At 43.3% G+C, this 72,089-nt stretch overlaps 1 protein-coding gene across 3 annotated transcripts; it reads left to right on the forward strand.

The window, feature by feature from the left end:
- The first annotated feature begins 4,932 nt into the window (after positions 1–4,932).
- Positions 4,933–40,928, forward strand: kita (KIT proto-oncogene, receptor tyrosine kinase a). Of its 3 annotated transcripts, none has more exons than XM_020492765.2 (21): positions 4,933–5,102; positions 14,812–15,066; positions 16,510–16,794; positions 16,881–17,020; positions 17,523–17,691; positions 17,907–18,093; positions 19,082–19,197; positions 19,916–20,030; positions 25,823–26,007; positions 29,391–29,497; positions 29,699–29,825; positions 30,398–30,502; positions 32,172–32,282; positions 32,641–32,788; positions 33,115–33,212; positions 33,389–33,519; positions 34,190–34,312; positions 36,495–36,606; positions 36,735–36,834; positions 37,263–37,368; positions 38,103–40,928. In XM_020492765.2, the coding sequence occupies exons 1-21, from the start codon at positions 5,048–5,050 to the stop codon at positions 38,304–38,306; spliced, it is 2,979 nt and encodes a 992-aa protein (XP_020348354.1). In that variant the 5' UTR covers positions 4,933–5,047; the 3' UTR covers positions 38,307–40,928. The 3 variants fall into 3 exon arrangements, with proteins under 3 accessions (XP_020348354.1, XP_020348353.1, XP_031689375.1); XM_020492764.2 differs by having other exon boundaries at positions 4,935–5,102; positions 17,496–17,691; XM_031833515.1 differs by lacking the exon at positions 14,812–15,066 and having other exon boundaries at positions 4,936–5,102; positions 17,496–17,691.
- The last annotated feature ends 31,161 nt before the right edge of the window (positions 40,929–72,089 follow it).

Raw genomic sequence — 72,089 nt, forward strand, 5'->3', positions numbered from 1 at the left:
AGGTCCCCATTCTGTACATTTTGAGCCATCCATAATGCTGGGTTGCAAACAACTGGATTCTCAGAATTCAGAAATCTCCGATATCCGACCTCAGTGCGTTCAAGACATTCGGGAACTCGGAAAAAAACGAGATCCAACTGTGAAAAGTAATTTTGAATGGTCGTCCAACTCCGATTTCGAAGTCTGAAACTCATTCCGACCTAAAGATCGCTGATGTTTTTTTTTTAAAGTTCCCAGTTGTCTTGAAAGCACCATGACCATCAGATGCAGGTACCATCAGTCAGCTGTGCCTCAAGTGCTACAACAACGGATCTATTTTCTAATCAAAGCTCAAGTTTTGGAAAATGATCTGGTCTCAGAAGAACAATATTGGCAGAACAGACATATTGCCAATGTGCTGTGATAATGTGTTAGGTCTAAAGCACAAACTTTATTCCGACAGAACTGTTTTTATTAGGTTCAGGTTACATTTTTAAAGTCATGTTTTTTTAAAATGCTGAGCGGTAGATCTCGGCTTGCTTTTTGACTGGGAAAGTGATCTTGACTCAGAAACGGTTGGTGACCAACCGTTACCACAAATTCTGGATTCTCACACATGCTCACTCTAATACACATGCTCACTCTAATACACATGCTCACTCTAATACACATGCTCACTCACTCGAATCTACTTTGGATTGTTATTTCTTTCTTTTTATTATTTGTGTATTTGTATTGTATTTGCGAGACATTCTACTGCGCTGTTTATTAGTAACATAAGCATTTAGCTGACAAATCTGTGTATATGACCAATAAACGTATATTTGATTTGATCACTCCTCTCATAACCAAAAGTGAAACTTGAAATGCTTTTCCTTGAAAGCGTAAGCAGAGAAAACTGTGCAAAACACGTGACCTGTAACTAAAACTGCGGCAACAACATTAAAGCCACAAAATTGGTCTACAGTCACTAATCTTTTCTAGACTAGCTTTGTTTAAGATGTTAAATCCCTTACTGAAAAAATCACATTGTGCAAAAGGTTAGTGCATCTGGGCCATGTATGTAATTGAACCTATAACAAAAATAATAAAGTACATGATTAAAGAGCTTAGGCACTTAAAAATTAATAACATAGAGTAAGATTTGGAATTAGTAACATACCATACGAATTGCGAAAAAAAAATTCTCTATATATTTTGTTTCTTTGCAAGATGTAACATACTGTATCAAACGAAATGGATGACGTGAGGTACTCAATTGTGCACGATGTTCGGGGACCCGTTTTGGCTCATGAGCACTACGTCAAAAATACTGGCTAAAATTATACAAAATCTCTGGAAAATCACTTTAATATGACTGTGTCACGCCCTGACCTTAGAGAGCCGTTTTATTTCTCTATTTGATTAGGTCAGGGTGTGATTTTGGGGTGGGCATTCTATGTTGTGCATTTCTATGTTGGCCTGATATGGTTCCCAATCAGAGACAGCTGTTTATCGTTGTCTCTGATTGGGGATCATATTTAGGCAGCCCTTTTTCCCACTTTCTGGTGTGGGATCTTGTCTACATTTAGTTGCATGAGTGCACAACAGTAGCTTCACGTTTCGTTTGGTTGTTGTTTGTTGTTTTTGTTCAGTGAGTTTCAGTTTATTAACATTATGTGGAACTCTACTCACGCTGCGCCTTGGTCTCATCATTATGATGAACGTGACAGAAGATCCCACCAAAAATGGACCAAGCAGCGTGTACAGGAGGAGTGGACTTGGGAGGAGATCCTGGATGGAAAAGGACCCTGGACGCAGGCCGGGGAGTTTCGCTGTCCTAAGGAGGAGATAGAGGCAGCGAAAGCGGAACGGCGACGTTATGAGGAGCTATACCAATGAGGCAAGCACGAGATGCAGCCCCAAAAAAAGGGGGAGGGACACGGGGAGATTGGCAGAGTCAGGGTTTAGACCTGAGCCAACTCCCCGTGCTTACCATGGGGAGCGTGTGACTGGTCAGGCACCGTGTTATGCAGTGATGTGCACGGTGTCTCCAGTGCGCATTCATAGCCCGGTGCGCTCTGTTCCAGCTCCCCGCATTTGCCGCGCCAGAATGGGCATCCAACCAGGACGTGCTCTGTCGGCTCAGCGCTCCTGGTCTCCAGTACACCTCTTCGGACCAGGATATCCTGTGCCGACTTTACGCGCTGTATCCCCGGTGCGTCTTCAGAGCCCAGGGCGTCCTGTGCCAGCCGCTCGCACTTATCGAGCTAAATTGAGCATCCAGCCAGGACGCATTGTGCCAGCTCTACGCTCCAGACGTCCAGTGCGCCTCCACAGTCCAGTATGTCCTGTGCCTCCTCTCCACACTCGCCCTGAGGTGCGTGTCATCAGCCCGGTACCACCAGTGCCGGCACCACGCATCAGGCCTCCAGTACGCCTCCCCAGTCCAGAGCTTCCGGCGACAGTTCCCAGTCCAGAGCTTCCGGCGACAGTTCCCAGTCCGGAGCTTCCGGCGACGTTTCACAGTCCGGATCTTCCGGCGATGTTTCACAGTCCGGAGCTTCCGGCGATGTTTCACAGTCCGGAACCTACGAAGACGGTCGACAGTCCTGAACCTACGAAGACGGTCCACAGTCCAGAGCCTCTGGCGATGGTCCACAGTCCGGAGCCTCCGGCCCCCAGTCCAGGGCCTCTGGCGATGAGCTGCAGTCCAGAGTCTTCGGCGACGAGCTGCAGTCCAGAGCCTCCGGCGACGAGCTGCAGTCCAGAGCCTCCAGCGGGGGTTCCCAGTTCTGAGCCTCCAACGATGATCCTCGGTCCGGTTCCTCCGGCAACGATCCATGGTCCGGTTCCAAAGAAGCGGAGGGATCAGTGTAGGGAGCGGGGACTACACCCCGAACCTACGCCCCGAATAAGTTCAGTTTTGCGGCCGGGAGTCCGCACCTTTGGGGGGGTACTGTCACGCCATGACCTTAGAGAGACGTTTTATTTCTCTATTTGGTTAGGTCAGGGTGTGATTTTTGGGGTGGGCATTCTATGTTGTGTATTTCTATGTTAGCCTGATATGGTTCCCAATCAGAGACAGCTGTTTATCGTTATATTTAGGCAGCCCTTTTTCCCACTTTCCGGTGTGGGATCTTGTCTACATTTAGTTGCCTGAGTGCACAACAGTAGCTTCACGTTTCGGTTGGTTGTTGTTTTTGTTCAGTGAGTTCACGCTGCGCCTTGGTCTCATCATTACGACGAACGTGACAGACTGTGTCGAGAATATACAATGACCGAGGATAAAACAGCATTATGGACATCCTCCAGGTTTGCATAAAGTGTTTCTAGATTTCAAAATTAGAACATGCCTAGTAAGCTATACCAAACCCGCATACTCTATGATTTTCGTTGTTTGCTCTATAACCTGTTAGTTCATATGCCTTGCCACCATGTTATATCGGCCTAAGGCCAAGACAATAAGAAGACAGAGTGGCAGAATAAATTCAACCACACCTTTGTTTCATCACAAAACCGCAGAGCAACTTTCAGGTGAAGTCCACAAAGCATATGGCATATAACACACAGTTACATGACCTATAGCGTGGCCAAGCTAGTTAATGTTTCCAACATTTTTGAACTACTGAACAACTATGGGTTTAGAACCACAGAGAATTATAGCAAGTCGCAAAGAAAACTGGAGCTGCCTCTACTATTCCAGTACCATTTCATCTTCAACATTTCAGCATCATCAAATAACCTATGCTTAGTCTAATACAGTGACAACTAAAAGATACCTAAAACAATTTTATCCAATCAACGTAAGCTACATATGATGTGGTTCTGATTTATCTCTCTCTCTGTGTGTGTGCACGTGTGCTTTCCTGCAAGTAGTAAAAACATGTTGACTCACCCTACTAGTAGAAATGCCATTGCCATCCTCCTTTCTTTTATCTTGACGAAACAGCACATGCTTTTAGTTGTTGTCCTAGGCTACCTGGCTAAAATGCTTACTCCCCAGCCTAACATCCTATCATGGGCAATGATGAGCCATCTAGTTAACATTAGCCTACTACATCTAGCAACATATTAAACTTCCATCCTCTCAGGCCAGGGGCACACTGTATTAATTTATGGTTGGATCATAATCACCATTATCATCATTAGCCAGTATGGAGTATGCAGTATAGCCAGTCCAAATCCCTATCGCCATCCATGGCTAATTTAGGAATGGGACAATTTTAACTAGCTAGCTAGGCACAAGAGGACAACACAACGAGATGCAACAATTAAAGTTTTTTCTGTCAATGACGTTTAGCTTTTGACGTGACGTGATTGGTGTGAAGCCAAATCCCCTGGACACTGTTTTTTTGGGTATGCCAGGACCTTTCACAGTTGAGCTCACTCAATTTAGCTCAACGCTGACAGGCTATTATTTCATACTTTTTTATCAAGGGAGGACAAATGCTCGCTGGCTTCCCTTGCACTCAATGCTATGGGCGGCAACAATGTCATACTCTTTTTGACCAGACAGCATCAGATAGATGGGCTACACATAGAGAGACAGGGGGGCGCTGTTTTGCTTGGTTGAACACTTTATCCTGTGAGATACTTTCAGCCTCTTGCGAATTGAAGGAACATTCTGAAACACAGAGAGACAAAATATAAATGATATATATATATATATATATTTGTTGTCCATTTTTGGGGGAAGCCTGGATTCCCTTGGCAGTCATGAATACATGCCAATGTCTACTGAACCAGTCTATTGCATACACATTACAACTATCTGTCAGATCAACTATTGGTGGACTTTATCCCCACGGCTGCCAATGCAAATTATGGCTGTTCAGGGCATACAAGGCATCTAATTGAAATGCTTGTTGTTGTTGTTATAGCTGTCTGCTACCGACCTCTGGATTCAGTCCAACACAACGTCAACACCAGTTGATCCTAGTACTTCAACGCAATACCCCGCTGCTGCACTGTGTCTTTAAGACATTCAACTGCATGTATAGCAAGCCTTCACTCAGCCATTTACAAGCGCGAGCACTTCAGAGAGTAGACACTGATAAAGCACCGCAATATAGATGGAATTGTAATAATGGAATACCACTGGGTACTGTTTTCTGTCTTGTTGCAGTTAACCTTCCAAACAGGTAAGGCATAATATTGGTCAACATTGTCTCTCTGCCAACTGTTGTGGTTCTAGTTGTTGTTTTACAGAAGTTTATTGATCACACTTCACAACATGATCACCTTGGTCACTACACTAAATTGCATTTTTGCCACTGTTTGGTTCATCGTAATTTTGTTCGTTTTTCATGTGGACTATGAATATGTCATTTCTATTCAGTTAAGGATTGTATTGTAGCCTAAACTACACACATTTTCAGCAGGTTATAACTTTGTATAGTCTATAATTTTGTCAACACAGTTCGTTCAGGATGTAGAGGTAGCCTTCCTACCTGTTGGTTACCTTGTAACATTACCTTGACATTTTCAGTTAGTCACTGAAACCTAATGAGGAAATTGGATATTTGTGCGCTGAGCATCAGTTTGTGTTCCTCTCAATTATTAATCTAGCAGGCGGTGCACAGTACGGAGACATTGGCAAAAAGTAAATAAACAGCGATTTATTTATGGAGAGATTTGTAATTGACCTCGTTGTAGGGTAAAGTAAAGATTTAGACATTACAATTAGGAATCGTTCTTCTTGAAAGAATGAAACTTGTTGTTTTGATCAACTATATGATTTGGGAATATGACAGGTAACCTAGTTATAATGCACAACATTAGTTCAACAGCCAAGTATTAGGCGTATATGTATATGCTCGCTAAATTGCTATTTTCCAAGAGCATTTAGTCATTGGCGTAGAAAGCGCTGCGCTGATCAGTTGCTGTTGTCAAGTCTTGTCATCTCAGGGATGACTGTAATTATGGAAATGTATACGAATTCCTTGGAAGTATGAAAATTAACACTGGCAGTGAAATTGTCGACAAATTGGTTTTGCATAGACCTACTGTTGGCCTGTGAATGTTTATAGATTTTTTATAACCATTATACAGAGGCTTTTGTCATAATTTTTTATATCAACAATGTTTATGTCAACATTCCCACTCAAACTCAGTTTTGTAAGCCTTGGAATGGTGTTTTGGTGTTGGGACTTTAGGTGCCATGAAAAATATATTTGACATGATTTACAACATGCCTCACCTGTGAATGAGCAGTATTAAGCTCTGAGTGGTAGGCCTATCTCCTATGCTTGTAATTGCTTACATCGTTAAAGAATCAATCCAAACACCCACTTGAAAACACAACAGGCAAAGACAGATTAAAAAATGTCAGTGATCCTGTGAAGGGATGGGGGAGTTTGTCTACAGGGTGGGTGGGGGTTGGTTTGTGGTCTGTTACAAAGAGTGGCGCGAAGTGCGTTGTGCCTGGTACGTCTTTGTCCTGGATGTACAGCTCAGGCAAGCTCTGCTTCTCGCCTGTGCAGGGGTTATTTTCACCAGTTGTATTCTGCAGGTGGCGTTTATTTTGTTCTGAGCGCAGGTGATTTTCCATTTCTACATACATTCTGCTAAATTCAATTTAGGCTTCATTCCAGTGGTGGTCAGGGAGGATTTATTTGAATTTTTATGAGTGTGCCCTTATTTCCATTACAGCATATTGGATGACCGTCCTTCATATTCCATTCACCCAGCTCAATGTAACATCAATAGGTTTAGACTACTACATGATACTATAATTCAATTAGCCCTATACCCATCATGAGGTTGCTACAACCTATCCTACAAATTCAAGTTTATAACGGTTGAGAGACAAATTGTAGTACTCAAGGTAACAGAGACACATTCAATACCACCTTGCACAATCTTGCCTGCATCTATCTAGCCCAGGGCTGGGCAACTCCAGTCCTCGGGGGCCTGATTGGTGTCACACTTTTGCCGCAGTTCCAGCTAACACACATGAGTCCAATAATCAACTAATCGTGTTCTTCAGTTTAGAATACAATTAGTTTAATCATGTGTGTTTGCTAGGGTTGGGGAAAATCTGTGACACCACTCCGGCCCCGGAGAACTGGAGTTTCCCATCTAGTTTATCTAAAGTGTAATCATTAGTCCAAACAATGTGCCAAATTCAGTTAGGTCCCTCCCCATTTCTTTCCGTTTAAGAATTTGTTTTTGCAACAGAATCAGGGGAATGAATACACCCCTGATCACCCGCACATAGCAGTCACTAACCGCATCATCACTTTGCTCGATGTCTAATTCCTTCTCAAATCTACGTGCTCTCTTCCTCTCACCTTTTCCCTTCACTTGTGGACTTCAGTGCACAACACAACAGCTGTCTGTAACAAGGCGCAAAAGCCTATCCAAGACAAACCTTCATACCCTAACTGCTAACAGCTACACAGTTTACACTGTTGTCACCATATTAACGTTATAGTCAACAAACTAGCGATAACGCGTCAGTAAACCCACAATCCAATCCATGTGTAAAATCATGCAGTGCAGTGTACGGTAAGGAGTTTAGCAGTTACACCAGCTGGTCGCGGTGGCAATAAATTAATAAAATCGAAAGCTTATCTTGGCTTGGAAGGGTTGCTGTGTTGGATAGCCTTAGCCAGCTAGCTGTCATAAATAACATTCCTCTCTGTTTGAGTCAGGTTGAGTAAATCAAATCAAATGTTATTTGTCACATACACCGAATACAACAGGTGTAGGTAGACATTACCGTGAAAAGCTTACTTACAAGCCCTTAACCAACAATGCAGTTTTAAGAAAAATAAGAGTTAAGAAAATATTTACTAAATAACCTAAAGTAAAAAAATTAATGAGTAACAATAAAATAGCAATAACGAGGCTATATACAGGTACTGATACCGAGTCAATGTGCAGGGGTACAGGTTGGTCGAAGTAATTGAGGTTATATGTACATGTAGGTAGGGGAAAAGTGACTATGCATAGATGATAAACAACGAGTAGCAGCAGCATTAAATAAGGGGTCAATGCAAAAAGTCCGGGCAGCCATTTGATTGGCTATTCAGCAGTTTTATGGCTTGGGGGTAGAAGCTGTTAAGAAGCCTTTCGGACCTAGTCTTGGCGCTCTGCTAAATTAGCGGCATTATCTAAGTATGTGAAAGGTAAACTAAGAAGAAAATAAATCCAACTAAATCTCTCTCTCTCTCTGCTGCTTCTCTTTCATTTTTGAAGCAATTAATTTGTTCAAAACTGTTCAACTATTGTCTTTCTCTCCCTTTGAGTCAACTACTCACCACACTTTATTCACTACAGTGCTAGCTAGCTGTAGCTCAGTGAAATCATCATAATTGCTGTGTAAATCTATGGAAGGGGGTGAGAACTACAGATTAACATGGTTAACCGGGATACCAGGACTGTCCCAAGAAAACTCTACACAGGCTTGCAAGCCTCCCACTTTTCCTCCAAACATAATGATGGTCATTATGCTCAAACAGTTGTATTTTTGTTTCATCAGACCAGAGAACATTTCTCCAAAAAGTACAATCTTTGTCCACATGTGCAGTTGCAAACCATAGTCTGGCTTTTTTTATGGAGCAGTGGCTTCTTCCTTGCTGAGCGGCCTTTCAGGTTATGTCGATATAGGACTCTTTTTACTGTGGATATAGATACTTTTGTACCTGTTTCCTACAGCATCGTCAATAGGTCCTTTGCTGTTGTTGTGGGATTGATTTGCTCTTTTCGCACAAAAGTACGTTCATGTCTAGGAGACAGAACTCTTCTCCTTCCTGTGTGGTATGATGGCTGAGTGGTCCCATGGTGTTTATACTTGCGTACTATTGTTTGTACAGATGAACGTGGTACCTTCAGGTGTTTGCACCCAAGGATGAACCAGACTTGTGGAGGCCTACCATTTTTTTTCGGAGGTCTCGGCTGATTTCTTTTGATTTTCCTATAATGTCAAGCGAAGAGGCACTGAGTTTGAAGGTAGGCCTTGAAATACATCCACAGGTACACTTCCAATTGACTCACATGATTTCAATTAGCCTATCAGAAGCTTCTAAAGCCATGACATACTTTTCTGGAATTTTCCAAGCTGTTTAAAGGCACAGTCAATTTAGAGTATGTTCACTTCTGACCCACTGGAATTGTGATGCAGTGAAATAATCTGTCTTTAAACAATTGTTGGAAAAATGACTTGTCATGCACACAGTAGATGTCCTAACCGACTTGCCAAAACTATAGTTTGTAACAAGAAATTTGTGGAGTGGTTGAAAAACAAGTTTTTATGACTCCAACCTAAATGTATGTAAACTTCTGACTTCAACTATATACAGTATATTTTTTAAAATTTTTTTAAAAAATCCCTACACAAGCTTTGTTGTACAGTTAACGGTCAAATACACTGCATTCCAAACAGTGAGCAATAATCTAATGAATACAGGGCATGTGAAATTATACCTAGGCTAAGTATGAGCCTTCCACAACCTTAAGACCTACAATTTTTTACATTTAACTAGGCAAGTCAGTTAAGAACAAATTCGTATTTACAATGACAGCCTAGGAACAGTGGGTTAACTGTCTTGTTCAGAGGCAGAACGACAGATTTTTACCTTGTCAGCTTGGGGATTCAATCTAGCAACCTTTAGGTTAATTGCCCAACGCTCTAACCACGAGGCTACCTGCTGCCCTAATAACTAAATTATTTGATCAAAATAGTTTAACCTGCTTTTTTGCAATAATCACTGATCTGGCGTTGAAGTCTATTAAAATGCCTTGTTTGTAACCAGAACCATGCATAATGTACATTCACTAATAATGACTAACTTCTTGTAGCTGTCTTTATAGAAACTTAACACCGGTCTCATAAACAATATCTTAAGCGCAAGCCCACGAGCTAGTGAGGAAGTAGGCAGGTAATCTTTATTTTTCAAGTTTAGCCAACTTGGATCTACTTGCTAGCTAACAAGGTAGAACAGCGTGCTAGCCTGTCCACTTTGTTCAGATGATGGTATCAAGTTGCCTACCTTATTTCTCAGAATGAGAACGAGTTGCCAATTCTTTGTATACCTATGCTTTATGCTTATTGCACATTTATAAAACACAGACTAGACAGCTAGCATAACGGTCTTTGTCTGAAATGCTGCTGTGTTACATGGTACCACAATGCCACGCGTGACAAACTGAGCAATAATTATCCAGAATCTTTGTTAATTGATACTCCTGTTTTAGTAGTGTCTGCTCTGTATGCAATTTCAGATGTTGCAACATAAAAAGGGTATCGTTAGAAAGGTTAACTTCTCAATGTGTTTGTGTCCATATGAGCGATTCTGTTGGACCAAAACTCAAATGCAAATAGCAAGTTGAAACCTCTTGTCAGAGGTCAGAGAGGAAGAGGTGACCTCTCATCTCTGTTGTTGTGAGTGGCAGGGGGAGGATCTTGGTGTGTGTGTGTGTGTGTTTGTTTGTGTGTGTCTGTAAACAGGAAGGAAGATGCAAAGCGAGAGGTTTCACTCTCACCAAAACTGTCCAAAATAAGCCCACTGTCGCCTGCCTTCCCTCCTTTGGGACAATGACTCCCATTGTTGGGGCGGACACATGAGCATCTCAACATTATATACAGATCTCTGGTGTAGGGAAGGCACAGAAAGGAGCAAAGGAGACGAGACCAAAAATACATGAGAAGAAACGGACATAAACGCTCGTAAAAAAATGTCACCCACTAAAAAAATGATTCTTGCGATACAGGCATTTGAAATATATTGTGCAAAAACATACATTCGAATTAATCAAATGTATTTTATATATCGCCCTAGCCTATGCACAATTCACTACATAGGATCTATGTAACAGACATGAAGCCTCTTAACAATTCAGAGGCATGAGGAAAATTCTGTCTCCTGTCCTAGAGCCTATTTCCCTATCCAGTCCCAATCCAACTGAAAACCCCAAATCCTGACTCCTGTATTGCATGAACATTCCTAACTTTATTCTGTAATCCATTGGTTATATTTTCAAAGCACGTCTCTCACCTATGCATGTTAAAATACCGCTATAACATGTCTAATACTTTCTGCCCATGATAGAGCTTCGGTAGAGAATGTGTGATCAACAAACAGTATAATAGTAGATATGGATATTTATCTTAAACACAGTTGGTCCCCGTTAAGATACTTTTGGCCATGTTGTCTGTCAAGGTATGTGGACATCTTCTCGTCGAACATCTCATCTCTCCAAAATCATGGGCATTAATATAGAGTTGGCCTCCCCTTTGCTGCTGTAACAGCCTCCACTCTTCTGGGAAGGCTTTCCACTAGATGTTGAACCATTGCTGCGGAGACTTGGTTCCATTCAGCCACAAGATCATTAGTGAGGTCGGGCACTGATGTTGGGTGATTAGGCCTGGCTCGCAGTTGGTGTTCCAATTCATCCCAAAGGTGTTTGATGGGGTTGAGGTCAGGGCTCTGTGCAGGCCAGTCAAGTTCTTCCACACCAATCTCAACAAACCATTTCTGTATGGACCTCGCTTTGTGCACGAGGGCATCGTCACGCTGAAGCAGAAAAGGGCCTTCCCCAAACTGTTACCACAGAATTGTCTAGAATGTCATTGTAGGCTGTAGCATTAACATTTCCCTTCACTGGAACTAAGGGGCCTAGCCCGAACCATGAAAAACAGCCCCAGACCATTATTCCTCCTCCACCAAACTTTACAGTTGGCACTATGCATTTGGGCAGGTAGTGTTCTCCTGGCATCCGCCAAACCCAGATTATTCAGTCGAACTGCCAGATGGTGAAGCGTGATTCATTACTCCTGAGAACGCGTTCCCACTTCTCCAGAATCCAATGGCGGCAAGCTTTACACCGCTCCAGCCGACACTTGGCATTGCGCATGGTGATCTTAGGCTTGTGTGCAGCTGCTCGGCCATGAAAACCCATTTCATGAAGCTCCAGACTAACAGTTCTTGTGCTGACGTTTCTTCCAGAGGCAGTTTGGAACTCGGCAGTGAGTGTTGCAACTGAGGCACTTGGCGGTCCTGTTCTGTGAACTTGTGTGGCCTTCTACTTCGCAGCTGAGCCGTTGTTGCTCCTAGACGTTTCCACTTCAGAATAACAGCACTTACAGTTGACCAGGGCAACTCTAGCAGGGCAGAAATTTGACGAACTGACTTGTTGGAAATGTGGCATCCTATGACTCTTCAGTACTCTATCATTAGTAAATATCAGTTTCATTTGCTCTGTAATCTTTACATAGTGGTGCAGCCAAGCTGACACAAAGGCACAAGCGCTGCCATAGTAACCATATCTCGGTTTAAACGGTATAAATGGGCACTTACGTTTTTTGTTGTATTTCTCTGGATAAATATGAATTATTCCCGGCATTGAAACTTGGTAGATTTTCGGGGAAATATGAATCCCTAGTGAGAACAATGAGGAGGAGGATGGAAAATAGCTGTCCTCCGGCTACACCGGGGTGCTACCCTAGAGGGTGCTGTTGAGCAACTGCAGACCATTGCAAAACTGTTTTAAATGAATCAGTTATTTTGTGACGTGAATATATTTATATAGTTTTATCTAAAAAGGATAACTTTTTTAAAGTTTCACTATTTTTATGAAATTCGTTGAGTAATATGGTCCTCATCCTTCCTCCCCTGAGGAGCCTCCATTGCTATATTAATATTAAGTGATCTGGTTTTTACTATTTTATTAAAAAAGAAAAACATTTCAGTCGGCTTGAGAGCCAAAGGGTGCCTAGGGAATGGAACGGGAGAGAACTTGGTTGGCCTTCAAAGCAAAATCAATATGACTCTCTGCTAGTGCTGATATTGCTGCAGGTGGATTTCAAGTTGTGCTAAGAATTGTACATGGTGCATAGTTTTACATCTTTGCCAAAGCGATAACTCACCTGTCATTTTTCAGTCATGAAGTGGTGTCAATATATTGATGGGAGGGCTATGATAATGATTTGTATTACTATCAAAATGCATGCAAAACAAGCTATGAGGCTCTCATCTACCCATCCTCTGTATTGACATACATTTCGAACTGACTATTACTGCTGTGCACTCTTTGCTGTTAAAGATACAGGTAACTGCTACAATAAAGGAAACACTTGAGAAAAAGGGATACAAAATATATTGAAAGCAGTTGCTTCCACACAGCTGTGGTTCCTGAGTTAATTAAGCAAATAACATTCCATCATGCTTCGGGTCATGTATACAATTTTGGCTACAATGGCTAGAAGAAGAGGTCTCAAAGGAGCATAGTGGTTTAAAGGGTGTTTGTGTTTGCGTGTGTGTGTGTGTGCGTGCGTGCGTGCGTGTGTTAGAGTATGTGTGTGTGTCTCAGTCACCAGATCTCAACCTAATTGAACACGTTTTTCTACCACCACCAACAAAACACCAAATGATGGAATATCTCGTGGAAGAATGGTGTCAGATCCCTCCAATAAAGTTCCAGGCCCTTGTAGAATCTATGCCAAGGCGCTTTAAAGCTGTGCTAGCGACTCATGGTGGCCCAACACCCTATTAACACATTTTATGTTGGTGTTTCCTTTATTTTGGCAGTTACTTATTTACTCCATTCTGTGAAACATACCTGTACTCGTAACATTTACCCATCTAAACACAAATGAGAGTGAAAGCCTCACATGTACAGTAAAACTGAATTACCATTAGCCTATAGATACTGATTAAGGTCCTTTGGAAACTAACTGCTGTCAGTCGTGAGGACTGTGTGTGTTATAATAAAATGTTCAGCAGTGGTGTAGTGGTGCCTGGAGAAGTGGGTATACTCTAATTTTGCCCAAAAATGTCCAGCGAAGGAAAGGCGCCCTGTGGGAAAACTTCTATGAGAAAGGGTGACAAACTGAATTACCTAAAATAATAAATCCCATGTTGGTCTTTCACAGTCAGGCCAATCCAAGCTGTACTGTGCAAGTAGACTTATAGTAGGCCTACTATTGAAACAGATAAATGAGGTTGTCAACTGAGTCAGAAATTCACCGGTTTCAGACTTGACAGGTTTTCAGGTTTTTGTTCTCAAAGTTACACTTTTTTTAACAGAAAAACAACCAAATGGAAAGTCCATAACAATGCTTAAACCACATCAGGAGACCACTTTTAAGGTCTGGGATTTTTTGTTTGTTATGTAGTTACCCTTTAATTCAAGTGTGCAGGCAGCTAGAACTGTAGTTTGGTTTGCAGTGTTTTGGTAGCACATGAAAAGGTTTGAAACACTGGATTGATGCGAATAATGATATCATTCTACTTTGTAGCTAGTTTAACTGAGAAGGTTTTTGGGCAAGTCCTTCCATCTACCGGAAGACTGTTAGGCCTTACATACTATCAAATTGCATTTTGGAACCATCACGCGTAGGGCTACTGTCGTGTGCACATTGCTGCGCCTACAATGTGAAGAAATAATAGTTTATCAACATGTTAAGCTCAATATTCTGATCGGTTCCATCAGCCCTATTCATTGATAAGGTGGATACCTCCACTATCACTACTTTGATACTTATCCGTGGGGATTAAGAAGTGAGTGTACGCAATGCCCACTGAAAAATAAGTGGGTATACGGTGTATTCCTGGGATATACCCTCCACTACATCACTGATTTTCAGTGATTCTGTGTATGATATCCAGAGCACAGGAGGTTGGTGGCACCGTAATTGGGGAGGGCGGGCTCGTGTTAATGGCTGGAGCAGAATAAGTAGAATGGTATCAAATACATCAATACATGGTTTCTATGTGTTTCATGCCATTCCATTTGCTCCGATCCAGCCATTATTATGAGCTATCCTCCCCTCAGCAGCCTCCACTGATCCAGAGCCTGTTTTATCTATACTGTAATGTAATGAAGATCCCGACCATGTTACTACAGGCAGCTCCAGGCCCACCATCACCCCCAGCAACCCCTACCTGGTCATTCCACTCAATGCCCCCTTCAGTCTGCGTTGCCAGGGTGACCAGGTGATGCGGTGGCAGAGGGAGGACCGTCCAAAGCTGAGGGGCGAGGTGCGGAGTAATGGGGCGTCCGACCTGGACATCCCCAAAGCTCAGCCTGTCCACATGGGCCGATACATCTGCCTGGAGGAGAGCAGCGGAGAGCAGAGCTCTGTCTACGTCTTTGTCAAAGGTGTGTGTTTCTGACTCAACATTCATGGCCCTGTGTGCCTGTGTGGGCATGTATGTGAGATGTGTATGTGATATGATTGAGTTTTTATGTGTATCTGGGTATGAGGGAGTGAGTGAGCCAGCAAGCTAGAGAGAGAAAGAGAGGGGTGGGAGAAAGAATGCACATGAGAAAGGAACCTGTTTTTCTCTGATCTTGTAAAACATTTTTTGAGGCAGAACAAGTGATAAAACCTTTTCTTAGAAGGGTATTGTTTGAGGTTGAGTTTGTGCATGAAGGTTTTTACAAGTGTCTCCTGGATCGATCGGTATTTGGATCAGTCTTCAACACTACTTAGACAAGTGCCATGACTATAGGGCAGTACATCTAGATAGAACTGCTTATTTCTTGGAAAGTGTATGTGTGTGTGTGTGTGTCAGTGATTGATTGATTATTGCCTAAAGAGCAAACTGGATCTGTATCAATGTTTGGCTAACACAATTAGCACCATCTCCTAATCTGTTATCTCAGTATTATACATACTATCTCCTCTCCTAATCTCCTCTCTCCGTATTATACACACTATCTCCTAATCTCCTCTCTCAGGAATATACATATTTTCTCCTAATCTCTTCATTCAGTATTATACATACAGTACATACACTCTGTACATCTTTCCATATACACTGTAAAAGTAAAAGTGGGACAACGCTGATTGGAATGATTGAAATCAAATACCAAATTTGACTAATCAATGTGATTTTTGGAATTTAATTGAATGAAAGCTTCTGAATTGCTTTCAACACTTGTGGTGGGGGCAATGTAACGGCGGCAGCCTAGCAGAAGATTTGGATGCGTGGTTTATTGGGGGCATGGCTTTCAGGTTGTTCATTTTGGCTACCCATGAGAGTGAATGTCATTCCAGTTTTTGTGCTCTATTGTAATCGACATTCAAACTTAAACTTCTACACTGCCAGGTTTTGTAATGATACTGGCATAACTGCATGTGATACTGAAGAGTGTTGGTTACAATATTGTGGCTACTAAATATACAAGTATTTTGTTAAAAAATATGTTTGTTAACATTATTGAAGAAACTTTCTAAATTTACAGGGAGTTTAGTTAATTGCTTGTAACCCAATTGAAGAAATACGTAATTCCAAATAAAAAATGTAATGAGATTTTGGACAGAATTTGATGTATTTACATGAAATATTAGTTTGTATGTGTTATTTTGTAGGTTGAACCAAAGGGGAAGTGTTGAAAGAAAGAAATAAGTTGCAACTTGAAATATAGGTTTGATAATAATCAAATAAAACAGTTGCCATTAAATAATATATTTGTTTTCAGCAAATGAGTATTTATCAAAGTTATTTAAAAAAAAGTTGATCCAAAGATAATTTTTGTACAGTCTACCTGTGGTTGTTTTCATACCACAATGTTGATTTTAAGTTGTTGTTTTGGCAGATCCTGATAATGCCTTTAGAAAGACTATGGTGTTCAGTATCCTAACTCGTGCGGGAGACAGCGCCTCCATCCCCTGCCTAGCAACTGACCCGGGCGTGGTCAACCTGAGCCTGGAGCCGTGTCATGGCGGTGCCCTCCCTACTGGCCTCCACTATGTTGCCAGCCTGGAGCGGGGCATGGTTATCTTCGACACTCAGAAGGCCTTCGAGGGCTGTTATATCTGCACTGGCAGACTTGGCAGCGCTCACGTTAAATCACATCACTATGATCTGAATGTGCGCCCAGGTAAAATAACATTATTTGTGTGGGTTCTAGGATGTGAAGTACAGTATTCAGATCTTTTATTTGATATTCAACATTTTTTATCTCAGTCCCAGACACGGCCCCTGTGATTGAGATGCGGGAACCCAAGAGGGTGATCCTGACACGGGGCCAGACTCTTACCCTGACCTGCAGCACCACCAACGTCAACGGAGACATCAAGCTGAAGTGGGCCGCACCGCCCGGCACGGTGAGAACCCTTTGCCCTCTCTTTGCGGGGTTGGCCAGGGAAGCTGGAGGGATACCATGGAAAGATCTCCAACAAATTGACTGAAAGAGAGATTGAGATTGGAATTTTATTGGAAAAGCTGAAAAGATATATGTCAAATTCGGGGATATGAAGTTATAACAAAAGCTCTCAGAACAATGTTTGTAAGATTTAGAAGGGACTATAGGAGTTATGAAGGGTTTACAAGAGAGTCCAAAACGCTCCAAGACTGAAACTTCAGTATCTTGAGAAACCAGTGTGATGGGAGGTTGCAGGACTAAGTTTTACTGAGTCTCAGGCTCGTCACAGTGAGGTGTGTGTTTACGTCTGTGTGTGTGTGTGTGCGTGTGTGTGTGAGAAGTTAGCCCTCCTGTCCCCCTGGCCGGAGAGGGAAGGAATGCAGAATGCCAGGATTAACATGGTTCATCTCTAGACATCTCTGGGTGTTGATTGACAGGATGCCGTGTGGGCTTCGTATCCACAGCAACCGGCGGTGGAGAATGCCTCACGCATCCTGACTGATCCCATCAAACACGTCCGTAGCGCTAGGCTCTACATCAACTCTGTCAGGGCACGGGATTCTGGGAGATATCGATGTGAGGGTCAGAATGAGAAGGGGATCAACTCTGAGTCAATCTGGCTGGACGTCTACGGTGAGTAAGGAATTACAGTGTATGGTCAATTATGTAAAACTACTGCTGATCAATATTGAAATTCTCAATTTGAATGGGTGGTATTATGTATTTCCATGACATGAAGCTATCGCGACACTAATTTGAAAACCTAAGTGGAAATTAAGTGGTTTTGTTTAGAATACATCAAGGGCATTGTGATGTCATTGTGTCTGACAGGTGGGTTTGTCTTCCAGATAGAGGATTCATTCATCTGACTCCATCAGACAACGGCACAGTGCGTGTTCGTGCTGGTGAGAGTCTGTCCCTGCATGTGGACATGGAAGCCTACCCCAAACCACACACCTTCACCTGGAGCTTCTCAGGCCAGCAGCTCAGGAACACCTCCGACCATGTCATCACCACACAGAACCACCAACATAGGTACACACACACACACACACACACACACACACACACACACACACACACACACACACACACACACACACACACACACACACACACACACACACACACTAACACACACACACAGCTAAACTTGTGGGGACATACAATTCAAAATCCAATTTTCCTTAACCCCTATCCCTTACCCTAACCTTAACCCTAACCCTTAACACCAAAATGTAACCTTAACCCTAAACACTAGCTGCTAACCCTACCTCCTAACCCTAACCCCAACCCTAAACCTAATTCTAATCCCTAGAAATAGCATTTGACCAAAATGTCCCCAGTTGGTAAAAAGTTTGTTTGTGTACTATTCTTGTAGGGACTTCTGTTCACCACAAGTATAGTTAAACACACACACACACACACACACACACACACACACACACACACACACACACACACACACACTAGAAACAAATGAGTGCCTCAGGGCTTTTAGTGAGTGGAAGTATTGTGCAGTTAAACTGTGGGAAAATAACTGTCTTTCTGGTGGTAAATAACCATGAGGCAGTTTCTGACCTAGGCAGAGCACTGGTGGCTTATTACTGGTGGTAAATAACCATGAGGCAGTTTCTGACCTAGGCAGAGCACTGGTGGCTTATTACTGGTGGTAAATAACCATGAGGCAGTTTCTGACCTAGGCAGAGCACTGGTGGCTTATTACTGGTGGTAAATAACCATGAGGCAGTTTCTGACCTAGGCAGAGCACTGGTGGCTTATTACTGGTGGTAAATAACCATGAGGCAGTTTCTGACCTAGGCAGAGCACTGGTGGCTTATTACTGGTGGTAAATAACCATGAGGCAGTTTCTGACCTAGGCAGAGCACTGGTGGCTTATTACTGGTGGTAAATAACCATGAGGCAGTTTCTGACCTAGGCAGAGCACTGGTGGCTTATTTACAAAAATCAGCTTCTATAATGTGAGTTGTTTTTTAAATGTTGTTGTTGATTCAATCACCAGGTACAACATTGTGCTGAGGCTGGTGCGTTTGAAAATGTCGGAGAGTGGAGTCTACACCTTTTATGCCTCCAATGGTGACGCATCAGTCAATCAGTCATTTTCGGTCTACGTAATCAGTAAGTCGTAACATTATATTCTCTAAATGTTTTCTGTGCCCTGGAGCCACACATACATTATGTAAGGAAATGGGGAGTTAGAGACTTAATTTCTACATGCTATCAATATGATGTAATTAATCATTAACATGGTGTGACATTTATGACTAGATTTTCACAGATTATTCAACATGTTAAAGCCCAACCACTTATTCCCCTCCTCCCCCCAACCATCAAAACAGTAAATCAGAGCATTACAGTTAATTCATGTACAGGCCCATAACTAGGGAAAATAGTTGAAGATATTAGTTTGCCAATTTACTTCTAATCTATTTTTTATAATCACATGCTTTGTAAACAACAGGTGTACACTAACAGTGAAATGCTTACTTACGGGCCCTTCCCAACAACGCAGAATACAATAATTTAAATAAATTATAATAATAGAAAAAATATTAACACAAGGAATAATTACACAATGAGCAGTGATAGCTTGGTTTTATACATTGGGTACCAGTACCAAGTCGATGTGCAGGGGTATGAGGAAATAGGTAGGGGTAAAGTGACTTGGCAACAGGATAGATAATAGACAGCAGCAGCAGCGTGTGTGATGAGTGTGTAAGTGTGTGTGTGCCTGTGTTATGTGTGTGTGTGTGTGTGTGTACGTGTTGGCGTGTAAGTATGTGTGAATGTGAATCCCCACCTGGTATCGTCACTAACATCTCTGTGCCTCTGTCAGGTAAACCAGAGATTGTATCTCACGAGGGCCCGGTGGACGGACAGGTGCGATGTGTAGCTAAGGGATACCCCGCCCCACAGATCACCTGGTACTACTGTGAACAGCCCTATATGAGGTGACAACACACACACACACACATACTCACAATGGCATGCTATGATTGGACTTCGTTGATAGACCAATGGAATTTTGAAATGTAGCTGTATTTACTTAATGTTACTCTAAGAAGATATTTGTTTCAACCCTCAGTAAGAGGGTTTCAACATGGTCTAATTATCTTGACCTTCCAACAGTAGAAGCAGATGTGGGATTGGACAAGCATGACTTGATGGTGGACTGAAGGGAGATTACCCTTATGTGATTAAGGATTGGGCAGAGATGATTTGTGATTGGTTTGTTGGCTTGGCACGAGAGGACTGTGTTATGATTAGGGGATTGGACAGTATGTTCTAGGAAGTTCCCTTTTAGTCAGTCAGTATAACATACTATGGGGAGTCAATGACCAATCCTTTTCAGCTAAAGCAAACTGGCTATATTCCCGGGGCTTGCATCCATTTCCAAAATGTTTAGATTTTTGGATTTCCTGAAAACCCACTACTTTCTACTCTGACAGTTCTTCCTTGCTTGAGTAAAATGGCCAGTGGTAAGAATAAGTTCAAAACGGCTAAGCAGCTGAGTTTGAAAATCTGACTGGGGCATGTGGTTTCACAATGAAAATGAAAGATACTCACGAGTGCTGTCCTTTTTCCTGCGGTGGAAACACACTCATCAGGCTTTAGTTTGGATCAGTTCGTGTGACTATTGTCTCCAGCTGGGTTCAACGTCCTTTGGGAGTCACGCTGACTTCGTGAGGAAGGTTGGTGATCAGCGTTGATAGGGGTGATCTAAGCCGAGTTAGGCTCATTCCGGTTTCTCTGGCAGTGTTCAGAGTCCGGATTCTGGACTATCCCTGATTGACTCTGGAGGGTTTTCAGAGTATGAATTGGATGACCTCAGTCCGGGGCAGCCAGAAGCCCCGGCTGTGGATTCGGCGGGGAGAGTGAACCATTGGTGGTGAACGCACCTTTGGTGTTTTTCTCTCCCTCAGTGGAGTTCCTCCAGGTTTGGGGTAAGGTGTTTACCTCCTGTCCCTGCAGCAGTGAGTCGTTGCTTACGCCTGTGTAAAGATTCTGCCGATGAGTGGCGAGTTACTTAGCTCCAGAGGCTAACAATAGGTCTATTCCTAGCTCAGAGGTCCCTGAACCCGGTGTGGGCCGGGTATCAGAACACCTAGTTCCTTCCCCACATTCGGACACTCGGTTGTCAAGAGTGGTGGATATTTAAAAAAATAATTTTTATCCCAGTACTCAGGGTGGCATTCTGCCCCTTCAGGATATAATGTATGCGAGACTGGCAGCGTGTTCTATCAAGTGGTGGGCAGGCGCAGTTTCACCATGGTAGATGAGGACAGTGGTGAGGGGCTACGGTCTGCAGTTCGCTGTGCATCCTCCTCCTTTTCGTGGAGTCATTACGTCATTGGTCTTCAAGGTCCTAGCGCCTGTCTTGAGAGAGGAGATTTCCTCTCTCCTTCAAAAGCACGTTATTGTGGTGGTTCCCATGTCAGAAGTACAGAGTGGTTAGTGCAGCCGGTACTTCGTAGTTGCCTAGAAAATTGGAATATTGCATCCTAATCCTGGACTTACGTGTTTTAAACAAGCACATCAAAGTTCAAAATGCTCACACTATGCTGGCTATTGCAGGCGGTACATCCCAGCGATTGATTCACATCATAGATCTGAAGGATGCATATTTTCATGCGCTATACATCCTCCCCACCTATCACCCCACACCTTTTCTATGGCTGTGGAGGTGGCTTTGGCACCACTTCGGTGCCAGGGGTCAGAGTATTATCTGGGCGGTTGGCTGGTCAAGTGAACAGGTGGAGCTCCACACTGCCACCCTGGTTTTGCATATTCAGTCTTTGGGGTTCATAGTGAATCCCCAGAAAAGTTGTTTGACTCTGGCTCGGCGCATTCAGTTTCTGGATCTCATAATGGAATCAATTCTGAATTGTGTTTTTGTCCCAACAAAGAAGGGTTGCATTCAGGCTCTGTCTGGCACAGTTTCAGCTGGGGCACTTGGTGGTTTTCTTGCTTGTGCCTGTGATTATTGGGTCTGATGGCCTCTATGATAGCTGTGGGGCCTCTGGGATTTCTGTTGATGCATCTGTTTCAGCACTGGGCGCATCTCGCCACTGCCATCGGTTGCTCAAGGTATTCTGTCATGCCTAAGGGTGTTGACTCCTTGGAGTCGTCCGCAATTGCTGTGTCAGGGGATTCAAATGGGCCGGGTAGTGTCCCGCAGGGGTGGTCACGACACCAGTATCCTTACTGGTATGGGGAACGCTGTGTGTTACTCGGCTACTCGGATTTGGTCAACAGCGCAAAGGCCACTGCAAAACAACTACCTAGAGCTACTGACTGTTTTGCTAGTGCTGAGGCAATTCCTTTTGATGTTGGAGGGCCAGCATGTGTTGGTAAGGTCCGACAACAGGACGGTGGTGGCGTACATCAACAGGCAGGGACGGACGCTGTCTCTCAGTCTCCTAACCTGGCCCATTATCTGCTCGTATAGAGCAGTGAGCATGCCCTGTTGCACAGGGCAACATATATTCCAAGTTTTCTCAATTTGAGTGCAGATCTACTTTTAAGGGAACGTCCGGAGTGGGGACTGCACTCCTCGGTGGTGGCACAGATTTGGGACCGGTTCTGCATGGCCGATGTAGATCTTACGCATCGCGAGTAAACGGGCATTGTTGTCTGTTCTTCTCAATGAGGGATCTGAGTGCTCCATTAGGAACGGATGCGTTGGCGTATCAGTGGCCTCGGCCTCTGCTCTATGCGTTCCTCTAGGGGACCTGATTCAGGCCACCATACAGAGGGTCTGTCAGGAGGGTCTGTTATTGATTCCGGTGGCTCCCCGTTGGCCCAGACAACCCTGGTTCCATGGAGATCATTTGCCTGTTGGGCGGGGACACGCGGGGGGTTCCATGTCGTTGGGATCTATTGTCCCAGGCGCAGGGGAGGATTTGGCACCCATGACTGAACGGTTGAATTCGATGGCTCCCCTAGCTTACCCGCAAACGTGATTACAGTCGGCCTGTGTGCCTCTACGAGAGAGTTATATCTTTAAGTGACATGCATTACAGGCTTGGTGTCAGATTGAGGGAGTTTCTCCTTTTCAGAGCTCTTTGGTAGACATTTTGATGTTCTTGCAATTACTTTTTGAGCAGGGCCCTTCTTTTTCCACATTGAACATTTATATGGCAGCCATTTCGGCATGTCATGTAGGGATGAATGGCTCTGCCCCAGGGTCTCATCCTCTGGTGGTGCGGGTCCTGGAAGGCGTGTGTGCGCTCGGAGCAGGGTCAAAGCCTATGGCACTGACCTGGTGTTGGTCCTGGGCGCTCTGTGTGAGCCTCTTGAATCATTAGAGTGTGTGGACCTGAAAGTCCTTTCCTTCAAGACTGCCCTGCTATTTATGGCCTTGGTGTCAGCCAAGCCTGTTGGGGGGATCTCCATATGCTATCAGTACACCTTTCCCTATTTGGAGTTTGCACCTGTTGACTCCAAAGTGAGATTACATCCTGTGGTGGCATATTTCTGCTTTACCAAATGAGGAGAGAGTTACAAACTTCACACACCAGTCAGAGTTAAACTACATATTTTTTTAATAAGAGCTTTGCAATAGCCTTTATGACTTTCAATGATGCGCTATCTCTAATGAACCATTGAAAAGTACCACCAGAAAAGTACAAAGATCTTTTATAGCCAAGATACACCCCTCTCAACTTACATGACGAACCACAGATCATAGGAACTGTTCACAAATAAATACTTTTTCTTTAGAAAGGAGTATCCCTAATCCAGATAACATTCACTATAAATTATCGTTCAGATTGGTCCCTCAGACGAGGTTCTAATCCCGTTCCTGGTACTTCATAGTACAAAACACCAACTCATCCAATGGCATATATCAATTATCAACTCTAGATACCCCCATCTCAAGTAAACCCCCTCTTGACCCCACTCCTGGACAAGCTCACTGAGGGGAGTGAGCCTCTAGGTCATACACTATCCCAGGATAAATATAAGATCAGAGAGGACATACAATGTTTCCAGACACTGCCATACACCTTCCCCCAATGGGAAGAGGAGGGAGTAACTGGCGCACAGACATTGTGGAGACAAGTAATTGGTTTCCCATTAATCACACCATCCCTTCACATGGTTTAAGAATAGGTAAAGACACATTCACATATGAAGACAATGTTCCATTCTGTCCTGTTCCCTTTCTGATATTCTGCATAGCACCAGGGACATGTTGAAGACAAGCCTGACCTCTCCCCTCTCTGGGCCCCAGGTGACTGAGCCCCAGCTGAGGGAAAAGTGCAACTGCCAACACTATAGTCCAAAAGGATACATTCTAATGACAAGTATCTCACATAAGCATATTATGCAAATAAAACATCTTAATTATCTGTTACCCAACTAATTCTGATTCATCTGCCACAATCCTAATGCAGTTTCTCCCTAGGTTATGCCTATGTCTTACAGTTCTACCCTTTCTCACCTTCTCTGTTTGCTTTGTAGCATGGCCTGTGTCCGGTGCACAGTTTACACGCGTATATAGATTTGAACAAGGATGTCTGTGTTGTGAACAGCTTTTGCATCAACTCTGGTCAATGTTATGCAGCTCGCGTGTGAGCGCTTTACCAAGTCACAACAGGTGTTCTCGTTTTAGACCTGCGATTACAGGTACGAGTCCTGACATTTCAGGCTCGTAATATAAGTATTGTTCTTGGAACCATGGGGTCTATGGATTTGGGTTGCAGTGACAGTGTGTCAGTACACATAGCCATGTTGCAGCAAGTTCTCATGTCCCCATAGTAAATTATACCCAGTGACCAACTGAAAGGGAACGGACAGTTATGAATGTAACTACTGTTCCCTAAAGGCGGGAACGAGGTATAACATATTTTGGCCTGTGCCTTCAGGGGGTTTGGGTTCGCTGAAGAGCGGTATTGAATTGAGAAAATGGATGTGAGCCCCGGTATTATAGCCAGGAAGGAGGAGCTTCCCAGTCTGGCTCGGCATCTATTGGCCCATTGGGCATGCTTTCAGTTTGCTGCAGGTGAATAGGATGGGTCGTTGACTCCCCATAGTATGTTATACCGCATTCAGGAAACAGTAGTAATATTCATAACTTCACTCTATTTATAATAAGCATGGCAACACCAATCCAAGCAAACTCTGGCAATGAGTCAGAGGCGATTGGCTAGTCATTATCCTATCGCTTTCAATTATGATCAAAACGACTTAGAGAGCTGTCCAACTCAAACAAACATGCGTACAGTTACCTTTGAAATGTTTGTTTACATAAGTCACAAGGTGATGGTATGAAATGTGCCCCCCTCCCCATATATTTGTTTTATTGAGATTGTTTTCACTTCCTGTACCTCTAAGGTATTGTTGTTTTAGTAGATGCTGACATGGAGGAACATACAGTATATCCTTTAGTTTGTTGTGGAAGACTGGCATTGTATGGGGATGGACTGATTTAGCCTGGCACAGTGAGGTTTTATTTAGACATTTAAGACCAATGTATGCTTGTATGCATCATGCCCCAGTTTTGTCCAAAGACTCTCTGTACCTGGCTGTTGTTTTGAGGGCACACATGGTGAACACATGGTCAACAATTCCTTAGTCTCCTGTTTGTTTACTCATAACAGCTCATTCAACCATTTTACATTTACAACTGCTGTGTTCATAGAGCCATGTGAAACAAGCAACATTGCATTAAATCTACTAAAAACGACATCCAAATGCAGTCACATTAGTTTGGTTGACAGTTTGTCCCATCCCTCAGGTGCTCCCACCAGATGAATGCCACTCAGGAGGAGCAGGACATTGTCACAGTGACATTGTTGAGTCCCTCCTTTGGGAAGACTGAGGTGGAGAGCAGGCTGAACATCACCACGGGAAGATTCCACACATTGGAGTGTGTGGCCACCGTGGAGGGAGAGCAGGCCTACACACTGTTCTCTATCAGTGGTGAGTTGTGGTGACATGCGCACACACACACACATAGCAATATACAAATGAGTGGGGAGTTGTTGTAGATTTTTAAATATTTTTTTAATAGATAATACTCAATACGAAAAAACCTAATTAATGTCAGTAATGCAGTACTAACTAAAGTCTCGGCTGTGTTACATTCAGGTCACTGTCACGTGTGCCTCCTCGCAGACCTCTAGGTCACCAGGCTGCTCGTTATGGCGCACACCTGTCACCAGCGTTACTCGCATAATGACACTCACCTGGACTCCATCACCTCCTTGATTACCTGCCCTTTATATGTCCCTCCCTTTGGTTTCTACCCCAGTCGTCATTGACTCTGTTTCATGTCGCTGCGTGGTTTGTGTTTCGTGTTTATTGTTTTGTTTATTTATTAATACACTGACTCCCTGTACTTGCTTCGCGACTCTCAGCGCACTCATTACAGTCAAGGTCCATTCAGGTCAGACTGCTCCCATTATGTCTGAGCTGAGGTGCAGCGTTACAGCTGTTTCTCTTTATGTGGCTCAAGGTCATGTAAGTGATCCGCACCATCAACACTCTTCAGCTCAACTCGAAGGATTTCGCAATTATAATCCACTGATTGTTTACGAAAGACTTGGGTTTTTGACATAGATCTTACCCATAAACAGAGGTGCAATATTAAACATTGATTATAGGGCCGGAGTCTGTTTATATAAACATAGGTGGGGAGAGATAACACAAACCTGTGTGATGTGTGATAATGTCTCATCACTTACTAGCAGAAATGATCATCAGTGGTAGGGGCATAGTGTAGTTTTGGAACGCGAATCCAACTTCCTAGAACATCCTGTTTATATACTGTCTGATGCGCTACTCTAATATGACGGCAATTGAAACCAGAGTGAGAAGAGAGTTGTCTTAGCGTGGGTATGGAGAATGAGATTGCGATGGTGTAGAGGAGGAAGGGAAGTTGCCTGGACACATCGGGCATGTGGGTGGCATTATGGACGAGGAGTGTGTAGCCAGGCAGGACAGGCTTGTGGGAGCTTGTGCCCAGGCCTTAGTGCTTATTGGAGCAGGGCAGACACGCGGAGACTTGCAGGGAAGTCTGGACAACAGTTGGAGCCCTTGCCACCCTGAATGTTTAAACACTGTGGGAATTTTGGACGTGGCCAGCCAAGGAGGCAGGAAGCTGTAGGGAAAGAATAAAGGGATGGAGGGAGAGCTTTAAAAGCCACTGACAGGTTTACAGAAGATTAGTTCCTGCAGACTCTGCATTCTGAGATGATTTGAAATGGAGAGAAATCCTCTTATGGCTAAAGAGCTTATTACACCTAGTGTACAGAGCTAGGAAAACAATAACACCACAAACCGCTACAGTACACAAAGGAACAGACGACTTATTATACAGCAGTTTTACACAACAACAGCAGCAGTACTGCGTCATGCTGCACAACACCACAGCATGCTACATACTGTGCAGTGCCTTCGGAAAGTATTCAGACCCCTTGACTTTTTCCACATTTTGTTTGGTTACAGCCTTATTCTAAAATGTATTAAATATTTTTTTTACATCCCCAATCTACACACAATACCCAATAATGACAAAGCAAAAACTTTTTAATTTGTTTTTGCTAATTTATTAAAAATAAAAAACTGATATCACATTTAAATAAGTATTCAGACCCTTTACTTTGTTGAAGCACCTTTGGCAGCGATTACAGGCTCAAGTCTTCTTTGGTTTGACGCTACAAGCTTGGCACACCTGTATTTGGGGAGTTTCTCTCATTCTTCACTGCAGATCCTCTCAAGCTCTGTCTGGTTGGATGGGGAGCATTGCTGCACAGCTATTTTCAGGTCTCTCCAGAGTTGTTTGATCGGGTTCAAGCCTGGGCTCTGGCTGGGACACTCAAGGACATTCAGAGACTTGTCCCGAAGCCACTCCTACGTTGTCTTGGCTGTGGGCTTAGGGTCGTTGTCCTGTTGGAAGGTGAACCTTCACCCCAGTCTGAGGTCCTGAGCACTCTGGAGGAGGTTTTCGTCAAGGATCTCGCTTTACTTTGCTCCATTCATATTTCCCTCGATCCTGACTAGTCTCCCAGTCCCTGCCGCTGAAAAACATCCCCACAACATGATGCTAACTCCACCATGCTTTACTGTAGGGATGATGCCAGGTTTCCTCCAGGCGTGACACTTGGCATTCAGGCCAAAAAGTTTAATCTTGGTTTCATCAGACCAGAGAATATTCTTTCTCATGGTCTGAGACTCTTTAGATGCCTTTTGGCAAACTCCAAGTGGGCTTTCATGAGCCTTCTGATCCCCAATCAAAGACAAAGATAGACAGCTGCCTCTGATTGGGAACCATACTCACCCAAAAACACAAAGGAATAGAAAACATAGATTTTCCCACCCGAGTCACACCCTGACCTAACCAAACATAGAGAATAATAAGGATCTCCAAGGTCAGGGCGTGACAATCTGGCCACTCTACCATGAAGGCCTGATTGGTGGAGTGCTGCAGAGATGGCTGAAAGGTTCTCCCATCTCCACAGAGGAACTCTAGAGCTCTGTCAGAGTGACCATCTGGTTCTTGGTCACCTCCCTTCTCCCCTGATTGCTCTTCCTAGATACAAACATTAGCTCCAGGAAGAGTTTTGGTGGTTCCAGACTTCCTACATTTTAGAATGACGGAGGCCATTGTGTTCTTGGTGACCTTCAATGCTGCAGACATTTTTTGTACCCTTCCCCAGATCTGTGCCTCGACACAGTCCTGTCTCTGAGCTCTACAGATAATTCATTCGACCTCATGGCTTGGTTTTGCTGTGACATGCACTGTCAACTGTGGACCTTAAATAGACAGAAGTGTCCAATCAATTTAATTTACCGCAGGTGGACTCCAATCAAGTTGTAGAAAGAGAGCTCAATTTTAAGTTTCATAGTAAAGGGTCTGAATACTTATGTAAATAAGGTATTTCTGTTTTTAATTTTTAATAAATGAGCTAACATTTCTAAAGACCTGTTTTCGCTTTGTCGTTATGAAGATTTGTATTTATTTAATCAATTTTAGAATAAGGCTGTAACCATAACAAAATGTGGAAAAAGTTCATGGGTCTGAATACTTTCCAAAGGCACTGTGACTATAACAGGAATTATGTAGGTAATAATATACAAAGACATTAACAAAATACAGAAAATAAAGTTTGACTCAAATAATAGGATTACTTTAGAGTGATTACCACATAGCACTCTCCACATAAGAAGCCTAATATAAAGCCATACATAAGATCTGATCTCTTCCTGTGTTTCTGTCATTCTCTCATAGTGCTTCTCTCCTCTCTCTAACGTCCTTCACTGATATCTCTGTATCTCTCTGTGTTGTGTGTTTGTCCCTACAGAGAGAACAGTGCCCCATGAGCTCTTCACCCCTCTGCTGATTGGCTTTGTGTCGGCAGCGGCCCTCCTCTGTGTCATCCTCATAGTGCTCTTCTACAAGTACCTCCAGGTAACTCACCTCTTCTCATGCATGTCACACCCACTTCTACTGCAGGTTACACACCTGAGTATAAAAATGACACACAGTAACTCACAGCCAACGATAAGGTACAGTATCTCAGCATAAACTGTGCTGAAGTACCATGACTGATGTGAGTTTTATGGCATCCTCTGTGCTTCTCCTAATATAAACTCCCTGCTTGCCTCACAGAAACCCAAATACCAGATCCAGTGGAAAGTCATTGAAGGTATCCACGGAAACAACTATGTGTATATTGACCCTACCCAGCTCCCATACGACCACCAGTGGGAGTTCCCCCGGGACAAACTGCGTTTCGGTGAGTTCCTTGGCTTTCATCACACTCAGGAATAGCACATTTAATCATCACCAAGCGGGGAGGTTGCCCCAGACATCTTTTACAGTACATCCGTCATCTCTAATACAGGACTGTAGGATGTTTAGTTTGTTTTTAGTATTACCCAGGTCTATTTAAGATGTGTAGTATCAAGTCATAGCAGCAGCTGTTGAAAGTCTGTTTTGTTTTGGTATTTGGAGCCAGCCAATGTATCTTTGCGGGCTCATAATGATGGATGCACACCCTATTTGCACACCAATTGGTTACAGTTTTACACTTTTGCAATGGCTGTGAGCACACACTAACTGCATGATGTATTTAATGTAGCTGTTTTCTTTTATAAACAACCTCAACCCCTCCCTTTAAGCAAATGTTCTGTTGTTTTTGGAAATTTTGAAACCACCCCAAACAGGATTCTGCGTGTCCTGGTGTCTGCTTTCCCCGCCCTTGCAGGGTAAACCTGGTGATCGTTGGTGCAGGAAGCAGAGCTAGGATGTGGGAGGGGAACACGATGGAATAACATTAGTCTGTCTGTGTTCCATGTCTGCCTGCAGGGAAAACTCTGGGCTCCGGAGCCTTCGGGAAGGTGGTGGAGGCTACTGCTTATGGAATGTCCAAAGCTGATACAGTGATGACAGTGGCGGTCAAAATGCTCAAACGTAAGACCGAAGTGATGACACAAGTGATAATAAAACATTTCAGAGGAGCTGCGTTTTCCGGATAGTTAAAACAACCGAAGCTTCTGCGTATGAGCGGTATTCTCTCCCCCTCCGCTGCAGCAACATATCAAAGACACGCAGGACACAGACAGGCAGTCTAAATAGTGATTTAATGTTGTTTTTTCATCATCATTGCAAACCTTGATTGGTTAAACAGGAGGCAGAGGCAGTCAGCTTTTAACGGTTGTATGTTAGTTGTGGTTAAAACGCTGATTGTTTTTGCCCCAATACAATGTGTAGACTGTGTCCTGCTTGTGCTCCTGAAATGTCCTTAGTAACAACACACAGAGAAAGTTGTCACCTACATCCTAAATTAGCCTACAAAATACACTGAGTGTACAAAACATTAAGGACACCTTCCTAATATTGAGTAGAGTTGTCTTAAGGCTTAAAAATCCTTCTTTGGCCTCCCGAGTGGCGAAGTGATCTAAGGCACTGCATCGCAGTGCTAGCTGTGCCACTAGAGATTCTGGGTTCGAGTCCAGGCTCTGTCGCAGCCGTCTGTGACCGGAAGACTCCATGGGGCGGCGCACAATTGGCCCAGTGTCGCCCGGGTTAGGGGAGGGTTTGGCCAGCAGGGATGACCCTGTCCCATCGCGCACTAGCGACTCCTGTGGCAGGCCGGGCACAGTGCACACTGACACGGTCGCCAGGTGTACAGTGTTTCTTTCGACACATTGGTGCGGCTGGCTCCGGGTTAAGTGGGCATTGTGTCAAGAAGCAGTGTGACTTGGTTGGGTTGTGTTTCGGAGGACGCATGGCTCTTGACCTTCGCCTCTCCCGAGTCCGTACGGGAGTTGCAGCGATGAGACAAGACTGTAACTACCAATTGGATACCTTGAAAAATGGGGTAAAATGTAAATTTAAAAAAATCCTACTTTAACCGTTCTCCTCCCCTTCATCTACGCTGATTGAAGTGGATTTAACAAGTGACATCAATAAGGGATCAAAGCTTTCCCCTGGTCAGTCTATGTTATTGAAAGAGCAGGTCGCCAGGTTGTTGTTTTGTTCACTCAGTTCACTCAGTGTATATATATTTGTGGAATGTTCGTTCAAACCGCAGCTAGTTTTTATATCAGCTGTTCAGAAATAGAGACATAGGCTACATCATCATGTCGATCAAATGGCTTGATGATAAGGGTTCAGAAGAGGGTGAGTAAAGTGAACACATGCGCACAGCGTGATTCGGTTCTTTAGCTCTGGGGAAGAGGCTTCCAGGGTGGCGGTACCGGGTGGGTTACCTTTGGTCGCGCAGCCTCAGACAAGTTTAATGGCAATAAAAAGAGACACATGTTGGTGACAAATCGGTTTATTTTATGGTGTCTGACTAATCAGACCTGGTCAAGTCACAGTCAGAAGACCCCTGGCCCGAATGATGATTGGTGAACACCCTCAACAGATATTTGACTAAATATATTTGAGTAGCTATTGAGTATGTGTGTGTGTGCGTGTTTGCATTGATGTATGTATGCTTGTGACACCGACAGCGGCCAGAGGTGTTTGTGCTAGCACGAGGTGAAACTAGCACAAGCAGATTTCCTTTGATGTTTTCTTTGATGATGACTTTGAAGCACTTTAAAATGATCACGTTCCGATGGTTTTTCCACAGCCAGTGCCCATGCCACTGAGAAGGAGGCGCTGATGTCAGAGCTGAAAGTTCTCAGTTACCTCGGAAACCACATGAACATCGTCAACCTTCTTGGAGCCTGTACTGTTGGAGGTAAGGGGCAGAATGTTTGGAGGACTGTACCAACCATAGAAGAAGAAGAGTTTATCCAAGACTAGAAGTCTATGGTATCATCAATCTGAATGATGTGGGTAACTGGTTTGTCAGAGGTTTTTGAGAAACAGTAATAACCTGAACACTCCCTCTTTTTATCACCAATGATTTTATGGCTTGTTGAGCATTGGATCATGCTTTATGATGTAGGAGTGGTGATCCTGAAACTTACTGTGATTGTATTGGTGTGTCTATACGTCAGAGTATTTTGTTTATCTTTGTTTGTCTTTTGTGTGTTGCTTCTTTGTGTTCTATTTCTACTGTCATGAGACATGGCAATTGTGCTCCTTGTCTTCAGGCCCAACCCTGGTGATCACAGAGTACTGCTGCTTTGGTGACCTCCTGAACTTTCTGAGAAGGAAGAGAGAGACGTTCTTTTGCTCCAAGCTAGGGGACGATAGCTACTACAGGAATGTCATGCTGCAGAGGGGAACAGCCACAGCTGGGTCAGTGTGGACCTTTTACAATTACAAGGAGAGGGTGGTAGTTGAGTGGTGTATAATGATCACAGTATGTAAGGTATGTATGTGCTGTTGCTTTATGTCATCTCACCTGCTCACGGAAGTAAATACCACTGCCGTTGTTGAAAATTCCCCAATTGAACTAAGCATGAAGCACTCTTTGTTGTTATTGAGAAAACATACTTAGAGTAAATGTATCTGGAGATTCACAATTTATGTAAGGGAGGATTTCCTACCCAGTGTGTAGGAGTAATATGTAGTATTGGCATGGCAGCTGAACTGAGATCAGACTGCTCCTTTCCTCCTCACAGAGACAGCAGGAATGGCTACGTGGATATGAGGCCTTCTGTCACTGGCGTCCTGCCAAATGGCTTCTCCTCAGAGAAGAGGCGCTCGATGCGCAAAGCAGGCAAGACATCCACTCTGATAGTCATTGATAATTGTCACATTTATAATTTCAGAGTGAATTTATACAACCTGCAATGTATCTCCCTCTATAAACAATGAAGCTACCTTTCTACACAATGCTGTTCTCTCTATACACCTCTCTAATTATTTTTGCTCCATCCTCTCTCTTTCTCTCAGGTGGTTCCAGTAGTGAGCCAGATGTTGTGAGTGAGATGCTCCATGAGGACGGTCTCTCTCTGGACACAGAGGATCTGCTCAGCTTCTCCTATCAAGTGGCCAAAGGCATGGACTTCCTGGCTTCCAAAAATGTAAGCCCTTCATGTCCTCACCGAAGATCTCCTGTCCTAATAAGCTCCTGAAACCCCTCACCACCAGCTATCTAGAACAACAGGTCTATATTGTACTCTGCAATTCAGTCCAGCTAGTTAAATCCATGAAGGTGGACCATGTTAATGTCCAACCATTCTCTGGAAAGCACCCTTTCCACTGGTATTATTGGTTCATTGTATGAGATTACATTTAGACACACACTAAGATACACACACACACACACACACACACACACACACACACACACACACACACACACACACACACACACACACACACACACACACACACACACACACACACATTAGTTCCATCCTCTTTCTTTCCAAACAATACCAGGATCACATTTCCATGGCTGGTCAACAGGTCCAGGATGCATGTTTGAGCATGCTACTGAAAAATGTATAAGGCATTAAGGCAAGCGGACACCAGACTACAGCCAGGCCCTGTATTAGTATCTGGGTGTGTATGGAACAACTTTTGGGAAAGAAAATTCTCTGTCACAATGTATTAGTAGTATTGAGTGTTCTACAGTATGTTATGTTACCTTGTGCTGTCTTATTGCATTATGTTTCATTATTTGTGTGTGTGTGTGTGTGTGTGTGTGTGTGTGTGTGTGTGTGTGTGTGTGTGTGTGTGTGTGTGTAGTGCATCCACAGAGACTTGGCAGCCAGGAACATTCTCCTGACCCAGGGACGAGTGGCAAAGATCTGTGACTTCGGCCTTGCTCGTGACATCACCACTGACTCCAATTATGTAGTCAAAGGCAATGTAAGTCTGCCCCATCACTTGCTGTAGATCTCAATATGAGTTATAGATACTGCTTTGGACATTTTGCAGTGAAAGCCGTCAAGCACAGGCACTGTATTGATATAAAGTGTGTTTGTCAGCTACAGTGCCTTCAGAAAATATTCCACATTTTGTTGTGTTACATAAAAATACAAATGTCACCCATCTACACAATACCCCATAATGACAAAGTAAAACGTGTTTTTAGAAATGTTAGCAAATGAAATACATAAATATCTAATTTACATAAGTATTCACACCACTGTCAATACATCATGGTTTCCCAAATCCGGTCCTGGGCCCTGGGTGCACATTTTGGTTTTTGCCCTAGCACTACGCAGCTGATTCAAATGATCAACATTTGATGATGATTGGTTATTTGAATCAGCTGTGTAGTGCTAGGGCAAAAAAACTAAATGTGCACCCAGGGGGTGGGGTTCCCAGCACCGTGTTTGGAAAACCCTGCAATACATGTTAAAATCACCTTAGTCTTTCTGGGTATGTCTCTAAGAGCTTTGCGCACCTGGATTGTACAATATTTGCCCATTATTATCTTCTACATTCTTCAAGTTCTGTCATTGGTGGTTAATCATTGCTAGACAACCATTTTCAAGTCTTGCCATTGATTTTCAAGAAGTGCACCTATTGGTAGATGGGTAAAACAAACAGATATTCAATATCCCTTTGAGCATGGGATATTATTACACTTTGGATGGTATATCAATACACCCAGTCACTTTAAAGATACAGGTGTCCGCATCCTTCCTAACTCAGTTGGCGGACAGTGAATGTTCCTGAGTAGCAGATTTACAGTTATGACTTCGTAACTGTAAATCTGCCACTCGGGAACATTCACTGTCTTCTTGGTAAGCAACTATAGTGTAGATTTGGCCTTGTGTCTTAGGTTATTGTCCTGCTGAAAGGTGTATTCATCTGTTTCTGGTGGAAAGCAGACTGAACCAGGTTTTCCTTCAGAATCTTGCCTGAAAATAGCCTAATCTTCATGACTAATGTTCAAATTTAGACGTCAAACAGTATCGAGGTTCTGGTCTAATGCTTCTAAAAATGTTAGCATAACCATGTTCATGGGGTGGCAGTGTAGCCTAGTGGTTAGAGCGTTGGACTAGTAACCGAAAGTTTGCAAGTTCAAATCCCCGAGCTGACAAGGTACAAAATCTGTTGTTCTGCCCTTGAACAGGCAGTTAACCCACTGTTCCTAGGCCGTCATTGAAAATAAGAATTTGTTCTTAACTGACTTGCCTAGTAAAATAAAGGTACAAATAAAAATTTTTTTAAATGGAGCTCTCAACTAGCCATTCCATTTCTTTTTTATCCTGAAAACTCCCTTCCTCTCCGGCAACTGAGTTAGGAAGGATGCGGACACCTGTATCTTTATAGTAACTGGGGGTATTGATATACCATCCAAAGTGTAATAATATCCCATGCTCAAAGGGAATATCTGTTTGTTTTACCCATCTACCAATAGGTGCTCTTCTTTGCGAGGCATTGGGAAAACCTCCCTGGTCTTTATGGTTGAATCTGTGTTTCAAATTCACTGCTCGACTGAGGGACCTTACAATTATCTGTATGTGTGGGGTACTGAGAATTACTGTATAAAATAAATAATTCAAATACTGAGCTATATTGTATGCCAAAAAATGTGGAAAATATATTATGATATACTAATACATTTAACAAGTAATATTTGTATTTCTCAAAAGGTAAGAGTAAAAATGATTGACACCCTTTCAATACCTCACCTTCACTGAGCCTAACATCACTGAGCCTTTAAAAAAAAAAGGCTTAGCTTAAGGTCAATGGCATCATGAACATTTTAGCCAAAACCTCGTTACCTCTGCCAGGAGGCTGAAACTTGGCTGCAAGTGGATCTTCCAGGAAGACAATAACCCCAAGCATACAGCACAATCCATAAAGATATGGTTAATTGGCCACAAAATCAATATTTTTGCAATCACTGAGCCTTGGTTTGAAATTCCAGATCAGCAGAATCTGCATGAACCATTTCCCCTCACCGGTTCTCAAGCCTCCACAGCTGAAGTGATGGAGATGATGGACTACTTCAATAGATTTGCTTTGATGAATTTGCTGAATAGATGGAGTGCATCTGACATATTTGACTGGTTGTGGTTTGTGTTCCACGCAGGCTCGTCTCCCAGTCAAGTGGATGTCTCCGGAGAGCATCTTTGAGTGTGTGTACACATTTGAGAGTGACGTGTGGTCCTATGGCATCTTGCTCTGTGAAATCTTCTCACTCGGTACATACACATTATTCTCTGTGTGTGTGTGTGTGTGTGTGTGTGTGTGTGTGTGTGTGTGTGTGTGTGTGTGTGTGTGTGTGTTTTTTCATTGATTTTTATTATCTTATTTCCTATTTGGCCTATAGGAAGCAGTCCATATCCTGGGATACCTGTGGACTCAAAGTTCTACAAAATGATTAAGGAAGGATACAGAATGGATGCACCAGAGTTTGCACCGAGTGAAATGTGAGTGTGTGTGTGTGTGTGTGGTGTGCGTGTCTAAGTATCTTGAGAAAGAATCAGGGAGTAGGAGAAGTGTATGCGTGGGTGTACTATGCATGGGTGTGAATATGTGGGATTTGAGCAGATGGCAGATTTTATGAATTTGTCTTCACCATAAAAGTTCATATTAAAACGAAAAACATTAACACTTAGAGAAAGAAAAGTGTGTGCAAATATTTGTATTATTTTATTTAACTAGGCAAGTCATTTAAGAACAAATTCTTATTTTCAATGACGGCCTAGGAACAGTGGGTTCCTTGTTCAGGAGCAGAAAGACAGGTTTTTACCTTGTCAGATCGGGGATTCGATCTAGCAACCTTTCGGTTACCGGCCCAATGCTCTAACCACTAGGCTACCTCCCGCCCCTGAACATGTGACTGCTGTGGTTTCAGGTATGAGATAATGAGGTCGTGCTGGGAAGCGGACCCCTTTAAGAGACCCTCCTTCAGCAAGGTGGTGGAGAGGATCGAAAAACAGCTGTCAGACACCACCAAACACGTAGGTCACTCTCATCTAACCTGCTTGTGTACACATGTTGACAGACTATGGATTTAAGTTATTCACCAGCAGTCATTTCTATATTCTGAGATTTTTTTTTTTAAGTACCAAAAGGTCACCATACTAGACGTAGAAGCACCTTGAGATTTTGCTGTATTTAATAGTAGCAAACTACTATACAAATTCAATAAAATATTACCTGCCCTCTTGTTTTAGTAGCATACAGAACATGACTGTGTGCTCCTCCACTGCAACCACCAAGGGCCACATGTTAATACCACCAGACTAGTCAGCCCTCCATCTGTATAGCAGTTGACACACAGAATCGTGTCAACCCTCCATTAATGCACGCACACACTCACACTCACACTCAGTACCCATTGAACGTGACACGAAGGCTAGAGGAGGAGATTAATATGATTGATCGATCACTCGTGCCATAATCACCTCTTTCACTGTGTCATGTCCTCTCTGGTGCGAGTGACAGGGGTGTGAGGTCAAACTAACAGTCTCCTCATGAACTCGGCTCATCTCTCACTTCTGAAACATGCCAGTGAGCTCTGAACACAGAGCAGGTCTTCTCTTTTCACGCCTTCCCCTTCACACCTTCAGACCAGAGGGCTACACTGTCATCTCCTTTCCTCACCATGCTGCATGTTGCTTACGCAGTACGTAGAACTGCAATGAAAACACCTCTCCAACACTCTTTCGCTCTGTTTCTCTTCTCTGTGTAGATCTATCTGAATTTCAGCTCCAAGTTTCCGGTTACAATAGGGCCCCAGGGTACCAGTGTGGACCAGGGGACACAGAACGCCAACGTCCTGCGTCTCAACTCGGTGGGCAGCGGCAACGCCTCCACTCAGCCTCTATTGGCCAGCGCCAGCGACGACGTCTTCCTGGAGGAGATGGGCACCAGGCTCAGGGTCCACCGGGTGTAAGGCCACACCCCCACGATGGCTGCCCCATAAAGTGCCTGTTTAGTGCAGCCCAAACACCCCACCACACCTATCCCAACCATATACTATGTCTAGCTATTAGCTTCCCCCTTCAGACAGAGGCTTGAAGAAGGACGAGGTCCTCTCGAAACCTCTGCTCCTGGCGCCTTTAGTGCATGGACGAGACCTGTCACCCACTGTCTCCATAGTATCTGGTCCTGTCTCTCACAAGCTTGGATATAGTCACACTGTCTTTACTCTCCAGGCCATTGAGCTACTGTGTATCACGTTTGTGCTGTTAGAAATGGACAGTGTATGTTATAGCTCCGGAGCAGTGCTATTTTCTGTGGACTTTTCTCAATGTTGCTTTCACCGTTTCTAAATGTGTTTCATACAGTGTTTATGTTTGCTTCACATTTCTGTTGTCAATGTTAAACTGAATGACTATGTTTTTGTTGTTGTTTTGAATTACCTTTTTATCTCAAACTAAATCATATAGCGTTTTCAATGGTTGGAGCACAATTATTATTTGAGGTGGAGGCACTTACATTTGAACATCATTCCAGATGTAGACATCATGTAATGAAGCTTTCACCTTTTGTCTGCTCCACCTTCCACCCTTTAAGAATTAATGTCAGTATTATTCTACATTTTGTCAGACATTTCTAGGGCCAATGGTTTAAATGACATTCAGTGGGCTAAATCTTATCACTTGATTAGATTGAGATGTTTTAAGTATGGTACTATGACTTCCGCTTTTAGTTGATGTCCCTGTGTATATATGTACATATTGACCTTGGGTATGACTAGTAATAAGTGTATGATGTGAGAGGTAGCATCAGCTTAGATTCCGCCTGGGAGGTTGCCTGCTGGAGATTCCTTGTAAATATGTAAATATGCTTCTGGTGTCCTGTAGCGTATGTGTGACCCTTGTTTACATTTGTCATCAGACAGGTACTGCTGTATCACCGGGGTGTTTACTTAGTGTCTCCAAAGACGGGGGGAGGCTGAAACAGTGCATGGTTATAATGAGCATACTGTACAAGGAAACAGGCGATCACTCTTCAAGGTATTAGCCATTTGATCTTTTCTACTCATACAGATTGTCAAAGAAGGCGTTCTGTTTTGAGGTAAAGCCAGTGATGCTTGTTTCAAATGCCAATGTGGAGCTTGCAGTACAGACCGACAACCGTTAAGCTAACTGTTCTGAGAAAAAGCCAATTTGAAAGTTAAGATGTTAGAGGTGTTTAGTCCGACCAGGTGGTGACATGTCTTATAGCTCCCAACAGTCCTGTGGATAGTAGCGTCAGTGCTCCCGTCCCAGCAGTCAGTAGCTGATTTCTCAGCCATCCCTCTACTCTTTGTGTCCAGCTGCTTCCTCTGACGGAAGTGCTACTTCCAACATCTCTCAACCAGGGCTCTGTATCACTCCAGACCCCCATCACTTGGACTTCCCTCTTCCCACACTGAGATATTGTTGTGAAGAGCACCTGGAAAATGCTGTCTGAATGACTGAAAGGGTGTGTGTGTGTGTGTGTGTGTGTGTGTGTCTGTGTGTGTGTGTGTGTGTGTGTGTCTGTGTGTGTGTGTGTGTGTGTGTGTGTGTCTGTGTGTCTGCATGTGTGTGTCTGTGTGTCTGCATGTGTGCTATTTGTAGGTGCCACTGAATTAAATGTATGAAATTTACCCAACAAACTGTTCAACCCGGTCCTTCCCAAAGCTGGATATTTGTAAATATGTGTGTGAATACAATGTAAGTAATGTGGATGCTGTCTTCATGTTTTATTTTTATTTTCTATTGATATGGTACATTTAATGCACAACTCTGATATGCTGTAATATGAAAAATGTCTTACCAGAAATAGATACACAGATACGTACACCCACATAATATTTACTGTACATCTTCTTCTTTGGAGATAAGCTGCTTGTTTTTTTGTAGATGTGGTAACTACTGTAAACGTACTGTTCCTGTACTGTACATAGTCTTTGTTTGGGCTTTGCTGTAGAATGTATTATTCCTTGTGTAGTGTCATTTTCCCCTTGGCTTGGCACTAACCATTGCATTCTGTCTTCAACAAGCAAGCCAAAACATTTATTTCTTTTTAAACGCTTATGGACAGCTTTGCCTTACAAATCAAGTTGGTTTTCAACCCGAAAACAGGAATGCCTTGTACTTTCATGGAAATGGCAAATATTGTCTAATTTGGCTAATTACAAGAAAGGACAAGTAGAACTGTGGGGCAATAACTTACATCAATACTCTGCTCTTTCCCTTATGCCACGTAGAATAGGAAACATAAAAATAGGTAATTACACAGTAATAACACTGAGGTTACATGGTTATATCTGTGCCATTCATCACGCTGTTAAAAAGCACAATCAAAATATTGTCTGATTATCCCTAACAATTTTACTCTATAACGGCTGATACAATATGACGGCTGATACAATATGACGGTTGTTTTAGAAATGTTAGAACATTTGTATATTTCCCTATACAAAGTTTATTTTGTGCATTTAGTTGTATATTTATTTTACTAGAGGCAATGTTTGTTGTGTACATTTGCAATGGGTTGCTGTCTCTTGTTACTGTAATACAAATAAAATAAACGCATAAAATTGTTTTGTTAATTGTGATTTGTATTAGATTTGTATTTTTCTTTTTTCATGGCATTATTTTATATATGTGCAGGTTTGTTGTTTTGGGTGGCATTGCTGTCTTCTTTTTTGATCCAGTTTGATATTGTGGTGGAGTCATTTTATTTAACATGTCACATATTGAATTGTCCCTCATAGATCTGAGGGACATATTGTCAGCCATCTGTGTCGAGCCTATGAGCAGGTGACGCCTCGGGGCACCTCACTGACGAGCTCCTTCCCATGCTAGTGTACAGTCATTCTAGTGTATAGCCATGGACTGTATCTGTTTTTAAAATCATGTTTCCTGCTCCAGAATGGTCAGGGTCTTTGGCTTGGGTCCAGCAGGGGACATCTGGCTTTAGGGGAACACCGCGAGGACAGTGGTTTGTCCAGCAGGCCAGGCCGGTGTACGGACAGACGGAGGGGCTTTGTGCGTGTCACTGCGTGGGCTGAGTCCATTGTTCTAGCATATATCTGATAAGAGGGACAGGAAATCCCACCATTGATACTGAGTGGTTGAATGAACACGTTTGTGAGACTGAGTGGTCGCTTAAAGTTTTTAAAAAACAGCTGAGAGAGAGGGAAGAATCTTCTCTGTAATATTTCCTCACATGTTTTGTAGATCATTGAGAGACTGACCTTTGACAGCAAACGCTGCCCACACTTGAGCTACTGTACTGTGGGTCTGGTATGGATTTCTACATGGCCCAGTTGGGATTTTGACATGTATTGCTGTCACAATACAGTCTAATTAGGCTCAGTGTGCTGCACCACTCTTTTTTCTCTGTCCATCGTCTATCCTTCTCTCTCAGTGAGGGTAGAATTCTGATCAGGCCCTCATTCCAGCACAATAGTCTCATGTGTTTTCTAACAGCCTCTGGTAAATGATACTTCTGACTAAGATGGAAAAACAAACATCCAATTGTGTCATGGCAGTTCCATTGCTTTTTCTCTAGCATGATTGGATTACAAGGGCAGAGTGCCAATATGTGACACACTATACAGAGTATACCAAACATTAGGAAAAGCTTCCAAATATTGAGTTGCACCCCCCCCCCCCCTTTTTTTGCCCTCAGAACATCCTCAGTTCGTCGGGTCATGGACTCTACAAGGTGTTGAAAGCATTCCACAGGCATGCTGGCCCATGTTGACTCCAATGTTTCTCACAGTTGTATCAAGTTGGCTGGATGTCCTTTGGGCGGTGGACCATTATTGAAACACATGGGAAACTGTTGAGTGTGAAAAATCCAGCAGCGTTGCAGTTCTTGACACAAACCGACGCACCTGGCACCTACTACCATACCCCGTTCAAAGGCACTTAAATCTGTACATATACACAATCCATGACTCAATTGTCTCAAGGCTTAAAAGTATTTATTTAACCTGTCACCTCCCCTTCATCTACACTGATTAATGTGGATTTAACATAGTGACATCAATAAGGGATCATAGCTTTCACCTGGTGAGTCTATGTCATGGAAAGAGCAGGTGTTTTTCATGTTTTGGATCCTCAGTGTACAGTATGTCAATAATACACAATGTGTGTGTGCGTGCGTGTGAGTGATTATTTATTTGACATTTTGCAGTATGAAATCTCTTGAGGTGCAACCTCTTAATTTCAAGTGTGCCTCCCCCCAAAAATGTATACTTAGGCCTAGATTCAACAAGATCAAGGCTTAACCGGCGATAGACGACACCACCGCATAGCTGATGTTTTGGCAGTGTCAGAGGTGGAACTGCTCTGGTGATCATTGTCACGAAACCACACCCATCCCACTCACGTTAGAACTTCAGAAGGAGAAAGTGTAGGCTATATAGAAATAATGAGGATCTCTATCAGCCTAATCGAGGTGCACATTTGTGACAATGTTGCGTTAGGAGGTAGGTGAAGGAGTCAGGCGCAGGAGAGCAGAGATGTCTGAGATGAAGTGCCTTAGACCGCTGCTGTGACAATGCAGAGATGTCTGAGATGAAGTGCCTTAGACCGCTGCTGTGACAATGCAGAGATGTCTGAGATGAAGTGCCTTAGACCGCTGCTGTGACAATGCAGAGATGTCTGAGATGAAGTGCCTTAGACCGCTGCTGTGACAATGCCTTAGGAGGTAGGTGAAGGAGTCAGGCGCAGGAGAGCAGAGATGTCTGAGATGAAGTTCCTTAGACCACTGCTGCCGTTCGCCTTAGCAATCTCACTAGGATAAAGACCACCTCCATTCCTGTCATTATTGAAAGAGATCATGATACCTCACATCTCAAAATAGGGCTACTTAATGTTAGATCCCTTACTTCAAAGGCAATTATAGTCAATGAACTAATCACTGATCATAATCTTGATGTGATTGGCCTGACTGAAACATGGCTTAAGCCTGATTAATTTACTGTGTTAAATGAGGCCTCACCTCCTGGCTACAGTAGTGACCATATCCCACGTGCATCCCGCAAAGGCGGAGGTGTTTCTAACATTTACGATAGCAAATTTCAATTTACCCCCCAAAAATTATGTTTTCGTCTTTTGAGCTTCTAGTCATGAAATCTATGCAGCCTACTCAATCACTTTTTATAGCATCTGTTTACAGGCCTCCTGGGCCCTATACAGCGTTCCTCACTGAGTTCCCTGAATTCCTATCGGACCTTGTAGTCATAGCAGATAATATTCTAATCTTTGGTGACTTTAATATTCACATGGAAAAGTCCACAGACCCACTCCAAAAGGCTTTCGGAGCAATCATCGACTCAGTGGGTTTTGTCCAACATGTCTCTGGACCCACTCACTGTCACAGTCATACGCTGGACCTAGTTTTGTCCCATGGAATAAATGTTGTGGATCTTAATGTTTTTCCTCATAATCCTGGACTATCGGACCACTATTTTATTATGTTTGCAATTGCAACAAATAATCTGCTCAGACCCCAACCAAGGAACATCAAAAGTCGTGCTATAAATTCATAGACAACACAAAGATTCCTTGATGTCCTTCCAGATTCCCTCTGTCTACCCAAGGACAACAGAGGACAAAAATCAGTTAACCACCTAACTGAGGAACTCAATTTAACCTTGCGCAATACCCTAGATGCAGTTGCACCCCTAAAAACTAAAAACATTTCTCATAAGAAACTAGCTCCCTGGTACACAGAAAATACCTGAGCTCTGAAGCAAGCTTCCAGAAAATTGGAACGGAAATGGCGCCACACCAAACTGGAAGTCTTCCGACTAGCTTGGAAAGACAGTACCGTGCAGTACCGTAGAGCCCTTACTGCTGCTCGATCATCCTATTTTTCTAAACTTAATTGAGGAAAATAAGAACAATCCGAAATTCCTTTTTGATACTGTCGCAAAACTAACTAAAAAGCAGCATTCCCCAAGAGAGGATGACTTTCACTTTAGCAGTGATAAATTCATTAACTTCTTTGAGGAAAAGATTATGATTATTAGAAAGCAAATTACGGACTCCTCTTTACATCTGCGTATTCCTTCAAAGCTCAGTTGTCCTGAGTCTGCACAACTCTCCCAGGACTTAGGATCAAAGGAGACACTCAAATGTTTTAGTACTATATCTCTTGACATAATGATGAAAATAATCATGGCCTCTAAACCTTCAAGCTGCATACTGGACCCTATTCCAACTAAACTACTGAAAGAGCTGCTTCCTGTGCTTGGCCCTCCTATGTTGAACATAATAAACGGCTCTCTATCCACCGGATGTGTACCAAACTCACTAAAAGTGGCAGTAATAAAGCCCCTCTTGAAAAAGCCAAACCTTGACCCAGAAAATATAAAAAACTATCGGCCTATATCGAATCTTCCATTCCTCTCAAAATGTTTAGAAAAGTCTGTTGCGCAGCAACTTACTGCCTTCCTGAAGACAAACAATGTATACGAAATGCTTCAGTCTGGTTTTAGACCCCATCATAGCACTGAGACGGCACTTGTGAAGGTGGTAAATTACATTTTAATGGCATCGGACCGAGGCTCTGCATCTGTCCTCGTGCTCCTAGACCTTAGTGCTGCTTTTGATACCATCGATCACCACATTCTTTTATTTATTTTATTTTTTATTTCACCTTTATTTAACCAGGTAGGCTAGTTGAGAACAAGTTCTCATTTGCAACTGCGACCTGGCCAAGATAAAGCATAGCAGTGTGAGCATACAACAAAGAGTTACACATGGAGTAAACAATTAACAAGTCAATAACACAGTAGAAAACAAAGGGGGGGTCTATATACAATGTGTGCAAAAGGCATGAGGTAGGCAAATAATTACAATTTTGCAGATTAACACTGGAGTGATAAAAGATCAGATGGTCATGTACAGGTAGAGATATTGGTGTGCAGAAGAGCAGAAAAGTAAATAAATAAAAACAGTATGGGGATGAGGTAGGTGAAAAGGGTGGGCTATTTACCAATAGACTATGTACAGCTGCAGCGATCGGTTAGCTGCTCAGATAGCTGATGTTTGAAGTTGGTGAGGGAGATAAAAGTCTCCAACTTCAGCGATTTTTGCAATTCGTTCCAGTCACAGGCAGCAGAGTACTGGAACGAAAGGCGGCCAAATGAGGTGTTGGCTTTAGGGATGATCAGTGAGAGACACCTGCTGGAGCGCGTGCTACGGATGGGTGTTGCCATCGTGACCAGTGAGCTGAGATAAGGCGGAGCTTTACCTAGCATAGACTTGTAGATGACCTGGAGCCAGTGGGTCTGGCGACGAATATGTAGCGAGGGCCAGCCGACTAGAGCATACAAGTCGCAGTGGTGGGTGGTATAAGGTGCTTTAGTGACAAAACGGATGGCACTGTGATAGACTGCATCCAGTTTGCTGAGTAGAGTGTTGGAAGCCATTTTGTAGATGACATCGCCGAAGTCGAGGATCGGTAGGATAGTCAGTTTTACTAGGGTAAGCTTGGCGGCTTGAGTGAAGGAGGCTTTGTTGCGGAATAGAAAGCCGACTCTTGATTTGATTTTCGATTGGAGATGTTTGATATGAGTCTGGAAGGAGAGTTTGCAGTCTAGCCAGACACCTAGGTACTTATAGACGTCCACATATTCTAGGTCGGAACCATCCAGGGTGGTGATGCTAGTCGGGCATGCAGGTGCAGGCAGCGACCGGTTGAAAAGCATGCATTTGGTTTTACTAGCGTTTAAGAGCAGTTGGAGGCCACGGAAGGAGTGTTGTATGGCATTGAAGCTTGTTTTGGAGAGATTGGAAACCCAAATTGGTCTACACGGACAAGTTCTGGCCTGGTTTAGATCTTATCTGTCGGAAAGATATCAGTTTGTCTCTGTGAATGGTTTGTCCTCTGACAAATCAACTGTAAATTCCGGTGTTCCTCAAGGTTCCATTTTAGGACCACTATTGTTTTCACTATATATTTTACCTCTTGGGGATGTTATTCGAAAACATAGTGTTAACTTTCACTTCTATGCGGATGACACACAGCTGTACATTTCAATGAAACACGGTGAAGCCCCAAAATTGCCCTTGCTAGAAGCATGTGTTTCAGACATAAGGAAGTGGATGGCTGCAAACGTTCTACTTTTAAACTCGGACAAAACAGAGATGCTTGTTCTAGGTCCCAAGAAACAAAGAGATCTTCTGTTGAATCTGACAATTAATCTTAATGGTTGTACAGTCGTCTCAAATAAAACTGTGAAGGACCTCGGCGTTACTCTGGACCCTGATCTCTCTTTTGAAGAACATATCAAGACCATTTCAAGGACAGCTTTTTTCCATCTACGTAACATTGCAAAAATCAGAAACTTTCTGTCCAAAAATGATGCAGAAAAATGTATCCATGCTTTTGTCACTTCTAGGTTAGACTACTGCAATGCTCTACTTTCCGGCTACCCGGATAAAGCACTCAATAAACTTCAGTTGGTGCTAAATACGGCTGCTAGAATCCTGACTAGAACCAAAAAAATTGATCATATTACTCCAGTGCTAGCCTCTCTACACTGGCTTCCTGTCAAAGCAAGGGCTGATTTCAAGGTTTTACTGCTAACCTACAAAGCATTACATGGGCTTGCTCCTAGCTATCTCTCTGATTTGGTCCTGCCGTACATACCTACACGTACGCTACGGTCACAAGACGCAGGCCTCCTAATTGTCCCTAGAATTTCTAAGCAAACAGCTGGAGGCAGGGCTTTCTCCTATAGAGCTCCATTTTTATGGAATGGTCTGCCTACCCATGTCAGAGACGCAAACTCGGTCTCAACCTTTAAGTCTTTACTGAAGACTTATCTCTTCAGTGGGTCGTATGATTGAGTGTAGTCTGGCCAGGAGTGGGAAGGTGAACGGAAAGGCTCTGGAGCAACGAACCGCCCTTGCTGTCTCTGCCTGGCCGGTTCCCCTCTTTCCACTGGGATTCTCTGCCTCTAACCCTATTACAGGGGCTGAGTCACTGGCTTACTGGGGCTCTCTCATGCCGTCCCTGGAGGGGGTGCGTCACCTGAGTGGGTTGATTCACTGTTGTGGTCATCCTGTCTGGGTTGGCGCCCCCCTTTGGGTTGTGCCGTGGCGGAGATCTTTGTGGGCTATACTCTGCCTTGTCTCAGGATGGTAAGTTGGTGGTTGAAGATATCCCTCTAGTGGTGTGGGGGCTGTGCTTTGGCAGAGTGGGTGGGGTTATATCCTTCCTGTTTGGCCCTGTCCGGGGGTGTCCTCGGATGGGGCCACAGTGTCTCCTGACCCCTCCTGTCTCAGCCTCCAGTATTTATGCTGCAGTAATTTATGTGTCGGGGGGCTAGGGTCAGTTTGTTATATCTGTAGTACCTCTCCTGTCCTATTCGGTGTCCTGTGTGAATCTAAGTGTGCGTTCTCTAATTCTCTCTTTCTCTCTCTCTCTCTCTCTCTCTCTCGGAGGACCTGAGCCCTAGGACCATGCCCCAGGACTACCTGACATGATGACTCCTTGCTGTCCCCAGTCCACCTGGCCGTGCTGCTGCTCCAGTTTCAACTGTTCTGCCTTATTATTATTATACGACCATGCTGGTCATTTATGAACATTTGAACATCTTGGCCATGTTCTGTTATAATCTCCACCCGGCACAGCCAGAAGAGGACTGGCCACCCCACATAGCCTGGTTCCTCTCTAGGTTTCTTCCTAAGTTTTGGCCTTTCTAGGGAGTTTTTCCTAGCCACCGTGCTTCTACAACTGCATTGCTTGCTGTTTGGGGTTTTAGGCTGGGTTTCTGTACAGCACTTTGAGATATCAGCTGATGTATGAAGGGCTATATAAATACATTTGATTTGATTTGATTTGACAATGCGTTAGGAGGTAGGTGAAGGAGTCAGGTGCAGGAGAGCAGAGATGTCTGAGATGCGTACTTTTAATAGGCAAGTCCACCAAACACAGGTATGGCACAATCCAAAAGTCAAACGCCCTCGACAACAGAGACACCCGTTACTCACGCAAGGAGGAACAAACAAAGCTCCTAAATAACACACTCTTATGATTGGGTGAAACCAAAAAAATTAGGCACAACCTCACCGAGCTACATCACAAAATAAAACAATCCCTCACAAACCTAGGCAGGCAACAGGGTAAATATATACACACAGAAATTAAGGCAAATGAAACCAGGTGTGAAAGAACCAAAGACAAAGCAAGCAGAAAAGGAGAAAAGGATCGGTGATGGCTAGTAGGCCGGCACCGCCCGATTGGGGAGAGGAACTACCTTTGCTGGAAGCCGTGACAGTACCACCCCCCTCCCCCGAAGCGCGGCTCCCGCAGGGCCGGCCTCGAGGACGACACGGGGAGGACAAGGCGCAGGGCGATCCGGATGGAGGCGGTGAAACTCCCTCAGCATAGATGGGTCCAATATGTCCTCCACCGGCACCCAGCATCTCTCCTCCTGACCGTACCTCCTCCTGACCGTACCCCTCCCAGGTACTGAAGGCCCCTCACCCGATGCCTCGAGTCCAGTATGGACCGAACTGCATACGCTGGCGCCCCCTCAATGTCCAGGGGGGGCGGAGGGACCTCCTCCACCTCAGCTTTTTGAAGCGGACCGGCCACCACCGGCCTGAGGAGAGACACATGAAACGAGGGGTTAATACGGTTATAAGGGGGAGGCTGTAACCTATAACACACCTCGTTTACTCTCCTCAGGACTTTAAACGTCCCCACAAACCGCGGACCCAGCTTCCGGTAGGGCAGGTGGAGGGGCAGGTTTCGGATCGAGAGCATACCGGTCCCCCGGTTCCGAACACCGGGGCCTCGCTGCGGTGGCGGTCAGCGCTTGCCTTCTGCCGCCCTTCGGCCCGTTTAAGGTACCCATGGGCGGCCTCCCAGGTCTCCCTCGAGCGCCTCACCCAATCGTCCACCACAGGAGCCTCGGTCTGGCTCTGATACCATGGTACCAGGACCGGCTGATAACCCAACACGCACTGGAAGGGCAACAGGTTTGGGCCATCTCTGCCCATGGGATATACTTCGCCCACTCCCCTGGCCGGTCCTGGCAATACGACCGCAGAAACCTACCCACATCCTGGTTCATTCTCTCCACCTGCCCATTACTCTCGGAGTGAAAACCCGAGGTAAGGCTGACTGAGATCCCCAAACGTTCCATGAACGCCTTCCACACCCTGGACATGAACTGGGGACCCCGATCTGGGGACCCCGATGTCCTCAGGCACCCCGTAGTGCCGGAAGACGTGAGTAAACAGGGCCTCTGCAGTCTGTAGGGCCATAGGGAGACCGGGCAAACAGGACTTAGAAAACCGAACCACAACGACCAGGATCGTGTTGTTGCCCTGTGACGAAGGCAGATCGTCACTATGAATGCCAAAGAGGGATCAGGATGCACCAGCACGGGAGCCGAGGTAAACAGAGCCTTCAGGCGACCAAAAGCTCTGTCCGCCTCAGCCGACCACCCCAGACGCACCGGCCCCCCCTTCAGCAGTGACGTAATGGGACCACCTCCCCAAAACCCCGGATATCCCTCCGGTAGTAGTTGGCAAACCCTAAAAACCGCTGCACCTCCTTTACCGTGGTTGGAGTCGGCCAATTACGCACGGCTGCAATGCGGTCACACTCCATCACCAACCCTGATGTGGAAATGCGATACCCAAGGAAGGAGACGGCATGTTTGAAGAACAAGCATTTCTCAGCCTTGACGTACAGGTCATGCTCCAACAGTCGCCTAAGTACCTTGCGCACCAGAGACACAAGCTCGGTAGCGGAATTGACCAGAATGTCATCGATATAAACCACCACACCCTGCCCGTGCAGGTACCTGATCATCTCGTCTACAAAATATTGGAAGACTGCTGGAGCATTCTTCAACCCATACGGCATGATGAGGTACTCATAATGGCTGGATGTGGTACTAAACGCTGTCCTCCACTCATCTCCCTCCCGGATACGCATCAAGTTATACGTGCTCCTGAGATCCAGTTTTGTGAAAAAGCGTGTCCCGTGAAATGTCTCAATTGCTGTGGCAATGAGAGGTAGCGGGTAACTGTACCCCACCGTGATGGAATTTAGACCTCTATAGTCAATGCACGGACGCAGACCTCGCTCCTTCTTCTTCACAAAAAAAGAAACTTGAGGAGTTAGGTGATGTGGAGGGCCGAATGTACCCCTGACCCAGAGATTCAGAGACATATGTCTCCATAGCCACCGTCTCCTCCTGTGACAGGGGATACACGTGACTCCTGGGAAGTGCAGCGTCTGCCAGGAGATTTATCTCACAATTTATCTCACAACATCTCATAATTGGGTCGTCTTCTTTTTACAGAAGGCAATAGCCAAATCGGCATATTCTGAGGGAATGCGCACGGTGGAGATTTGGTCTGGACTTTCCACCGTCATTGCACCATGGAAACCACTACACACCTGCCTGAGCACTCCTCTGACCACCCCTTTAGAGCCCTCTGTTGCCACGAAATCTTGGGGTTGTGACGGGCCAACCAGGAGATCCCCAGCACCACCGGAAACGCAGGAGAATCAATGAGGAAGAGATTAATTCTTTCCTCATTACCCCCCTGCGTAACCATTCCCAGTGGAGCCATGGCCTCCCTGACTAGCCCTGACCCTAATGGTCAGCTATCTAAGGCGTGCACTGGGAAGGGTTTATCAATCTGAACAAGGGGGAACCCTAAACTATGCGCAAAACCGCGGTCAATAAAATTCCCTGCTGCGCCTGAATCTACTAGCGCCTTATGCCGGGAATGAGGGGAAAATTCAGGAAAATAAATTACACATACATGTGACCAACAGGGGGCTCTGAGTGAGCCTGGTGCCGACTCACCTAGGGTGTCCGAGCAGTGCTTGGCCTGGCGTCTCAACTCCCCGAAGGACCCCTCCAGCACCGGTCAGCAGTGTGCCCTCTACGACCACAGCTGGTACAGGAAAGCGCTCCTCCTCCGGTCGCCCTCACTGCAGCACCTCCTAGCTCCATGGGCGTTGGAGTGGAGGGGCTGAGGGATGAAACCGGCAGGACCGGATCCGGGCGTCAGCGGGTCGCCAGCAAGTTGTCCCACCGAATGGACATGTCTATCAGCTGGTCCAAGGAGAGTGTGGTGTCTCTACAGGATAGCTCCCTACGGATGTCCTCGCACAAACTGCACCTATAGTGGTCGATCAGGGCCCTGTCGTTCCATCCCGCGCCAGCGGCCAAGGTCCGGAACTCTAGGGCGAAGTCCTGTGCTCTCCTCTTCTCCTGCCTTAGATGGAACAGCCGTTCACCCGTTCACCTGAACTCTGGGTAGTGGTCCCTCGCCGAGTCTGGATCGTTCCATACCGCGTTGGCCCACTCCAGGCCTTTGCCTGAGAGGCAGGAGACGAGGGCGTTCACGCTCCGACCTCCCGAAGGAGCCGGGTGAACGGTTGCCAGGTATAACTCCATCTGGAGTAAGAACCCCTGGCACCCGGCCGCCGTCCCGAGGGAGTACGAGTCGAATACCACTGGGACCAGGCAATGAAGGAGAGGGTTGTGGTACTGGTTGGAGTTTGGCTGGTGGAGGTATCTGAGCAGCTCACCAATCGCTGCAGCTGTACACAGCCCATCTGTAAATAGCCCACCCAACTACCTACCTCATCCCCATATTGTTTTTATTTACATTTCTTGCTCTTTTGCACACCAGTATTTCTACTTGCACATCATCATCTGCACATCTATCACTCCAGTGTTAATTTGCTCAATTATAATTACTTCGCTACTATGGCCTATTTATTGCCAATACCGCCTTATTTCATTTGCACACACTGTATATAGATTTTCTTTATTGTTATTGACTATACTTTTGTTTATCCCATGTGTAACTTTGTTGTTGTTTTTTGTCGCACTGCTTTGCTTTTTCTTGGCCAGGTCGCAGTTGTAAAACTTGTCTCAACTGGCCTACCTGGTTAATTAAAGGTGAAATAAAAAAAAACAAATAATAATAATATGGCAACTATTGTCTAATAATAATAACAATGACATAATGATTTGTATTATATTATAGAAAATTACATTAAAATCCCTAAAAACGATTTTCTCCTAATAGGCCTAAAACTAATAAAAACTCCTTATACAACTAATTAAAGTACCTATAATATATACATACACTACCGGTCAAAAGTTTTAGAACACCTACTCATTCAAGGGTTTTTCTTTATTTTTACTATTTTTGACATTGTAGAATTATAGTGAAGACATCAAAACTAATATATGGAGTCATGTAATAACCCAAAAAGTGTTAAACAAATCTAAATATATTTTATCTTTGCGATTCTCCAAATAGCCACCCTTTGCCTTGATGACAGCTTTGCACACTCTTGGCATTCTCTCAACCAGCGTCATGAGGTAGTCACCTGGAATGCATTTCAATTAACTTCTTGGTGACAGGGGGCAGTATTTTCACGTCCGGATGAAATGCATGCCCATATTCAACTGCCTGCTACTCATCCCCAGAAGATAAGATATGCATATTATATTAGTAGATTTGGATAGAAAACACTCTGAAGTTTCTAAAACTGTTTGAATCATGTCTGTGAGTATAACAGAACTTATTTAGCAGGCGAAACCCCGAGGACAAACCATTCAGATTTGTTTTTTAGGTCACTCTCTTTTCAATGATTTTTTATTGGGAATACAGATTTCTAAGGGACCTTCTTGCAGTTCCTATCGCTTCCACTTGATGTCAACAGTCTTTAGAAATTGGTTGAAGTTATTCCTTTGTGTAATGAAGAAGTACGGCCATCTTGAACGAGGGTCACTTGACGTGTACTGTTAGATAGAGGCGCATGACCAGAAAGCATGCTTCAGTTTGTTTTCTTCCTGTATTGAACACAGATCATCCCGTCTTCAATTTGATCAATTATTTACGTAAAAAAAGACCTAAAGTTGTATTACAAAAGTAGTTTGAAATGTTTTGGCAAAGTTTACAGGTAACATTTGAGATATTTTGTAGTCACGTTGCTCAAGTTGGAACCAGTGTTTTTCTGGGTCAAACGAGCCAAATAAATGGACATTTTCGATATATATCGACGGAATTAATCGAACAAAAGGACCATTTGTGATGTTTATGGGACATATTGGAGTGCCAACAAAAGAAGCTCGTCAAAGGTAAGGCATGAATTATATTTTTATTTCTGCGTTTTGTGTCGTGCCTGCAGGGTTGAAATATGCTTTCTCTCTTTTGTTTATGGAGGTGCTATCCTCAGATAATAGCATCTTTTGCTTTTGCTGAAAAGCCTTTTTGAAATCTGACATGTTGGCTGGATTCACAACACATGTAGCTTCAATTTGGTATCTTACATGTGTGATTTAATGAAAATTTAATTTCATAGTAATTTAATTGAATTTGGCGCTCTGCATTTTCCCTGGCTTTTGGCCAACAAAAAAACCCACACAAACAGTTTGTTCTTAACATTTGAAAAACAACTTTCTTAAATTCCCTTTGTGAATTAATGCCCTGATTTCTATAGGTAAATTGAGATACTTAGTCATTTGCACAAATTAACGCATTCAACCAAAATGCATCTTTCACATTTAACGCAAGTGCGGTGGTCTGCCTTAATTGACATCCAGATCATTGGCGCCTGTGGAGCAATTGTTGGGGGTTAACAGCCTTATTTAAGGGTAGAACGGCAGATTATTCCACCTTGCCGGCTCAGAGATTCAAACCAGCAACCTTGTGGTTATTGGCCCAACACTCTTAACCGCTAGACTGTTATTCAGGTCAGTTGGGCCTTTGTATATGAAAGATCTTACTTCAACCTCATGATGTACCCTTGAAATTGTGTAATTTCTGCTGCTGTTGTCGAAAGGAGTAGTGTGAGTCTTGTAAAGTTAGGTGTTCCATAATATATAGGGAAATTGGTACCATTGCAATTGTCTTCTGTTGGGGAGTGACAACCAATTTAGTGATTCATACATTGTGCAATGATGTGTCTTTTAATTGCATCCAATAATTAATCTGCAAAGATTGATTTAAATGACATCTGATTCGCAAAGTAAGGTCTTACTTGTGTTTGGATAGATGACATCACCATAGTCTAGGAGAGGAAGCAGCAGTTGGGCTACTAAGGTCTTTCTAATGGATACAGTAAAACCCATGCTTATAGTTAATTATTTTATAATATAATCAATATGCTTTCCAAAAGGTCATTCAGAATCTATCCTCAAACTCAGATATTTCAAACCATCAACACCTCCAAGCAGGGCTTTCGAGTGGCGCAGCAGTCTAAAGCACTTCATCACAGTGCTAGAGGCATCACTACAGACCCTGGTTTGATCTCAGGCTGTATGACAACCGGCCGTGATCGGAAGTCCTAAAGGGCGGCGCACAATTGGCCCAGCATTTTTTGAGTTTGGCCTGTGTAGGCTATCATTGTAAATAATAATTTGTTCTTAACTGACTTACCTAGTGAAATAAAGGTTCAAATAAAAGCATTTTGAAATTGCCAGCAGTGGAGTTGATTCTTTTTCCCAGGTGCCATGTGTTAATACTTGCATGTTTGTATTTGGGGGTGGGTGTTTGTACGTACTTTTCTAAAAACGTATCTGCATATAGTGACTGATGTGCAGATTTTAAGTTCTGATGTGCAACTGTGGGGCTTTATATTTATTTATATTGTACAGTATATGTTTTTGTATTATGCTCCTTTAGTGAAAACTCCAGTGATAGTCTGACAGAGTTTGATAGCTGCTATTGCTAAACCCCGTTGTGTAACATATTGTGGTTATATTTTAATGAGTGTTTCACCGTCCTGTAGCATTGTGGTGACTGTGGCAGTTTGGCCTCAAAAGACGGGGAGGAGGATGGGGACGGGAAGATGTTGTTGAGAGAGAGAGAGAGAGAGAGAGAGAGAGAGAGAGATAAAAACAGCCCAGGAGAAAGATAGATACATGTAGGGAAGAGTTGGTTCTAATGGATGAGAAACCATCAAATAATTCAGCTGGGCAGCAAGAGAAGGCTGAGGCTCTTGGTAAACACCAGATTCTCCCAGACAGCTGGGGAAATGACACGTCAGAACTAAAATAGCTTGAGATAAATCAGTGAGTGATTTTTCATGCTCCCTTCAAAGGGGTTAAATCTCACCCCTTCCCATGGGAATGACAGGTGGAGTGTGTTCGCTCTGTATCTTGTGTTGTTTGGATGCCTCCTTGTCTTTTCAGAGTCTACATTCCAGGCATTGAGCAGACACTCTTATCTACAACAACTAGGGTTAAGTGCCTAGCTCAAGGGCACATCAACAGATATTTCACCTAGTCAGCTCCGGAATTCAAACAAGCAACCTTTTGGTTTCTTGCCCAATACTCTTAACCACTAGGCTAACTGCCGCCTATGTCTATCATTAACCAGTCCCTCCAGGATGTCGCTTTTTTAAACGTGATTTTCTCCAAAAATGATAGATTTTGCGGCAGCTGTTCTGAAATTCTGCGATACATATTGCAATGTTTTTTTTTCACGTTAATTTCATATAAAGCAATAAAAAGTCATATGTGCTCAGTTTTAGGACGATTTTAAGCAGAATACGTTATACAAATACAATTAGAAACATCTAAAGACTTCAATTTGGTTTATTTTTCTGAACAAACAGCTCTGTCATAATCCACTCACACATTCACTCACACACACCTCTCCTCTCCATCAGGCTTGGGGCATGCTATCAAGACAAGATGCACCTCCCATTCCCACTCACACACTCTCTCTCTAAAAAAAACATTGTGACCAGGGACAATCATGACCCAACATATTAAATTTGAAGTGAATCGACCCAAAAGCATTTATGACGTCCCTTGGACACAATGGTCTCTCTTATGCGCCAACCGTTGTGACGCTCATCTCATGTTTCCTTCCTCCTGTGCTTCTACCTCTGCAGGAAAATATTATCCTGTGCAAAAAGTGAGGCTTCACAACACATGATGTCAATACATTGCAGTAAATGGGAAAAGATGAGCATTAACAAATTGACACTTACGTCAATACAAAGATGCTCATCACAGCATTGAATCTTAGGACAATACATTGCATTCAATGGGAAAAGATGACCGTCACCAAATTGATGCTTATGTCAATACATTGTATTCAATAGGAAAATATTACCATCACAGCAGTATTGCTGTCAATGGGTAAAGATGGTGATAAAGCTGGAATGAATAAATTGGGGAAAGACTAACACACAGATGGATAAACACAGACATATAAACTCAGGCATAAACTCACAGACAGACAGACATGTCTCGCTCTCTCTCTCTCTCTCTCTCTCTCTCTCTCTCTCACACTCACTCTCACTCTCTCCTATCTTGTGTTATTCTCCTGTCTTATCTGGTGTCCTGTGTGATCCAGTTTCTGCTGCTCTGCCTGTAGCTATGGAACCCTGTCCCCAGTCCAACCGGTCGTGCTGCTGATCCAGTTTTTGCTATTCTGCCTGCGGCTATGGAACCTAGACCTGTTCATCAGACGTGCTACCATGTCCCGGACCTGCAGTTTTCTCTAGGTTTCTTCTTAGGTTCCTGCCTTTCTAGGGATTTGTTCCTAGCCACTATGCTTCTACATCTGCTTTGCTTGCTCTTTGGAGTTTTAGGCTGGTATCTGTCAGTGTTGCGTTTGAGACCACCTAAAGCAAGACCGATTCAAAACAAAAGACCGGAGCAAATCAAGTCAGAGTCAAAACCAAGCACGGAGGGGGGAAAGCAAGGGGTCCAAGACAGAGTAAAGACCGAGACCAGAATAATGTGAGTCCAATTCAAGGCCATGGTTGTAATTTTGTCAAATAATAAGAATTCAAAATATCCAGTATATCTGTGGTCATATTTCAGAACAACATATGGATTTAGAATGGTTGTTACGGCTTTCTTCCATCGAAGGAGAGTCGGACCAAAATGCAGCGTGGTTAAATCGAGACATCTTTAATAACGAAGAAAACAAACAATACAAAAACAACAAACAGAATAGTGAAAACCTAGTTGTCTGGTGACAACTGGTGACAACTGGTGACAACTGGTGACAACTGGTGACAACTGGTGACAACTAACACAGAGACAGGGACAATCACCCACAAACACACAGTGAAACCCAGGCTACCTAAATATGGTTCCCGATCAGAGACAATGAGAATCACCTGACTCTGATTGAGAACCTCAGGCAGCCATAGACTATGCTAGACACCCCTACTCAGCCACAATCCCAATACCTACTAAAACCCCCAATACTACAACACAAAATAACCCCATGTCACACCCTGGCCTGACCAAATAAATATATAAACACAAAATGCTAAGACCAGGGCGTGACAATGGTGAGAAAACACATGCTGATGGAAAATAGAGCCACTCTACAAATTATTACTAACCCAAATACAGTGCTGAACACTGGGCCTTCTATGCCTTCATTATTATTTTCAATTATGTTCTGATTTAATCTCTTCAGTTTTTGTTGGAAAGGGAGGGTTAACACTGAAGAGAAAAAAAGATCCAATCGGGATTCTTCTTTGCTGGTCTCTGTGGAGATTAAATATGGCTAGCTAAGTCAGTCATTGAGTAGGCCATCAGACGCTAAAGGCATCTGCCATTCAACTGTATTAGGGCAACATTTTGGAGTGACAGTGGAATCAACCAATCACATGTTGACTTAGTGAGCGGGACAGTTTTTACAAATACTATGGAAACTTCTGTCTTCTTGAAGGCCAACAGGTCACTGCGCAATAGCGAGCAATAGTTATTGTTGTCGGCTAGTTTGCAGCGGCTGCAGCAAGTGTTATCAAAGAGGATTTTGTTGCTAATTTGTTAGGTTATCCCTTTTCAAGAAAAACTTTCAACAAGAAGTGAAGTTTCAAATGATCATTTGGTGAGTGGAACTGTGGTTGTTATTGCTGCGCGCTTGCTTTTGTTATCTATTTGAAAATACATTTTCTTGCATTTCAAGAGGAACTGACAGCATTTTAGCAACATGAAATCTTATTAAAATCTGTTCATATATATTATACCCCAGGAAGAATACTTTTTTAATGTTTTTTATTTAACCTTTATTTAACGAGGCAAGTCAGCTAAGAACAAATTCTTATTTACGATGACGGCCTACCAAAAGGCCTTCTGCGGGGACGGGGGATTAAAAATAACATAAGACCTAAGACAACAACATAGCAAGCCAGCAACACATGACATCACAGCATGGTAGCAACACAACATGGTAGCAGCACAAAACATGGTACAAGCGTTATTGGGCACAGACAACAGCACAAAGGGCAAGAAGGTAGAGCCAACAATACATCACGCAAAGCAGCCACATCTGTCAGTAAGAGTGTCCATGATTGAGTCTTTGAATGAAGAGATTGAGATAAAACTGTCCAGTTTGAGTGTTTGCTCATTCCAGTCGCTAGCTGCATCGAACTGAAAAGAGGAGAGACACAGGGATGTGACTGGCAGAATGGGTGTTGTATGTGGAGAATGAGGGCTGCAGTAGATATCTCAGATAGGGGGGAGTGAGGCGTAAGATGGTTTTATGAATAAGCATCAACCAGTGGGTCTTGCTACAGGTATACAGAGATGACCAGTTTACAGAGGAGTATAGAATGCAGTAATGTGTCCTATAAGGAGCATTGGTGGCAAATCTGATGGCCAAATGATAAAGAGCATCTAGCCGCTAGAGAGCACCATTATCTGCCGATCTATAAATTATGTCTCCGTCATCTAGCATGGGTAGGATGGTCATCTGAATCAGGGTTAGTTTGGCAGCTGCTGTGAAAGAGGAGAGATTACAATAAAGGAAACCAAGTCTAGATGTTTAGCCTTTAACTTTAGCCTGCAGCTTTGATATGTGCTGAGAGAAGGACAGTGTACCGTCTAGCCATACTCCCAAGTACTTGTATGAGGTGACTACCTCAAGCTCTAAAACCTCCTTGTGGGGAGAGGGGCATTCTTCTTACCAAACCACATGACCTTTGTTTTGGAGGTGTTCAGAACAAGGTTAACAAGGTTAACGGTAGAGAAAGCTTGTTGGACACTAAGAAAGCTTTGCTTAGATACTTTGATATGATACTGACAACAACAATCTGACAAGCAACAGAATTTAGATCTGGTCATTTTCATGTTTTCATCAATTCTTAGAATGTTTGGGAATTACGTATACTAAGGCATATGTGAAAATTCTATAGCAACGTAGAGTGGGAATGAGGCGGTGCGTTTGGACAATTAATAGACATCGCAGTAAATAAAACAGAAAAAACCCACCTGTCTTGTTCAGGACCGGAGTCTACACAGACCAATTCTGTATAGCCATACTTGGGAGTATGGCTAGTGGTGAAAAAAGTACCCAATTGTCATACTTGAGTAAAAGTAAAGATACCTAATAGAAAATTACTCAAGTAAAAGTGAAAGTCAGACAGTAAAATGCTACTTGAGTAAAACTCTAAAAGTATTTGGTTTTAAATATGCAAAAGTAAATGTAATTGCTAAAATATACTTAAGTATCAAAAGTAAAAGAATAAATAATTTCACGGGACAATTTTCTTTTTTCTTTTTTCTTTACAGATAGCCAGGGGCAAACTCCAACACTCAGACATAATTTACAAAGGAAGCATTTTGTGTTTAGTGACAGATATGCGGCAGTAGGGATGACCAGGGACCTTCTCTTGATGTGGGTGAATTGGACTAGGGAAAATGTATGAAGTAAAAAGTACATTCTTTTCTTTAGGAATGTAGTGGAGTAAAAGTTGTCAAAAATATGAATAGTAAAGTAAAGTACAGATACCCCCAAAAATGTCTTTAAGCATTTTTACTTAAGTACTTTACACCACTGCAGACCGGTGTGTTATAGCCAATCAGAGCTACAGTAGATCTTTAGACAAACAAGCCATTTGCCACACGGGCCTGCCATCATTCACTTTGAACTGGACCGTGTGTTTACAGGCAGTTGCAACAGCGCGACTTTAGATCATTAGAACGCATTTGCCATATGCCACAAAATACATCTGAATGGATTTCTACAAATAAGTAAACACCAGTTGGGAACATTACAGTCCTATTGATCAAGCAACCATGAAAAGATTCCCTCACTCCCTCACTTATGCACATCAACAACAACAAGATCAATAACTAATGCTAGCCAGAACAAAATGAGCTAAAGTCAAACCTTTTCAGCTAGTTGGCCGTCAAAATTGCACTGATAAAGATTGGGAATTGTAGCCTCCTCGTCCTTCTGCAGCTTGCTTGCCAATGCATTCTTGTCCCAACCAAGCACTCAAGCTAACTGGCTAAAGTTGGCTAGCTTGCTAGCTAGCTACTTCCAGACACAAATGAGAGAACACCTCACTCTGACCATTTCACTTGCCGAACCAGAGCTGGTTAAGCTGTTTACATGACATTTAGAGCGTTCTTGACTAACAATTACTTTTTTTGCCTATGTTTGCACATCCGTAAATCCATCAGCTGTTCTGCGCACTGGCATACTCAGACGAGAGTGCTCTGATATCAGAGTAGATAGCCAGAGTGAATTTGCGAATGCAAGAGATATGCTAACTGTATAACAGTCGTTCAAGTTCATGCTAGCTAAAAAAAATTGACACCTGAATCTCTAGCTGTGTATAGCCACTGAAAAACGATATGATGGAAAGAGTCAGTCAGTCAGTCACTCCTCCAATGGCATGACATGACATCCTCCTAGCAGCTAGCTATCTAGCTAAAGTTAGGCTCTGTGTTTTTAGCTTTCTATATAAATATATACGCTAGCCTATTAGCCACATGACTAACTTGTGGTCATTGCCTTTGCTAGTTTGATTGTATTGACATTCCCAGCCTTAGTTACATTCGTCCGTTTTTGTCCCGAATATTGAGTCATTGAAACTGAAATGGTGCATCCCTAATGGAGGCAGCAAACAAAGTACCAGACCAACTGTGATTTACAACCTTATACAGTAGCAATATTTTTGGGACTACCAAGAAATGTATTTGGTGAATTATATTAATCATGCATTGAACTGCATCCATCTATTCTGCCAACAATGCCTTAGTGTACGTCATGAAACGTTGAATCAAATCAAACCTATTTTTTATAACCAAATAAAGTTGGTTATGTAGCATAAACTGGGAATTTGATATTTTTTACTGATATTATGATTGTCTGTTTCATATATGCAAATGAGTTAAAACACTGTCAGTTCCACTGTAGACTTTAGGTCACCGGTTACTTTTTGTGCTAAAGGTGAAATTTTTTTTTGAAATGGGAAGTAATAGTTGTAAATTTCAATTGGGAAATTCTTGATGGTTGTGTTTTTGTATTGTTATGATTGGGACCTAGTTTATGGACTGCTTATCCTTCAACATCGTGCTTTGTGTGACTCGTGTCTTTCCATCAGCCCTGTGTAGTGGTGCCTGGAAAAGTGTGAATTCTCTTTTGCCAGAAAGCTCCCAAATGGCCCACCTAGTGAAGGAAAGACACCCTGTGCGAAAATAAATCCTGTTTTTTATTAGTTTTCCTACAGATTTTTCAGATGTTCACTCTCAAACTCACACCTTTTAAAAATGATTTGTTATAAAAATGTAAAGATTTTGACGGTCTGAGTCCACAACAATGTTTAAACCACATCAATCTTATTGGGTGGGCCTCTCAGGGCCTGGCTCCTCAGTGGGTGGGCCTCTGTCCACCCAGGCCCATCCATGTCTACGCCACTGATGCAAACAGCACATGATGACAATTGCACATCACAAATAGCCTACTAACCAACACTTCAGGCTAAACTTTATCATTACCTGGTTTGCATACCCATTGTTTCCTTAGTTAGCATTTACTGGTAGATATCATAAGTTGAAATGTCTTTCCTACCCTAACGGCTACCGATGTCTTTCTTCTGTGAGCTGCTTCATGCAGTTGAGAGCTGCACACTCTTGCTGCCTGCCTGCAGATGATATTCAGCTGAAACTACACTATGTATACAGTACGCATGAGAATATATTACACGTGCTTTGCGATTTTCTAGGCTACTTTGAGCATGATTTCTCTATTGTACTACATACTTGATAAGTTGTATACCTCAACTACACTACTTTGATATGCATTAGTAGGGATTAAGAAGTGAGCATAAGTAATGCCCACTGGGCAAAAAATCAGTATACGGTTTATAACTGCTATACCCTCCAATACACCATTGGCCCTTAGTGTTTTACAAAAAGTGTACTCCTACATTAGTGAGCTGGTATTACGTTTTATTTCCTTTCAGAATCATGAACCTGTCACACATTGAAGGCCTATAGGTTCGCCACTGCGCAAATGCCTATAATAGATAAGGCTGTTAAGATATTGTTTCAAGAAAGGAGTGGAGTGTATATATTTGGCCTGGCGAAACTGTTTTATGCGCTGACTGAATGGAAGCTGATAATTATGAGAGTTTTACTCCGTTGGTCTCAGGGAGAAATTGAATCCTCGCTGTCCGATGCGCTAAATGAATGGAAGCTGATAACTATGAGCGTTTTACTCCATTGGTCTCAGGAAGAAATTGAATCTTAGCTGTCCGATTCAAGACCTAGTACAAATGAATCAGACACCGAGACAAGACCGAGACACTCAATATGTCGTCTCAAAAGCCGACTGTAGACCGAGTACTACAACATTGGTATCTGTATAAGCACTTTGTGACAACTGCCAACATGATATCGGAAACATCCTATGACAATTTTGCAAAAAGTTAGGCATGACAACACATTATGCTTATGTCAATACACTGCAGTCAATGTGAAAAGATGAGCATCACCATGCTGATGCTTATCTGAATACATCGCATTCAATAGAAAAAGATTAGCATCACAATGGCTCATTATCTTAAACTCCCATACTTAAACAGGCGGGTATAGGGACCAGCTATAGATCCCCACTATAGGGACCTATTCCCTATCCAGCTTTTAATTGCCTGGGGCAAGGTACATCATGCGCTCTCCAATGTGAAAAATCTATGTCTGTACTCCACTTAAATCAACAGGTCACAGACTGGTGACAACAAGTAAAGAGAATTTGCTGCACCGTACATCCTGTACATTCTGATTCTTTACTGTATATATATTTTTTACATTTAGATTTTTGTTGATCATTCTTGAATTTGATCAGTTTAACGGTGAGTAGTGGAGACGAGGTAAGTGTTGCATATGGGAGCGTTTGTGGGTCACCACCACTTCCCACATTCACCCAGCTGCTCAGGAAACATGTGCCTCTGTGTGTGGGGGGACTGTGTGGCTACGGGCAGCGGGCTGGGTGTGACCTGGGGGTTACACCACAGCCTGCCAGCCAGAAGCTCGAAGATATAAAAACCGCAGTGGGGTTAAAGGAAAGAGATGGGCAAGGTGGGCACCAAGAGACAGGGGGCGGGGGAGTACAGTAAGCATGATTTATCTACGGTACACTGCAATTCTCCTGTGGTACACCAGACACCTCCCTCCTGCTCCCAGCCCCCTGTGCGTACACACACATACATAGGGAGGGAACAGGGTACACACAGTCCCAGTCTGGGATGACCCAGAACAACAGTAAATCAGTAAAGATAAATAAATGGATGGGGATTACACTGAGACTGGGGTGAAGGTGGAAAGGTTTTTTTCATCACATGCTTTCTTTTTGTACATGTACTTCATATTCAAATGCGTGCTCTGCCTGGTATAGAGGTCCTGGATGGCAGGAAGCTTGGCCCCAGTGATGTACTGGGCCGTACGCACTACCCTCTGTAGTGCCTTGCGGTCGGAGGCTGAGCAGTTGCCTTACCAGGTGATGCAACCCGTCAGGATGCTCTCGATGTTGTAGCTGTAAAACCTTTTGAGGATCTGAGGACCCATGCCAAATCTTTTCAGTCTCCTGAGGGGGAATAGGTTTTGTTGTGCCCTCTTCACGACTGTCTTGGTATGTTTGGACCATGTTAGTTTATTGGTGATGTGGACACCAAGTACTTGAAGCTCTCAACCTGCTCCACTACAGCCCCGTCATTGAGAATGGGGGCGTGCTCGGTCCTCCTTTTCCTGTAGTCCACAATCATATTTTCTGTCTTGATCACATTGAGGGAGAGGTTGATATCCTGGCACCACATGGCCAGGTCTCTGACCTCCCCCTATTAGGCTGTCTCATCATTGTCAGTGATCAGGCCTACCACTGTTGTGTCGTCGGCGAACTTAATGATGGTGATGGAGTCGTGCCTGGCCATGCGGTCATGAGTGAATAGGGAGTACAGGATGGGACTGAGCATGCACCCCTGAGGGGCCCCCGTTTTGGGGATCAGCGTGGCAGATGTGTTGTTACTAGAGGTCGACCGATTATGATTTTTCAACCCCGATACCGATTATTGGAGGACCAAAAAAGCTGATACCGATTAATCAGCCAATTTTTTTATTTGTAATAATGACAATTACAACAATACTGAATGAACACTTATTTTAACTTAATATAATACATCAATAAAATCAATTTAGCCTCAAGTAAATAATGAAACATGTTCAATTTAGTATAAACAATGCAAAAACAAGTGTTGGAGAAAAAAGTAAAAGTGGGAATATGTGCTATGTAAGAAAGCTACCGTTTCAGTTCCTTGCTCAGAACATGAGAACATATGAAAGCTGGTGGTTCCTTTTAACATGAGTCTTCAATATTCCCAGGTAAGAAGTTTTAAGTTGTAGTTATTATATGAACTATAGGACTATTTCCCTCTATTCCATTTGTATTTCATTAACCTTTGACTATTGGATGTTCTTATAGGCACTTTAGTATTGCCAGTGTAACAGTATAGCTTCCGTCCCTCTCCTTGCTCCTACCTGGGCTCGAACCAGCAACACAACGACAACAGCCACCATCGAAGCATCATTACCCAGGCAGAGCAAGGGGAACAACTACTAGAAGGCTCAGAGCGAGTGACGTTTGAAACGTTATTAGTGCGCGCTAACTAGCTAGCCATTTCACTTCGGTTACACCAGCCTCATCTCGCGAGTTGATAGGCTTGAAGTCATAAACAGCGCAATGCTTGACGCACAACGAAGAGCTGCTGGCAAAACGCACGAAAGTGCTGTTTGAATTAACGTTTATGCGCCTGCTTCTGCCTACCACTGCTCAGTCAGATACTTAGATACTTGTATGCTTTTATGCTCAGTCACATTATATGCAACGCGGGACATGCTAGATAATATCTAGTAATATCATCAACAATGTGTAGTTAACTAGTGATTGTGATTGATTGTTTTTAAAAGATACGTTTAATGCTAGCTAGCAACTTACCTTGGCTTACTGCATTCGCGGTAACAGGCAGTCTCCTTGTGGAGTGCAACGAGAGAGAGGCAGGCCGTTTGTTGCGTTGGACTAGTTAACTGTAAGGTTGAAAGATTGGATCCAACCAAAGAGAGGAGTCACAAAAAGCAGAAATAGAGATAAAATGAATCACTAACCTTTGATCTTCATCAGATGACACTCATAGGACTTCATGTTACACAATACATGTATGTTTTGTTTGGTAAAGTTCATATTTATATACAAAAATCTGAGTTTACATTGACGCGTTATGTTTAGTAGTTCCAAAACATCCAGTGATTTTGCAGAGCCACAGCAATTTACAGAAATACTCTTAATAAACATTTGTAAAATATACAGCTATTATGCATGGAATTATAGATACACTTCTCCTTAATGCAACCGCTGTGTCAGATTTCAAAAAAGCTTTACCGAAAAAGCACACCATGCAATGATCTGAGTACAGCACTCAGACAACATTTCAAGACATATAGATATCCGCCATGTTGTGGAGTCAACAGAAGTCCGAAATAACATTATAAATATTCACTTACCTTTGATGATCTTCATCAGAATGCACTCCCAGGAATCCCAGTTCCACAATAAATGTTTGATTTGTTCGATAAAGTTCATCATTTATGTCCAAATACCTCCTTTTTGTTTGCGCGTTTAGCCCAGTAAACCAAATGCTCAATGCGCGATCGCTTAGTTCAGACAAAGTAAAAAAAGTGATATTACAGTTCGTAGAAATATGTCAAATGATGTATAGAATCAATCTTTAGGATGTTTTTATCATAAATATTAAAAAATGTTCCAACCGGAGAATTCCTTTGTCTTCAGAAATGCAATGGAACTCAAGGTAACTCTCACGTGAACGCACGTGGTCAGCTCATGCTACTCTGCCAGACCACTGACTCATTCAGCTCCCATTCCCCCCCCCTTCACAGTAGAAGGTTCTAAAGACTATTGACATCTAGTTGAAGCTGTAGGAAGTCCAATTTGACCCCATGGACTGTATATTCGATAGGCAGAATAGAGTTGAAAAACTACAAACCTCAGATTTCCCACTTCCTGGTTGGAATTTTTCGCAAGTTTTTGCCTGCCATATGAGTTCTGTTATACTCAGACATCATTCAAACAGTTTTAGAAACTTCAGAGTGTTTTCTATCCAAATCTACTAATAATATGCATATATTAGCAACTGAGTAGCAGGCAGTGTACTCTGGGCACCTTATTCATCCAAGATACTCAATACTGCCCCCAGCCATAACAAGTTAAAGGTCTTACTCACGTCGGCTTCGGGGAACGTGATCACATAGTCGTCCGGAACAGCTGATGCTCTCATGCAAGCTTCAGTGTTTCTTGCCTCGAAGCGAGTGTAGAAATGATTTAGCTGGTCTGGTAGGCTTGTGTCACTGGGCAGCTCGTGGCTGTGCTTAGTAGTCCGTAATAGTTTACAAGCCCTGCCACATCCGACGAGCGTCGGAGCCGGTGTAGTACGATTCAATCTTAGTTCTGTATTGACGCTTTGCCCGTTTGATCGTTCGTCCGAGGGATTTATTATAAGCTTCCGGGTTAGATTCCTGCTCCTTGAAAGTCGCAGCTCTGGCCTTTAGCTCAGTGCAGATGTTGCCTGTAATCCATGGCTTCCGGTTGGGTACATACAGTCAGTGTGTCGATCTTGTCTCATCACTGCAACTCCCCAATGGGCTCGGGAGAGGTGAAGGTGGAGTCATGCGTCCTCCGAAACATGACCCGCATAACCATGCTCCTTAACACCCGCCAGCTTAACCCGGAGGCCAGCCGTACCAATGTGTCGGAGGAAACACTGTTCAACTGACGACTGGGGTCAGCACGCAGGCACTCTGCCCGCCACAAGGAGTCGCTAGAGCGCGATGAGCCAAGTAAAGACGCACTGGCCAAACCCTACCCTAACGACACTGGGCCAATTGTGCACCGACTCCCGGCCACGGCCGGTTGTGGCACAGCCCGGGAAATTAACCCGGGACTGTAGTAACACCTCGATCACTGCATGCGCTGCAGTGCCTTACACCACTGCGCGGCTCGGGATGCCCTGACTTTTACTTTGATGATTTTCTATTAAGTTATCTATACTTTTACTTAAGTATGGTAATTTAGTACTTTTTCCACCACAGATTGTTTTTCCATCATTCAATTTTCCCATAGGGGATTTTAGAAACACTTAAAATAAGGGCTGTGTTTCGTGTAGGCTTACCCTGGCGTAACATTTTGATAACCATAATAATCTCTCTTGGACAAGATACATTTTTTCAATAGGCTTTATTCGGCTTTATTTACTCTCAGATTGGAAAATACTAATTAGCATCAAAGCAGATATCATGGAAATCTACATCCCTGCATGCTCTAGCTGACACTTTTACTAACAAGTATTGTGTCAATTTAAAACTTGCACAAGACAGTTCACAGAATTGTCAATTTAAAGAAATGTAGTCAATTTATTCATTACTAAATTTAGCTAACATCACACCTGCACCAGAATGCATCATTTAGTTGGAGGGGCCTTTGATTTCCATAGATGATCCCTTTTTTTAAGGGAACTCCTATGTGTCAATGCACTTGCACGCATTTTTTAAATTAGTGTAATAGTAAAGACGATAGGCAGCTCATGAGTTTTAAGTTTGGGGAAGCTTACATTCTATCTTACCATTTCTACCGATCTGCGTGCCTGTCACGATCTGCGTGACGATCTGCGTGCCAGTTATTTTGATATGCGCATTTTAATTGAACAGATTCATTTCAATAATACGTTTTTGTTTCTCAAAATCATCGTCACGTGGTTAATCATAACAATCTGAAGTAAAATTATAAAAATCTAAAAGTTCAAATCAAACTATGGCGAGAGCACTAGCCTCTGCCATATTGACACATTGTAAACTGTGATCCATTGGTGCCTTAAGAAATGAGAGCATAAAACTCAGAGATAGCCAATGGGCAGTTGCTCCCCACCTGTTTTGGACCTCACCTGTTTAGCTGAAAAAAAATATGTGGCACATGTTAATTTGTGTCACATATCAGTTTGCAAACAATGTAAAAAAAATGTATCATTGAGTTACTAAAGCTGCATACAAACATGGTCTCTTTTTTGCTTTCTTAAATAGAGCAGCTCCAAAATGCAGGTGTTTCAACCTAGCTCAGTGCTTTCTGTAATGGCGGGGCAGCCAGCAGAAAATATGGAGTGTAGGGGTTGATAATGTTCTCTAGTTGCGCCGTGATTGGCTCAGTGTTCTGTCACTCCTGGGGACACTACGTCACTGAAAAATCCACAGGTAGAGCTAGAAAATTTAATTCCCTAGGGTGCTGCCATAGAGTTACATTAGAAGTGCCCATCCAAAAAGAAAATAAGTAAAATCACGTTACATCTACCGTAGCCTTGATTGACTGATCATGTCAATATCATACTTTCAAAATCTTAGCTAGCAAGCTAGTAGTTTTCATGAATCAAGTTGACAATCTACTGGCAAATCCTTTTCAAACCTTGTCATATGAAGATAAATGATGAAGAGAAATTATAGATAAAACGCATTAGTGCCCATTGGCTATTGATCATAAACATTACACAATAAGTTGGAAATCGCAAATTCAACAATGAGTGGTTTGGAAGGTATCAGCAGTTAACAAGCTGTCAATCCAGCATGACATCTGCCACTTTCTCAGTGAGTTCAATACTGGGAACTCGGAAGAATACGTGCTCCGACTGGGAAAATACGGTCATCCAACTCAGCCCTCTTTCTAGAGCTCCGACCTGAAGATCACTGAAATCATGACTCAACCTTGTCCCCAGTTGTCTTGAAAGCACCATAAATCCAGAGAATGCAAGACTTTGATGACAAAGTTTGATGACAAAAATTGCCCACAAAGGACTGCTGGGCCACATTCCTGTTCAAGTGAGCACAACAAGGTGAGTTCAAAAATATATTGTATGCTGCTACATAAATGATGTAATAATCCAGGGAGATATGTATACTGTAGCTAAGAAAGTAATACTAAGTGTATGTTGTGTAGTAAGCTGTTAGTAGCTCATGTGCCTCACCGTAATAATTTGGTCAATTTCCCCCTCATAATTTAGCCTACTGTTCTGACTTGGTAGTGCACATGTAGCCTATAGCCTGTTTTAGAGAAATGTAATAATTGAATATTGTAAAAGCTTTCATTGTCTGCTTATATGTCCCCTTTATTTATCCTGCGGTTCTGACTTGGTGTACAGGGAGAATACTGTAAGAACGGCCCAACGTTTCTGAATTATGTTGCTGTACATTTCAAAAGTGCTGAACAAATAGTTATATTGACTATGTACGTCCTAGCTCGGTCATTAATGTCTTAATCGAGATTACAGATGGGCTCTTATCCTCTCTTTGTCTCCTTATGCCATAGTTAATACACGTTAATTGTCAGTAGAAACCACATTTGTTTAAGCAAGTCAGCCATATCAGCTATGTTTTTTAAATGGCTGTAAATGAGGCTGAATGAACTGTTTCGCTGCTAGACAAGGCTCTGCTGATAGCCAGGTATAGCAGTAGTAATGATTCACTACATGGTGCTGAAAAGAAAGCTATGCTGTTGGGACAGCTTTAAGAGTTTGTGGGCACCGTTTGTCACCGTTATAGTGTGATTCATGTATTGTGTTGTGTCGTGGCTTCGCTGGGATGCATCTAAATGTATATATTTTTTGCCCTGCCAAGATTTACATGCTAAAATCACCACTGCCTACAGTCCAATGCAGCAGTAGTCCTATAACTTACATCATCAACTAAGTAAAAGATATAGGCCTAAAGCCTACAAAATAAAAGCAGTAGAAAACATCTGGTTCTTTCAATCATGTTCATCTCTCTTCTCCACCTGTCTGCCTCCCTTTCTATGTCTTGAGCTATTGCTAGTGAAGTTCAACATTGTATCTGTCATGACGTGGCCCTTTCTGGGTGTAGATCGTGGCTTCCCTCTCTCTCTCACTCTCTCCTACCCCCAGGTTCTGTTATCTCAGGCCATAAATTCCTGGCTGAGACTTCCTCCCCCCGGTCATGCAGAGAGAGAGAGACCACAGAGAGAACAAGGGATTTCACTTGGCCAAACTCCTATATCCCCAAAATGGGAGAATTCAACTAAATGTCCACTTTTGAGAGTGTGGGAATCGTCCATAGACACTTAAGGGACAGTTATGTTGAGTGTGTTTCATTTGGTGACCTCATGAAGGACAGGAAACACACACAACTAAATCTCTGAATGTGTACATTTCTCAATTATGAGGTTTGCATCTAATTCTTGTATAAAATGAATGAGTAAAGATGAAACTATTTGTGAAATGATGAAATGTGATGTTAATCTTTTATTTGAGAGGATTTTATTCCTTGTAAAGTTTAACTTGTCAGTGGCCACGCCCCTGTGAGCACTGACATGATCAGGCGTCATGGAACCGCCCTTTTCTATTGTTACGAATAAAACTTCCTGAGGTAATTCTCATCAGACTAAGCAAACCCCCAGCGTGAGCTGACGCCTGACGTATCCATTACAACAGGCACTATCAGGAGCCGCTGATAAAGCTACCGCCATGAAAGACATGGTGACTTCTGGGAAAGTAACCAGAGACTCTCTGATGAACTGACTCTCCAGCAGATGGACCAACGATTCCAAGAGAAAAGACAACAATGACATATGGGCGTAAATATATTGATTGCAATTATTCCTGAATGAGCAAGCATTCATGTGCAAAGGATTAGCATTTCAATGAATATAATTATCCACTGTGTGTAGTGATCCATTTTGTCTTTCCCGCTCCTTTATCGGTCCACACCACCTTTTTTATCAGACCTCAAGATAAGACCCAGATGCAGACAGTTCGAAGTAACAAAAGGTTATCACAAAAACCGGGGGCAGGCATTTGACAGGTGAAGGGCAGGCAGAGGTCAGTAATCCAGAGCAGAGTCTGAAAGGTACAGAATGGCAGGCAGGCTCAGGGTCAGGGCAGGCAGAGGTCAGTAATCCAGGGCAGTGTCCCAAGGTACAGAACAGCAGGCAGGCCCAGGGCAGGCAGAATGGTCAAAACCGGGAAAACAGGGACTAGAGTGAAAACAGGAATACGGAAAACCGCTGGTAGGCTTGACAAGAAGAACTAGCAACTGACAAACGGAGAACACAGGAATACAGGGGATAATGGGACAAATGGGCGACATCTGGAAGGGGGTGGAGACATGCACAAAGACAGGTGAAACAGATCAGGGTGTGACAAAGTCATGTTCCCCGGTGAGGTATTTTGAATGGTTTTATTTAGACGCAGGAGTAATTATATTATTTTAGCGAAACATAAATGTACTTTAGGGCAGTCCGGCACTGTACACCGGCCAACCATCCTTTACTATTCGCAAGAGACTGAAACCAGAGATCTGTAAAATGACGAGATGCTCATGTCTCCCCACTAATAATTGGAGTCTTTGAATAAA

Source organism: Oncorhynchus kisutch, linkage group LG10 (assembly GCF_002021735.2).
Source record: "Oncorhynchus kisutch isolate 150728-3 linkage group LG10, Okis_V2, whole genome shotgun sequence".
Classification (NCBI taxonomy): Eukaryota; Metazoa; Chordata; class Actinopteri; order Salmoniformes; family Salmonidae; genus Oncorhynchus; species Oncorhynchus kisutch.

What these genes read in the sequence shown, in the direction of transcription:
- kita (XM_020492764.2), top strand. Translation starts at nt 5,048, where the DNA reads ATGGAATACCACTGGGTACTGTTTTCTGTCTTGTTGCAGTTAACCTTC. An exon ending in GGCGGTCAAAATGCTCAAAC is followed by an intron (nt 30,503 to 32,171) that starts GTAAGACCGAAG and finishes GTTTTTCCACAG; the next exon opens with CCAGTGCCCATGCCACTGAG. An exon ending in TGTCAGACACCACCAAACAC is followed by an intron (nt 37,369 to 38,102) that starts GTAGGTCACTCT and finishes TTCTCTGTGTAG; the next exon opens with ATCTATCTGAATTTCAGCTC.